The sequence below is a fragment of the Mus musculus genome, chromosome 3 (genome assembly GCF_000001635.26).
Source record: "Mus musculus strain C57BL/6J chromosome 3, GRCm38.p6 C57BL/6J".
NCBI classification, from domain to species: Eukaryota; Metazoa; Chordata; class Mammalia; order Rodentia; family Muridae; genus Mus; species Mus musculus.
The window spans coordinates 43,315,798-43,387,886 of record NC_000069.6 but is presented as its reverse complement, the minus strand read 5'-3'; positions in this window follow the sequence as shown (position 1 = coordinate 43,387,886).

Below are 72,089 nucleotides of genomic sequence, written 5' to 3'. Positions count from 1 at the left end.
GATAAGATCAACTGTGCACTCCTAATTGCCACATTTAGGAAGTAGAGGCAGGTGCTTCAGGGTCATTAGAGGCATTAGAAGCTAAAGGCAAGCAAGTAACATGCTATTGATCTCCTACTATGTGTGAGACCTATGCTATGTATTTTAGATTTTAATAAGCCATTTATGCCAACACACACCTTCTCAAGGCTAGACATCAGCAAAAATTGACACTAGATCATAACACACCAGTTAGTTTTAGTTAAATCTTTTATTTTATTACTAATATATATTTATTATTATAATCCTGTTTGTTTTCAAAAGAAAGACAGAAATGAGGTGAGTACAGAGAGGAAGTAACTGGGAGGAGTAGGGGAAGGGGAAAATGCAATCAGAATATATTATCTGAAAAACAACCCTACTTTTAATTAAAATGAAAATGTATAAATAATTTGAAATCTTAGGAAAAACAAAATCAGTAATTATGATCACTTCTGAAAGCAATTACATTTAAAAATAAGTGTTCAAAAATGTGATCAGAGTTTCATTACAATACTAAAAGTAGGATTAGTTTTTGCTTAGGCTCTTAGGACTCGTTTGTTTGTTTGTTTGTTTGTTTGTTTGTTTGTTTTTCAAGACAGGGTTTCTCTGTATAGTCCTGGAAATCACTTTGTAGACCAGGCTAGCCTCGAACTCAGAAATCTGTCTCCCTCTGCCTCCTAAGTGCTGGGATTAAAGGCGTGGGCCACCACTGCCCAGCTGGAATTTTATCCTTAAGGTGTATTTTTTGTGGTATTATTCCCAGTTGCTTGAACTACCGAGCAGTTGCTTGTTTGTATGTTTTTATTGCTAATTTCAGTTCATTGTGAGGCCTGTCCAACCCTTTTCCCTAGAGTTCATATTTGTATTGATTTCTGAGATGTTCCTGTTATGGCCCACTGTTGTCCACGATATAAGTTGTTCTACATAATTTAAAAACATTAATTAAATAATTAAATATTTCACATTGGTGGATTCTGTTTTTTGTTTTTTGTTTTTGTTTTTTTTTTTTTTAATTTGACTGTACGGGAATGCAATATATTGTGAAAGAGATAGCAGTGGTTACACATAAGTCAGAATGAGTATTTTAGCTGAAACTTTGAATAAATTGCTCCCATGCCATCAAAAAGAAAATTGCATTAGTAAATATTACACACATACCAAAAGGTCCCTCCCTACTCTTCCCAGTCAGTACTAACCCCATCAGTATGGCAGGAGGACAAGGGAGCCCAGGGTTCTTCTCAGACCTGTGGCTTGGAAAGACACAAAACTGCTGACTCCGCTATCTTGCATCAAGACTGAGAAGGTATGAAATTGAGCTAGCTGCTGGGATGTGACTTTCTTTTCTTTTTCTTTATTCTTCTTTCATACAGTGCATCCCAATGTAGGTTTCCCTCCATCCCTTCCTCCCAACCCATTCCACACACACCCACACTCCTCCCAAACAGTTTCTGTCTCCCCAATTTGACTCAGCCTCCATTACACTTGAGAAAAGAGCAGGTCTCCCAGAGACATCAAGTTGCAATAAGTCTAGGAATGAACCCTTATATCAAGGCTGGACAAGGTAATGCAGCAAGAGAAAAGGGGTCCCATAAGCAGGCAAACCTTGCCAAACCTGATCTGATTGGGGTACTGAAGTCTCCCACTATCTAAGGTGTGAGGGACAACTTTCAGATTAAGGTTTAGTAATGATTCCTTTATAAGCATGGCTGCCCTTGTGCTTGGAACAAGGAAAAGACACATCATGTTGGTGGATTTTTTCATTTGATGATGGTAGTGTTTTCCCATATCTCTTTTGATGAATTTTGCTTTAAAGACTTTTTTTTTTTTTTTTTTTTTTTTTTTTTTTTTTTTTTTTTAGATATTAGAATGGCTAAAACAGTTTGCTTTGTAGGCCCACGTACTTGGAAAATATTTTTTTCAACACTTTACTTTGATATAATGTCTATCTTTATTGTTGATGTATGTTTCCTGTGTGCAATAGAAAGATGGATCTTCTTTTAATATCCATCCTCTTAATCTGTGTCCTTTGTGGGAAGGGGAGAGGGATTGAGTCCATTGATATTGACATATATCAGTGACCAATGATTCCTAATTTTTGTTTTGCAATTGTTTCTGTTTGCAGTGGTGGAGGGAGCAAGGTGTATTTGTGTGTGTTAGTAAGTGTGTGTATGTGTGTGTGTGTTTATGTGTGTGTTTTCTGTACATGTATATGTATGCATACATTCCCTTCTTTTGGGTTTTGCTAGTGTAAGATTTATTTCTGGTGACTTTCTGGATGTTTCTAGAATCATATGTAGGGAGAGATTTGTGGGTAGATACTGTTTAAATTTGACTTTACCATGGAATATATTGTTTTTTATTTGATTTCACTAAGTATAGTATTCTGGTCTAACATTTGTGGTCTATCAAAGTATGCAAGGCATCAGTCTAGGCCCTTCTGTATTTTAGAGTCTTCATTGAGAAGATGGGTATACTTCTAGATGGTATATCTGTATGTTACTTGACCTTTTACCCTTGTTTCTTTTAATATTCTTTGTGTGGTATATTTAGTATTTTGATAATTATATGGCAAGGAGGCTTTCTTTTCTGGTCCAATCTATTTTGTGTTCTGTATGCTTCTTATATTTTATAGGCATCTTCTTCTTTAGGTTAGGAAATTTTTTTCTATGATTTTGCTGAAAACATTTTCTGGGCATTTTAGTTGGGATCATTCTTATGTTTGGTATTTTCATAATGTTTCATAATTCCTGGAAGTTTCCAATTAGAATTATTTTTTAGATTTAATATTTTCTTTGATGTATCAATTTTTCTGTTAAATTATAACCTTTGAGGTTCTGTTTCCCATCTCTTCCATCTGTTGTTGAGGGTTTGTTTTTTGTTTTTTTTTTTTATGTGTGTGTGTGGGGGGGGAGACTTGTTGATTTTTGCATCTGAAATTACTGTTAAAATTCCTAGATTTTTCATTTTCAGAATTCTTTCAGTTTCTATTTTCTTTATTTATTTTATTTCCATTTTCCTGTCTAGAACACTTTTATTTATTTTCTTAAGCTGTTTTGTTCTTGGCTTTCTTTAAAGGATTTAGTCATTTTCCACAATTTTTGGCTTGTCTTTTCCTTGATTTCTTTATTCACTTTTTAAGGACTTATATCATCTTTATAAATTTGGTTTAAAGATCTTTTTCTTTTGCTTCAGCCATGTTGGAATATCCTTAGCATGCTATAGTGGGATAGCTTGACTCTGGCATTGACCTATTGCTCTGAATGTTGTTAATTGTGTTCTGAAGCTGGCATTTAGACATTTTGATCTGTGGTAGTAATAGGTATAGGTGTGAATTTCAGAGTTTGTCGTTTTTGATTTTGTTTTTCTTCTCTGTTCTTCTGGCTGATGTGAGCTATCACTGAATGGGGCGGGGGATCTACATGATTAGGGAAAAGAAGTTTGGTGACCTTCATGCCCTTTGATCCAGCAGGTAGTACTTGTCCCATTGGTGGCTGGGACATGGAGACAAGGAAGGAATGGGGAACTGTACATGTGATAGACAGCCCACTCAAATGTCTTGCAGTTGGCTGGGCAGGAGGGACCTAAGAGAGTGGGAAAGGTCTGTGGGAAAGCTTCCTGCCTGGTCTTGTGGCAGGTGTGGCTTTTTGTTTGTTTGTTTGTTTGTTTGTTTTCATTTTTTTGTTTTTTGAGACAGGGATTCTTTGTATAGCCCAGCTGTCCTGGAACTCACTTTTCTAGACCAGGATGGCCTTGAACTCAGAAATCTACCTGTCTCTGCCTCCCAAGTGCTGGGATTAAAGCATGTGCCACTACAGCCCGGCTTGGTGTGGCTTCTTGATAAATAGGGAGTTTCTTCCTGAAGGACCTGATATTACCAAGAAAAGATATTTTTTTTTTCTTTTTTTATTGGTTATTTTATTTATTTCATTTCAAATGTTGTTCCTAGTTTCCCCTCTGCATGCCCCCTATCCCATCCCCCCTGTTTCTATGAGGGTGCTCCCCCACCCACTCACCCACTCCCACCTGACCTCTCTAGCATCTGCCTATGCTAGGGCATTAAGCCTCCACAAGACCAAGGGCCTCTCCTCCCATTGATGCGATATAATGCAATCCTCTGTTAAATCTGCTGCAGGAGCCCGGGGGTCCCGCCATGTGTAATCATTGATTAGTGGTTTAGTCCCTGGGAATTCTGGGGTATCTTGTTAGTTAATATTGTTCTTCCTATGGGTATGCAATCCCCTTCAGCTACTTCATTTCTTCCCCTAACTCTTTCCCTGGGGTCCACTTGCTTAGTCTGATTTTATTTTATTCGAATTTTTAGATAGTGATGATGGTATCAGATTCCTAATAGACAATTTTATTGTACAGTTTGAATTATTCTCTGTGATAATCTGATCCATATTCCAATAAATTCAAGTAATTAACATTAAGCACATTTGTAATTACTGGTTACTGTAAACACTATTCCAATTAGCTTTAACTGCCAACTAGATATAGCCCAGAGTCAACTAAGAAGGGAGTGTTGATTAGACAATTGTCCAGATCAGATTGGCTTGGAAATATGTTTTTGGGAGATTGTCGTCATTGTTAATTGATATACAAAGATACATCCCACTGTGTGGTTGAATCATTTTGTAGGCAGGTGGTCTCTAAAGTTATAAGAAATTTAGCCAAGTATGAGGGCTCTCAGACATCTAGAAATGTTAACTCCCTTGGCTGTGAATGAGTTTCTTGGTCAGAGTTAATGATGTGTGGAATAATAAACAGACCTCTCTTCAACTCACCACTTTCAAGACTCACCTTGAATTTCATCAGTGATGGGCTATAACATGTAAAATAAAATAAACCCTTTCCTACCCACTAGGTTGCTTTTGACCAGAGGATTTTAATCACAGCAACAGAAAAGAAACTAAAACAGAAATTATTGCTGAACAATATGGGTGTTGTGATAGATCTGACTAGGTAATGTATTTGTCTCAGATTGTATCTGTGGAAGGAATGTTGAAGCATGTGGAACTTAGGGCTGAGGTGCCTGGAGAGCACTGAGGGCAGTGCCTAATGACTTATTCTCTTGAGATCTTAGGTAATAGAAACCTGTGAGAGAAATGTAGACAATGGTGTTTTCATTTGTGGGGTTCCAGAGGGGAAAATCATTCTATGGGACCTGAACTATGGCCCATTCTTATAATATTTTATCTAAAAACAAAACAAAACAAAACAAACAAACAAAAAAAAAACCTGTATGCTGTTCTGCTGAGACAGTAGAATCAGCTATGACTAATGAAATCAGCACCACTGCAAAGAAACCTGTACTGTACAACCCTTAGTCTATGAATGGCAAGCCTATGTCTTGAGGCTGAAAGTAAATGTGAAAATGCATACAAGTTGCTCACATGGCATATACTATAAAGCCATGTGGATCCTGGATAGCATATAAATATAAATTTTATAACATGCTTCAGAGTTTCCTAAGTCATACCCTGAAAGGGCTCTAGTGAAGGTGAAGCAGGACTGTGGGAATAGTTGATCACCAGAGAGTCCAGCATGCAGAAGGGAGCCATTTTAGTTGGAGTAGTGGGACTAGTCATGCCATTTGGATCCAAGCATCAGCCTGGGTTCTTTAGCGGTTCCCATGATACTTCTTTGGCCAACAACTCAATAAGAAGTTCCTACTCTGTTACGTTTCCATACTACCACTCAAAGGCCCTTAATTTTGGCTGTCTTCCCAATATTCCTCATTCCCCTCCCAAACTGAACCAATCATATAAGTCGTCCTCCCATTTCTTCCATAATTCATCACTATAAATTATAAGGAATTCTATCTCCCAACTCAGATCTTTATACATAAATCATTCAGCTCTATGGATTATAGCTTGGTTATCATTGACTCAAAAGCTAATATCCATAATAAATGAATTGCTTAAATATTTGCTCACTACCAATAAGTCATCAGGAGGCCTTCATTGGGGGCTTAACACAGATGTCTGGTAATTTGTGCTTCTTGTTGTAGCCTGGAGTAGTGAATCAAAAGATATCATGGTCCAATGAAAAATATATCTTTCAATATACAAATATCCTTTTTGGGTTTTTATATGGAACTTGTTGATAAAACACTTGTCTAATACTGAAATGACTTGGATTCAGTCCACAGAAGTGCAAGGAAAGGAAAAACATTCAAGACCATTATGCAACATTTAAAAATTCTAATTAGAATAAAACAGTCTATTTTTGTTAGGGCTTCCAACAATACACTTGAGATTGGAAGAGAATAAGAACACATGAAATAATAGGGAAATTTGAGAATATTAAAGGGGTTGAATTTATATAAATTCTCCATTGAATTGTTGGTATAGGGGAAAACATGCTTGAATTCTATATTTCATTCTACTTTAAAAAATAAAGCTAAGGTGGAAAAAATGGAAGTCATCACCAGGCCTTCTTGTGGCTATGATGCTTTGGTTTGAAATCCTCAACTTCTGTATTATTTCTCTTGTCAGAAACTTTATGATTCCTGTCCTTGTTATCAATCTTTCAATGGTATAATTTCATATGGCATTATTTAGTGGTCATGTGGATGTCTTCATTCTTTACTGTCAAGAGCTTAACTGTGTGCATTTGTGACTTTCATAATATATATTATTAAATATATTATTTACATATTTTATATATTGATAAACTACTTATTACATTTTAAAAATAGAAAATATTCCTGAAAGAATACATTTCACAAAACAGTCTGGAAAATATACTTGAAATGATTATTTGTTTTATGTCTATGTATTTAAATATTAATAAACATTAACGTATTTGATCATATGTGTAGATGTAGACAAAAGAGCTTGATTATGAATTTACAAAGTTCTTAGAAGATGTAGAACAACATATATTCTTTCAGATGGACTTTACAGACTAAGGGTCTAAGAGAATAAGACCATGGAAGGTGATTATTTTATTTATCTTATCTATATCTATATATCTATATCTATTTTTATTTGAATGAAAGCATTACACAGCCATTTTATAATCAATAATTAACAAATGTATTGAATTAATGTACATAAGAAAGCTATAATAAAATAGGTATATAAATATTTCTAGGTAGAGAGAGAAGGTGGATATATTTTAATATATTAAAATGGTATATCATGATTAGGATATTTTATCTTCTTCTACTGTTTAGATGTCTAGCTTAATTTTTAATTGGGTCATTATTTTTTTACTCTTTCTTTTATTGTGTTTTTGTTTGTGTGGTTGTTGCTGTTGTTCTTTTTCTTGTTCTTGTTGTGTTGTATTCTGCATACGAAACCTCCCATAAATGTGCACCTGGCAAAAAAACCCTCACATTCTATGCCTTTCTTTGTTATGCATGTGACAGTAATAGGCTGTACAGAATGCTTTTTAGTTTTATGAGGTGCCAGTTGCCAGATATAAGCCCTAGTTCCTAGACAAATAGGATCCTATCAGAAAGTCCTTTCTTTTTTTTTTTTTTTTTTTTTTTATTCATTTATTTATTTATTTATTACGTATTTTCCTCAATTACATTTCCAATGCTATCCCAAAAGTCCCCCATACCCTCCCCCCCCACTCCCCTACCCACCCACTCCCATTTTTTTTGGCCCTGGCGTTCCCCTGTACTGGGGCATATAAAGTTTGCAAGTCCAATGGGCCTCTCTTTCCAGTGATGGCCGACTAGGCCATCTTTTTTTTTTTTTTTTTCTTTTTTTTTTTTTTTCCATTTTTTATTAGGTATTTCGCTGGATGTAGTACTACCGGAGGATCCAGCAATACCTCTCCTGGGCATATATCCAGAAGATGCCCCAACTGGTAAGAAGGACACATGCTCCACTATGTTCATAGCAGCCTTATTTATAATAGCCAGAAGCTGGAAGGAACCCAGATGCCCCTCAACAGAGGAATGGATACAGAAGATGTGGTACATCTACACAATGGAGTACTACTCAGCTATTAAAAAGAATGAATTTATGAAATTCCTGGCCAAATGGATGGACCTGGAGGGCATCATCCTGAGTGAGGTAACACATTCACAAAGGAACTCACACAATATGTACTCACTGATAAGTGGATATTAGAAAGTCCTTTCTTATGATTAAATATGGTGGGAAATAAGTTATATTTTCTTCTAGCAGTTTTAGTTTTTAGGTTTTATGTTTTTTTATAGTCCTTAAATTATTTATTCCAGTGTAAGATAAACAGCATTTCCTGTATGAGATTCTTTTTTTTTTGTTTCTTTTTTTTTTTAATACTTTTTATTAGGTATTTTCCTCATTTACATTTCCAATGCTATCCCAAAAGTCCCACATACCCTGCCACCCACTCCCCTACCCACCCACTCCCATTTTTTTTGGCCCTGGCGTTCCCCTGTACTGGGGCATATAAAGTTTACAAGTCCAATGGGCCTCTCTTTCCAGTGATGGCCGACTAGGCCATCTTTTGATACATATGCAGCTAGAGACAAGAGCTCCGGGGTACTGGTTAGTTCATATTGTTTTTTTACGTATAGGGTTGCAGATCCCTTTAGTTCCTTGGGTACTTTCTCTAGCTCCTCCATTGGGGGCTCTGTAATTCATCCAATAGCTGACTGTGAGCATCCACTTCTGTGTTTGCTAGGCCCTGGCCTAGTCTCACAAGAGACAGCTATATCTGGGTCCTTTCAGCAAAATCTTGCTAGTATATGCAATGGTGTCAGCATTTGGAAGCTGATTATGAGATGGAACCCTGGAAATGGCAGGCTCTACATGGTGCATCCTTTTGACACAGCTCCAAACTTTGTCTCTGTAACTCCTTCCATGGGTGTTTTGTTCCCAACTCTGAGAAGGGGCCAAGTGTCCACACTTTGGTTTTCATTCTTCTTGAGTTACATGCATTTAGCAAATTGTAACTTATATCTTGGGTATCCTAAGTTTCTGGGCTAATATCCACTTATCAGTGAGAACATATTGTGTGAATACCTTTGTGATTGGGTTATCTCACTCAGGATCATACCCTCCAGGTCCATCCATTTGCCTAGGAATTTCAGAAATTCATTATTTTTAATAGCTGAGTAGTACTCCATTGTGTAAATATACCACATTTTCTGTATCCATTCCTCTGTTGAGGGGCATCTGGGTTCTTTCCAGCTTCTGGCTATTATAAATAAGGCAGCTATGAACATAGTGGAACATGTGTCCTACTTACCAGTTGGAACATCTTCTAGATATAAGTCCAGGAGAGGTATTGCAGGATCCTCCTGTAGTACTATATCCAGTTTTCTGAGGAACCGCCAGACTGATTTCCAGAGTGGTTGTACAAGCTTGCAATCCCACCAACAAGGGAGGACTGTTCCTCTTTTTCCACATCCTCACCAGCATCTGCTGTCACCTGAATTTTTCATCTTAGCCATTCTGACTGGTGTGAGGTGGAATCTCAGGGTTGTTTTGATTTGCATTTCCCTGATGATTACGGATGCTGAACATTTTTTTCATGTGCTTCTCAGCCATTAGGTATTCCTCAGGTGAGAATTCTTTGTTTACCTCTGAGCCCCATTTTTTAATGAGGTTATATGATTTTCTGGAGTCCACCTTCTTGAGTTCTTTATATACATTGGATATTAGTCCCCTATCTGATTTAGGATAGGTAAAGATCCTTTCCCAATATGTTGGTGGCCTTTTTGTCTTATTCACGGTATCTTTTGCCTTGTAGAAGCTTTGCAATTTTATGAGGTCCCATTTGTAGATTCTCGATCTTACAGCAAAAGCCATTGCTTTTCTATTCAGGAATTTTTCCCCTGTATCTATATCTTTGAGGATTTTTCCTACTTTCTCCTCAATAAGTTTCAGGAACCCTGGTTTTATGTGGAGTTCCTTAATCCACTTAGATTTAACCTTAGTACAAGGAGATAGGAATGGATCAATTCCCATTCTTCTACATGATAACCACCAGTTTTTCCAGCACCATTTGTTGAAGTTGTTGTCTTTTTTCCAATAGATTGTTTTGCTCCCCTGTTAAAGATCAAGTGACCATAGGTGTGTGGGTTCATTTCTGGGTCTTCAATTCTATTCCCTTGCTCTACTTGTCTGTCATTTTACCAGTACCATGCAGTTTTTATCACAATTTCTCTGTAGTACAGCTTTAGGTCAGGCATGGTGATTCCACCAGAGGTTCTTTTATCCTTGAGAAGAGTTTTTGCTATCCTAGGTTTTTTGTTATTCAGGAGAATTTGCCAATTGCCCTTTCTAATTCGTTGAAGAATTGAATTGGAATTTTGATGGGGATTGCATTGAATCTGTAGATTGCTTTTGGCAAGATAGCCATTTTTTCTATATTGATCCTGCCAATCCATGATCATGGGAGATCTTCTGAGATCTTCTATAATTTCTTTCTTCAGAGACTTGAAGTTCTTATCATACAGATCTTTCACTTCATTAGAGTCATGCCAAAGTATTTTATATTATTTGTGTCTATTGAGAAGGGTGTTGTTTCCCTAATTTCTTTCTCAGCCTCTTTATTCTTTGTGTAGAGAAAGGCCATTGACTTGTTTGAGTTAATTTTATATCCAGCTACTTCACCGAAGCTGTTTATCAGGTTTAGGAGTTCTCTGGTGGAATTTTTAGGGTCACTTATATATACTATTATATCATCTGCAAAAAGTGATATTTTGACTTCATCTTTTCCAATTTGTATCCACTTGATCTCCTTTTGTTGTCCAATTGCTATGGCTAGGACTTCAAGTATTATGTTGAAGAGGTAGGGAGAAAGCGGGCAGCCTTGTCTATTCCCTGATTTTAGTGGGATTGCTTCCAGCTTCTCACCATTTACTTCGATGTTGGCTACTGGTTTGCTGTAGATTGCTTTTATCATGTTTAGGTATGGGCCTTGAATTCCTGATCTTTCCAAGGGTTTTATCATGAATGGGTGTTGGATTTTGTCAAATGCTTTCTCAGAATCTAAGGAGATGATCATGTGTTTTTTTGTCTTTGAGTTTGTTTATATACTGGATTATGTTGATGGATTTCCATATATTGAACCATCCCTGCATCCCTGGGATGAAACCTACTTGGTCAGGATGGATGATTATTTTGATGTGTTCTTGGATTCGGTTAGCGAGAACTTTATTAAGGATTTTTGCATCGATATTCTAAGGGAAACTGGTCTGAAGATCTCTATCTTGAATGGGTCTTTTTGTGGTTTAGGTATTAGAGTAATTGTGGCTTCGTAGAATGAATTGGGTAGAGTACCTTCTACTTCTTTTTTTTTTTTCCATTTTTATTAGGTATTTCGCTCATTTACATTTGCAATGCTATACCAAAAGTCCCCCATAGCCACCCACCCCCTCTCCCCTACCCACCCACTCCCCTTTTATGGCCCTGGCGTTCCCCTGTACTGGGGCATATAAAGTTTGCGTGTCCAATGGGCCTCTCTTTCCAGTGATGGCCGACTAGGCCATCTTTTGATGCATATGCAGCTAGAGTCAAGAGCTCCGGGGTACTGGTTAGTTCATAATGTTGTTCCACCTATAGGGTTGCAGATCCCTTTAGCTTCTTTGGTACTTTCTCTAGCTCCTTCATTGGGGGCCATGTGATCCATCCAATAGCCGACTGTGAGCATCCACTTCTATGTTTGCTAGGCCCAGGCATACTCTGACAAGAGACAGCTATATCAGGGTCCTTTCAGCATAATCTTGCTAGTGTATGCAATGGTGTCAGCGTTTGGGTGCTGATTATGGGGTGGATCCCTGGATATGGCAGTCTCTACATGGTCCATCCTTTCATCTCAGCTCCAAACTTTGTCTCTGTAACTCCTTCCATGGGTGTTTTGTTCCCACTTCTAAGGAGGGGCATAGTGTTCACACTTCAGTCTTCATTTTTCTTGAGTTTCATGTGTTTAGGAAATTGTATCTTATATCTTGGGTATCTTAGGTTTTGGGCTAATATCCACTTATCAGTGAGTACATATTGTGTGAGTTCCTTTGTGAATGTGTTACCTCACTCAGGATGATGCCCTCCAGGTCCATCCATTTGGCTAGGAATTTCATAAATTCATTCTTTTTAATAGCTGAGTAGTACTCCATTGTGTAGATGTACCACATTTTCTGTATCCATTCCTCTGTTGAGGGGCATCTGGGTTCCTTCCAGCTTCTGGCTATTATAAATAAGGCTGCTATGAACATAGTGGAGCATGTGTCCTTCTTACCAGTTGGGGCATCTTCTGGATATATGCCCAGGAGAGGTATTGCTGGATCCTCCAGTAGTACTATATCCAGTTTTCTGAGGAACCGCCAGACTGATTTCCAGAGTGGTTGTACAAGCCTGCAATCCCACCAACAATGGAGGAGTGTTCCTCTTTCTCCACATCCACGCCAGCATCTGCTGTCACCTGAATTTTTGATCTTAGCCATTCTGACTGGTGTGAGGTGGAATCTCAGGGTTGTTTTGATTTGCATTTCCCTGATGATTAAGGATGTTGAGCATTTTTTCAGGTGCTTCTCTGCCATTCGGTATTCCTCAGGTGAGAATTCTTTGTTCAGTTCTGAGCCCCATTTTTTAATGGGGTTATTTGATTTTCTGAAGTCCACCTTCTTGAGTTCTTTATATATGTTGGATATTAGTCCCCTATCTGATTTAGGATAGGTAAAGATCCTTTCCCAATCTGTTGGTGGTCTTTTTGTCTTATTGACGGTGTCTTTTGCCTTGCAGAAACTTTGGAGTTTCATTAGGTCCCATTTGTCAATTCTCGATCTTACAGAGCAAGCCATTGCTGTTCTGTTCAGGAATTTTTCCCCTGTACCCATATCTTCAAGGCTTTTCCCCACTTTCTCCTCTATAAGTTTCAGTGTCTCTGGTTTTATGTGAAGTTCCTTGATCCACTTAGATTTGACCTTAGTACAAGGAGATAAGTATGGATCGATTCGCATTCTTCTACATGATAACAACCAGTTGTGCCAGCACCAATTGTTGAAAATGCTGTCTTTCTTCTACTGGATGGTTTTAGCTCCCTTGTCGAAGATCAAGTGACCATAGGTGTGTGGGTTCATTTCTGGGTCTTCAATTCTATTCCATTGGTCTACTTGTCTGTCTCTATACCAGTACCATGCAGTTTTTATCACAATTGCCCTGTAGTAAAGCTTTAGGTCAGGCATGGTGATTCCACCAGAGGTTCTTTTATCCTTGAGAAGAGTTTTTGCTATACTAGGTTTTTTGAGTACCTCCAAGAAGAAACGGGAGAGAGCACATACTAGCAGCTTGACAACACATCTAAAAGCTCTAGAAAAAAAGGAAGCAAATTCACCCAAGAGGAGTAGACGGCAGGAAATAATCAAACTCAGGGGTGAAATTAACCAAGTGGAAACAAGAAGAACTATTCAAAGAATTAACCAAACGAGGAGTTGGTTCTTTGAGAAAATCAACAAGATAGATAAACCCTTAGCTAGACTCACTAGAGGGCAAAGGGACAAAATCCTAATCAACAAAATCAGAAATGAAAAGGGAGACATAACAACAGATCCTGAAGAAATCCAAAACACCATCAGATCCTTCTACAAAAGCTTATACTCAACAAAACTGGAAAACCTGGACGAAATGGACAAATTTCTGGACAGATACCAGATACCAAAGTTGAATCAGGATCAAGTTGACCTTCTAAACATTCCCATATCCCCTAAAGAAATAGAAGCAGTTATTAATAGTCTCCCAGCCAAAAAAAGCCCAGGACCAGATGGGTTTAGTGCAGAGTTCTATCAGACCTTCAAAGAAGATCTAATTCCAGTTCTGCACAAACTATTTCACAAGATAGAAGTAGAAGGTACTCTACCCAACTCATTTTATGAAGCCACTATTACTCTGATACCTAAACCACAGAAAGACCCAACAAAGATAGAGAACTTCAGACCAATTTTTCTTATGAATATCGATGCAAAAATCCTCAATAAAATTCTCGCTAACCGAATCCAAGAATACATTAAAGCAATCATCCATCCTGACCAAGTAGGTTTTATTCCAGGGATGCAGGGATGGTTTAATATACGAAAATCCATCAATGTAATCCATTATATAAACAAACTCAAAGACAAAAACCACATGATCATCTCGTTAGATGCAGAAAAAGCATTTGACAAGATCCAACACCCATTCATGATAAAAGTTTTGGAAAGATCAGGAATTCAAGGCCCATACCTAAACATAATAAAAGCAATCTACAGCAAACCAGTAGCCAACATCAAAGTACCTTCTACTTCTATTTTGTGGAATCATTTGTGAAGAACCGGGATTAGATCTTCTTTTAAGTTTTGATAGAACTCTGCACTAAACCCATCTGGTCCTGGGCTTTGTTTTGGTTTGGAGCCTATTAATGACTGCTTCTATTTCTATAGGGGATATAGGACTGTTTAGATCATTAACCTGATCTTGATTTAACTTTGGTACCTGGTATCTGTCTAGAAATTTGTTCATTTCATCCAGGTTCTCCAGTTTTGTTGAGTATAGCCTTTTGTAGAAGGATCTGATGATATTTTGGATTTCTTCAGGATCTGTTGTTATGTCTCCCTTTTCATTTCTGATTTTGTTAATTAGGATGTTGTCTCGATGCCCTCTAGTGAGTGTGGCTAAGGGTTTATCTATGTTGTTGATTTTCTCAAAGAACCAGCTCCTCTTTGGTTGATTCTTTGAACAGTTCCTCTTGTTTCCACTTGGTTGATTTTGCCCCTGAGTTTGATTATTTTCTGCCATCTACTCCTCTTGGGTGAATTTGCTTCCTTTTGTTCTAGAGCTTTTAGGTGTGTTGTCAAGCTGCTAATGTGTGCTCTCTCGAGTTTATTTTTGGAGCCACTAATACCTATGAATTTTCCTCTTAGAAATGCTTTCATTTGGTCCCATAAGTTTGAGTATGTTGTGGCTTCATTTTCATTAAACTCCAAAAAGTCCTTAATTTCTTTCTTTATTCCTTCCTTGACGAAGGTCTTATTGAGGAGAGTGTTGTTCAGTTTCCACATGAATGTTGGCTTTCTATTATTTACTTTGATATTGAAGATCAGCCTTAGTCCATGGTGATCTGATAGGATTCATGGGATGATTTCAATATTTTTGTATGTGTTGAGGCTTGTTTTGTGTCCAATTATGTGGTTAATTTTGGAGAAGGTACTATGAGAATAAGGCATATCCTTTTGTTTTAGGATAAAATGTTCTGTAGATATCTGTTAGATCCATTTGTTTCATAACTTCTGTTAGTTTCACTATGTCCCTGTTTTGATTCTGTTTCCATGATCTGTCCATTGGTGAAAGTGGTGTGTTGAAGTCTCCCACTATTATTGTGTGAGGTGCAATGTGTGCTATGAGTTTTACTAAAGTTTCTTTAATGAATGTGGTTTCCTTTGTATTTGGAGCATAGATATTGAGAAATGAGAGTTCCTCTTGGAAGATTTTACCTTTGATGAGTATGAAGTGCCCCTTCTTGTCTTTTTTGATGACCTTGGGTTGGAAGACGATTTTATTAGATATTAGGATAGCTACTCCAGCTTGTTTCTTCAGACCATTTGTTTGGAAAATTGTTTTCCAGTCTTTCATTCTGAGGTAGTGTCTATCTTTTTCCCTGAGATGGGTTTCCTGTAAGCAGCAGAATGCTGGGTCCTGTTTGTGTAGCCAGTCTATTAGTCTATTTCTTTTTATTGGGGAATTGAGTCCGTTGATATTAAGAGATATTAAGGAAAAGTAATTGTTGCTTCCTATTATTTTTGTTGTTAAAGTTAGCATTCTGTTCTTGTGTCTGTCTTATTTTAGGTTTGTTGAGGGATTAGCTCATTGCTTTTTCTAGGACGTGGTTTCCATCCTTGTATTGTTTTTTTTCTGTTATTATCCTTTGAAGGGCTGGATTCGTGAAAAGATAATGTGTGAATTTGGTTTTGTCATGTAATACTTTTGTTTCTCCATCTAAGTTTATTGAGAGTTTGGCTTGTTATAGTATACTGGGTTGGCATTTTTGTTCTCTTAGTGTCTGTATAACATCTGTCCAGGCTCTTCTGGCTTTCATAGTCTCTGGTGAAAAATCTGGTGTAATTCTGATAGCCTTGCCTTTATATATTACTTGACCCTTTTCCCTTACTGCTTTTAATATTCTATATTTATTTAGTGCATTTGTCGTTCTGATTATTATGTGTCAGGAGGAATTTCTTCTCTGGTCCAGTCTATTTGAAGTTCTGTAGGCTTCTTGTATGTTCATGGGCATCTCTTTCTTTAGGATTGGGAAGTTTTCTTCTATAATTTTGTTGAAGATATTTGCCAGTCCTTTGAGTTGAAAATCTTCATTCTCATCTACTCCTATTATCTGTAGGTTTGGTCTTTTCATTGTGTCCTCGATTTCCTGGATGTTTTGAGTTAGGATCTTTTTGCATTTTGTATTTTCTTTGATTGTTGTGCTGATGTTCTCTATGGAATCTTCTGCACCTGAGATTCTTTCTTCCATCTCTTGTATTCTGTTGCTGATGCTTGCATCTATGGTTCTAGATTTGTTTCCTAGGGTTTCTATCTCCAGCGTTGCCTCACTTTGGGTTTTCTTTATTGTGTCTACTTCCCTTTTTAGGCCTTGAATGGTTTTATTCAATTCCATCACCTGTTTGGTCATGTTTTCCTCTAATTCTTTAATGGATTTTGTGCTTCCTGTTTAAGATCTTCTACCAGTTTAGCAGTGTTCTCCTGTATTTCTTTGAGTGAGTTATTAAGGTCCTTCTTGATGTCCTCTACCACCATCATGCGTTTAGATCCAGGTCTAGATTTTTGGGTGTGTTGGGGTGCCCTGGACTGGGTGAGGTGGGAGTGCTGGGTTCTGGTGATGGTGAATGGCCTTGTTTTCTGTTACTAAGATTCTTACATTTACCTTTCACCATCTGGTATTCTCTGGAGCAAGTGCTCCCTGCCCAGGCAGACCCTATCCTCTGGCCGGGAAAGTGGCCAGATACCTGGGGCCTGAAAAGCGGGCTGCCTTAGAAACTCTGTGACTCCTGCCTGTTTCAGAAGCTGTTAGCTTCTGTATTCCTCACTCTCACCTGTGCAGTATACTCTTGGAGGGGTCCCAGAACCAAGATGTCTGCCACAGATGCTTAGGTAAAGTGCTCCCGGGCCGGGCGGCACCCTATCCTCTGGCCTGGGAAGTGGCCAGATGTCTGGGGCCTGTGCAGAATCGGTTTTTCAGGTTTTAAATTGACATCTTTAATCCTCTTGGATCTATTTTTTGTACAGTGTGATACACATAAATACTTATAATTACCACATTTATCAAGAAATCTTGTTTTGCATCAAGTAGAGTCCATCATGAAATCCATAACTGAAAGCAAGGTAGTCATCAATATAACATTGCGAGCAAAACAGGAATGGATACTTCTATAACATCTCCTGCATATTGCATTCAGGAAAAATCAAAGAGAAAGAAAAGGACAGTGTGTAATACCAAGAATAGTGAGAAGGCGACTGAAATAGTTAATATCTTCTAGAAATAGCTATCTAAATACAACTGGAACAAAAGCAATGGTCAAGACAACATGAAAAGGGTATATTCTTTATAGATGGCCCAATGATTCCTAATTGGTCGTCAACCCTCAAACCATACACACATTAAAAACATACACAAAAATAATTACATATATATATATATATATATATATATATATATATATATATATATATATATGGAAAGTTATTTATAATGAAACAACTATAATATATAATTAGAAAGATTATATATATATATACATATATATATATGTATATATATTATCTGTAATAATAGTACTCAATGAATAAAAGGTTGTCACCTTGACAGTGTTGGGCGACGGTTTGTCAGAGAAGATATGCAAAGAGTATCTGGGAGGACCAAACCAAGGAAAAGGATAACAGATTGTGAGACAATTATTTCACAATTAAAATTTCATTAAATAAAGAATTAGGACACTAAGAAAGTAAGTGTTTCTGTCAGGATTGATAATTTATAAAATTATAATTGCTTGCAATATTATAATAGTAGGAACACATAAAGAAATCCCCTTCCCTTTATTGTAAAGTGATTTATGTTATGCATTTTTATTTAAAAATATTTTCTGTAACATGTGTATTCATGGCAGGGTTGAAATACTTCACTGTTAGTGTTTGACCTTGACCATACAAATAAAATCCAAGATATGCTTTCTGTATTTGTACACAGGGAAAGAGCTGATCATATTTTAGTTATTCAAAGGAAATAATGCCATTTAATAACCCTTCTTTTTATAGAAAACTACTGTATATGGATTTCTTTGACATCTTACTATAAGCTCTGGTTGCTTTTGTAGTGAAAACCCAGTAATTCATCTGAAAGGTCATTCAAGACTAGGTACAATAATTTCAGTTGATCAAATCAATTATTTATACAATGAACTACAGTATGGTTCCCTCTAGAAATTACCTTATTATAGCCACTCACTCCCACTGAACTCTAAGAAAGTGACATTTTGAAATACAAAGCTCATTCTCTTCACTGAGTTTAATACGTATCGGCATCTCTCTGTGGCTCTTTTCTCTATTGAATAGCTGTCACTCAGCAAGAGAGGGCCTAGTCCCTAAGCAAACTGCACAGTGGGTTTTCCTGACATGATGGAAAATTTTCCAGTTGGCAAAAGTAAAGCTTGAGGGAGGTAAAGCTTTGGACTCAGCATGAAAGGTAATAGAGCTATTAGCCAAATACCAAATTCAGAAATGCTGGAGCTGCTGCATGGTGAAGCAGCAAAGATGGGGGTTTAATGCCTCATAGGATGCAAATTTTAAAAAGTGTTTAGAAGATTTAAGCATGTAAATAAGGTGGAAATATCCTTGAAACAAATTTTGGGTGTGGAAATGAATGCATATTTAAATTATAAAGTATATACATAGCATATGAAGAAACATTCTTTACAGAATACTCAAGGTATTAGAACACAGACAAGTGTACTTGCCTAAAACTCACCTGTTACTTTGCATTTTAGCTAGAATAAAATCATAATATATTTTAGGTCTTTTATTAGATACTGCAGTGATGTAATATAAAAGAACTAATGAACTTAACAATAGCTCCTTTAAAATCAGTAATGTTCTTGATATCATTTCCAATGTTTTCATGTAACTTTAAACACTATGGTGAAATTGGAAATTGTTCAAATGGCCTTATTTCTAAAATAACTTAGAGAAGAAATATGCTTGGAGGAATACTGCAGCCTATATTAATGTATATTTGGCACATAAGAACGCTTGCATGATTAATATCATTTATTAAAAACAGAAGAATGCATTAGTTACAGAAGAATGCTCCACAGGGTCATTTGAATAGTTCGCAATCTATAACATAAATACTTATTGTACCATTGTTTTTCTAGGAATATGGACACAAGATTACATGACTCCTTCTTCTTGATGTCTCTCATGAAAATATATTTTAGATAGTAGATAAAAATGTATGAATTTTGCTAGAAGAAAATGGGTTCACTACCTGAAAATGAGTTCTCTGTTGTTTATAAAGTTGCTAGGTTTCCACTGCATTCTAATATTGGAGTGTTATGTATTAACTTTTGAAGAAGTCTCTATGTTAAAAATGAGTACCCTAGTATGTTGTTCAAACAAAGTGAAGTTACTTGTAGCCAGCTAGATGTCTTCCACAGAGATTCAGCAATTTTGTACTGACTTCCATGGAATTCTGAATTTAAGACAGGAAAAATATTTGAGGAATATTGAATAAAATCAAATGGGGAAAGTCACACCTGGTATTAAAAAACCAATGTTAGTAACACAGTGCTAATGAAAACATAGCCACTGGAAGAGAGTATACAACAACTAATTTATTAAACCAACATAATCCCTAACAGCAGTTCAAACATTTATCCTTTAAACCACATATAAGATTAGTCTTCACTCCTCATCAAGTAAACATCTCTTTGCAACTGACAAAGACCAGTACAGACACTCACAACCAATCAAAATGTAGGGTTGTGAAGGTCATTCCCAATGGACACATCAAGAAAACACCCACACTGAAGGTTCAGAGAACATTGTAAAAGATAGTGCAGAAAAATTGTATGAGTCAGGATCTTTGCTTTAAGTTTATATCTCCTAGGAACATCAGAAACTATACTCATAGTTTCACCAACATAGCCACTTAAACAAGCTAAAGAAGGAAGACACCAATGACTATGCCAAACTAGATGGGGAAAATACCCTGAGGCCTCAACCATACATACATATGTACATACATACATACATGCATACACATATACACACACATGCGCACACACACACACACACACAAGCACACACACAAACTATAGGTAACTAACTGATGAGTGCTGAGATTAGCAGAGGTCATCTTCTTCAGGGAAGAATACATCAATTGGTTGTCTAACACCAAATGTTCAGCCTGTAATGCACGCAAATAAGTAGCATTATGTGGATTTGACAGGTTATAATTAGCAAAAACATCTACATGTAATTATAATTATTTTTTTAAGGCCATGACTTTAAAGGAAAACAGAAAAAGGTACCTGGGTAGACTTGAAGGGACCAAAGAGAACAGAGAAATGGTGTAATTAAATTTGAATACAAAAAATAAATTTAAAAACAGAATTGCATTTCAAATTATTTTTCATATCTTCTTTTACATTTTATTAATTTAATGTACCCTAAATTTATGAACATACAATTTTGAGTTGAATTTGTAAACATTTAAATTTACTTAGAGTAAGTTATTCATATTATGACAACAATTCAAGAAAGAAAATCTTTCAGCTAACAGTAGCTATGAATGCTATGGTGAAAGGTATTCCTCAAAGTACAATTGTCTTGAATTTGGACATGTGGTCCCTTGAGCTTAGAAGACAGCATGTGTCCAGCCTGCTCAATTTATAAGTAACAAAACATAGTGACTGGAACATTATAAATAAACATAGATGTCATCCAAGGTTCTCCATCAAATACAGAATTGTAGCAAAAAGGAAAATGTGTATCTGCAAATATTTATTTGTATATAAAATATCATGTATAAGCTAAAATAATGTATGTAAATAAAATAACTAATTATAAATATCAGAAGCAAAAATAATATATGTATAGATATAAAATGTTCAAATACCTATAAAAGTTAATTTTATTTTTAATCAATGAAAACTACTTTCACTAGAAGGTTTCATTTGTGTTTCTGAACAGATAAGTTTCTAATATACTGTGCACATTTGCTATATTTAGCACCAGCTACCAATTCTCTATGTTGCTTTTTTAGTTAGATAATATTTTTATAACTAATTATCAATGTCAACAAAAATGAAGAATTTTCTCTCTTTTAGTTTCTAAAATCCATGTCTGGTGTCCTGGCTCTATCCTTGCTAAAGTCTCTCAACATAGAAATTAAAGCAATTATATTAAGTTCATGTCAATAAAGCTTATTTTGTCTTCGCTTTAGTACATTATTAGACATCATTATTTATATGCTTTCAATGATCCTTCATCCTAAAACAAAGAAAAAAAATCATTGAAATTATGTTAGGAATCTGCAACTTCCACACTCTGTTGTAGTTACTTATATCTTACACCAAGTGGCCGGGAGTTTATTTCTGGGACTCAATGGGATGCTTCATCTGCTCGAAGGACAATGATCATCTCATCACATTTTCCTTAGATATTTACATAGGTACTGATGCCACAGCACAAAGAACCTGGATGTTCTCTGCTTCTTAGCTGATCCTTCCTGCCCAAGTGGGAGTGGGTGGGTAGGGGAGTAGGGTTGGGGAAGGGTATATGGGACTTTTGGGATAGCATTTGAAATGTAAATGAAGAAAATATTTAATAAAGAATTGAAAAAAAATAAAAAAATAGATTACCTTGATTTCTGATTGGTTCTTCTTTATAGTTGGACATTTATTTAATAATATTATTACTAATGTTACTATGAAAATAAATGATAGCAAAATTATTATACTAATAAAATAATAATAATAAAGATAAATGAATTATATAAACAGAAATTTTTATCACTATTATTTGCATTATTCCTTGTTCCTGAAAGATAAATAATAGGCAAATATTTCTTTTTTCCTTATGCATCAATGTGTATCATGTACAAGAAGAGTGTGCTGAAACAAAATAGACTTTCCCAAGAATTTTTAAATCAACAGTGTGTTTAGACATTATATGACTATGTATTTGCTTTTCATATTGCCTCTATTCTCTATAATATAAGATTGCTAAGGATTGTCCAATAAGTGCTTCGTTTTATTTTTTTTATTTTATTCCCTCCACATCCCAATTACAGACCTCGATTCCTCCTCTCTTCTCAGTCCTGCCCTTACAAATCCCTCCCTCTATTGTCCCTTCCTCTTCTCCCCAGAGAACAGGAAACCCCCGTGAGTAATACACCACCCTTGGACATCTACTCCTAGCAGGTCTAGGCATGTCTTCATCCACTGAGGCCCAACCAGGTGGTCCAAGAAGGAGGGAATGGGATCCAATGGCAGAGAATAAAGAACAGGAGCAGCCCCTATTCCAGCTTTTAGGGGATCCACAAGAACACCAAGTTGCACATTTGCTTGAAATATTTAGGAGGTCTAGGTCAAGCTCCTGTATGCTCCCTCTTGGTGGCCCCAGGCACTGTGAGCCCCCATGGTCCCAGGTTAGTTGACTTTGAAGGTCTTTTTATGGTGTCCTTGATATCTTTTATTTGTTTACTACTATCCCCTACTCTTTCACATGACTCTTCAGGTTCTACCTGATGTTTGGATATGGGTCTCTGCATCTGCCTCCATCAATTGGTGGATAAACTCCTCAGGAGACTGTTAGTGGTAGGATCTTTTCAAGATGCATAACAGAGTTATCATTGATAGTGTCATGAGTTGGCTAGCTCACATACGATGGGTCTCAAGTTCAGGCAGTCACTGGTTGGCTGTTCCCTCAGTTGGTACTCCATTTTTATCCATGCATATTTTGCAGATGAGGCAAATTTGATATTGAAGGTTTTTGGGGGGGGTTATTTCCCTTCCTTCTTCTTAAAGTCCTGCTTGGCTATAGGAGGTGGAGACTTCAGTCTCTATATAATCCTCTGCCATGTAGGATTTTAAACCAGGTTCACTCTCACAGCTTCCCTGTATCCTCTCCCATCCAAGGCCTTCAGCTAGTCTCCAGAGCTTCCCACAACCCACTGATTTCCATTCTTATTTTGCTCAAGCCCTCCTCCTTATCCCCAAATGCTATCCCAGTTCCATTCATCATCTTCTCTCCTATCCAGTTCCCTCTCACCATCCACCTCTGATGACTATTCAGTTTCCCCTACTGAGTGAGGAGTTTGCATTCTCCCTTTAGGATCTACTTATTACCCAGTTTATTTGGGTCCATAGTTTGTAGCCTAGTTATCCTGAACATATGGGTAATGTCTACTTATAAATGAGTCCATAGCACACATGCTATACTGGATCCTATTTATCTCACTCAGGATGATATTCTCAAGTTCTATCCAATTCATGATGTCTTTGTTTTTAATAGCTGAATACTATTCAATTTTGTACATGTACCAAATTTTCTTTATTCATTCTTCAACTGAGGGATATCTAGGTTGTTTCCAGTTTCTAGCTATTATAAATAGTACTTCCATGAGTGTAGCTTAGCATGCGTTTTGTGGGATGGGTTATCTTTTGGGTATATATGTTCAGGAGAAGTACAGTTGGGTCTTTAGGCAGAATGATTCCTAGCTTTCTGAGAAACCACCAAATTGACTTCCAAAGGAGTTGTAAAAGCATACACTCCCACCAGCAATTGATGAGTGTCCCCAATGCTCCACATCCTCAACAGAATTTGCTATTACTTGATTTTTTTTTATATTAGTCATTCTGATGGTGTAAGATAAACTCTCAGAGTTGTTTTGATTTGCATTTCCCTGATGAGTAAAGACTGAATATTGCTTTAAGTGCTTCTCAGCTACTTAATATTTCCTCTGGTGAGAATTTTCTGTTTAGCTCTGTACCTCAATTTTTAACTGATATATTTGGATTTCTGGTGTGTAGTTCCTTAAATTCTTTATAAATTTTGGGTATTAACCCTCTGTAAGATGAAAGGTTGGAGAAGATCCTTTCCCAATCTGTAGGCTGCTGTTTTGTCTTATTGGCAGTGTCCTTTGCCTTACAGAAGGTTTTCAGTTTCATAAGGCCCCACTTATCAATTGTTGTTCTTATTGCCTGAGCCATAAGTTTTCTGTTCAGAAGTTGTCTCCTATACCAATGAGTTCAAGTCTATACCCCACTTTCTATTCTAATACATTTGCTGTATCTGGTTTTATATTCAGGTCTTTAGTACACATGGATTTGAGTTTTATCCAGGGTGACAGATATGGGTCTATTAGTATTCTACATGGTGAGATCCACTTCAACCAGCACCATTTGTTGCAAAGCTTTCTCTTTTTTTCCATTTTTTATTAGGTATTTAGCTCATTTACATTTCCAATGCTATACCAAAAGTCCCCCATACCCACCCACCCCCACTCCCCTACCCACCCACTCCCCCTTACTGTAAGTGTTTGCCTTCTTTTTCAAAAATCAAGTGTCTGTAGTTGAGTGGATTTATTTTGGGTACTTCAATTTAATTTCAAGGATCAACGTGTCTGTTCCTATACGAATACTATACAGTTTTTATTACTATTGCTCTGTAGTACAACTTGAGAGCAAAGACTATTGTGCATCCAGATGTTCTTTTATTGTTCAGGAAAGTTTTAGCTATCCTGTGGCTTTTTATTTTTTCAGATGAAATGAGTATTGATCTTTCAAGGTCTGTAAAGGATTGTATTGGAGTTTGATGGGAATTGCACAGATATCTATAGATTTCTTTTGGTAGGATGGCTATTTTTACTATGTTAATCCTGCTGATCTGTTGTGGATGGTTCTATGTTGTTTGTACTTTATGTTAATTCTGTTTTCCTAGAGGAGACTGTCTGGCATGAGGAATGAGTTATGTGCCAGGTAGCTTCTTGTGAGCCAATCCTCTAATCAATAAAGGAGCTAATCACTGGGCAAGCAGGCAGGACTTAAAGGTTGAACTGAGAAAGAGATGAAACAGGAGAGTTAGGTTTTTTGGAATGGGGACAGCATATGGGTAAGATGTAGCTGCTAGAGTTTTCTGGTATCATGGCAAAGATGCAAGGATTTGCCACTGGAGGATCAGATTTTAATAAGGCCTACATGATTAGGTTTAGTTGTTGTGCCAAGAGATTGAGTTATCACTATTTCTAAACTAAGTTTGTGTTGTGTCTTCCTTCACAGTGGCAGCTCATCTGCAGCAAAGTGTGAGTTTGCACCACAATGGCCATGGAGGATTTGAAGCATGGGGCTGGCTTGGTACTGACCCACCAGTGGAAAATTAGTGAGAGGGTGAAGACATTTCAGGAGCTCTGAGCAGGAGAATCTCCAAAAGATAAAACAGGTTGGTCATTGCTCACCAGTGCATAGCCAGCTAGGCAACCTGGGAAGAGAGGCACAAGTGTGAGAATGTGCAGGCTCCTTTTATTTTTTATATTTTCCTGCAACACTTATCCATGAGCATGGGATATCTTTCTATCTTCTTCACTTTCTTTCCTCATAGAAGAAATTTTGTCATACAGTTCTTTCACTACTTTTCTTAGAGTTACACTAAGATGTTGGGGATTGTTTCTAAAGATTTGGATTGATTTGGAATTGGCATGTTCAAACCCAAAATACCCAAGATACAATTCAGAGACCACATGAAACTCAAGAAGAAAGACCAAAGTGTGGATGCTTCAGTCCTTCTTAGAACAGGTAACAAAATACTCACAAGAGGAAATACAAAGTAAAAGTGAGGAGCAGAGACTGAAGGAACAGCCATCCAGAGACTGTCCCACATGGGAATCTATCCCATATACAGTCACCAAATCTAGGAACTGTTGTGGATGCCTAGAAGTGCTTGGTGACAGGAGCTTCATATAGCTGTGTCTTGAGAGGCTCTACCAGAGCCTGACAAATACAGAGGAGCATGTTCACAGCCAACCATTTGACTGAGTATTGGGTCCCCAATGGAGGAGTTAGAGAAAGGACTAATGGAGCTAGAGGGGTTTGCAACTCTGTGGGAAGAAAAACAATATCATCCAACCAGACCCTACCCCCACCCTGCAAGGGTATCAATGCACCTACTAGAGTACAGAGAATTGCAAATAAAATCTCTAGTTCCTGCAGTAGGTAACTTCTTTGAGACATGCTGGCAAGTGATGGATGTCCCATAGACAACTAACTGTTAGAGTGTATTGCTATTGTTCTTTGTTGGCCTCCAGAAATGGTTGGTAAGACCACATTGTTACATATATCAGTCAAGAAGATAGAGAACCAAGCTAGTAGTACCCATGGAGCTTCATCTCTACTGTGTGGTTTTTATAGGGCTGGGTGGTGGTACTCCTACTATCAGAGAAAATATACATAATATTAAACTGACTCCTTATGACTTATCATTCTACCCATAGACTAATGTACCTCTTAACTACTCAAGAAGAAAGACCAAAGTGTGAATGCTTCAGTCCAGACACGCTTCTCTTGCAGTATATGACGGCTAACCCAGAGTTCTACAACAGATCAATGCACAAAAAATAAAAGACTGCCAAATGAAACGTAGATGTGCTCTAATTGGAACAAATATACCACAGTCCTTCCTGCCAAGGCTTAGCAGTTATGGAGTAAAAAGATCATAAGAGGCAGATGTGGTGGAGGGTTGCAAGGAAACTGTCATTCTACCCACAGCAAGGCCGTGGTATATGTAAACTCACAGCTGTTGGGATAGCATTTTATATAACATATGCAAGACCTATGGAAAATCAAGCCAGACTTGAAGTTCCACTATGGAGAAGAAAGGTGAGCACAAAATTGCACCTCCATCAGCGGAACCTTCAGCAATTGTTAGATATTTGTAAGGGGAATGTCTGTTTACTCTTAGAACGTAGCTCCTGGAAGTTGCACTTGATCCGCAGGAATAACCCAATTTTGTATTTTGGGAGGAGGAGGTAGAGATTTGGGAAAAGCTAGGGAAAGTGGGACTATGATATGAACACAATGTATGAAATTCTCAAAGAACATTTTTCCCCAAAAGATAAAATATGCCAGGTGGAAATAACAAGAGGTGTTTATAAGATTCCACTGAGAGAGTAAAACATCCCACAGAGACTCTGATTGCCAGTAATTGTATTCGAATGTTTTCTAAGCAGAAGAAAATGTTTAATATGCCTGACTTCATAATACTGTTCCTGGCAATGGGGCTTTCAGTAGTGGTAGTTTTAGTGAGGAAGGATATTTTTACTGAAGGGTAGATTTCCTGTCACTGGAAGATCCTGGGTACTTATTTACTGTGCTCTGTGTCATAATTATCAATGTTCTTAGGAAGAAGAGTGTTCCTAATAGCAATAAAACTTCATACGCATATATTTGAAGGGGTGATCCTACATAATTTACCATTTCTTAGCTTGAAACCCAACTCCTACCACAGAGAAGATGTCTAGACATATATAGATAAATAGAAACAGTAAGCAAAAAGAATTATCAGGTGGGATACACAAACTTGAAACAGAATTGGTGGTTCCTAAACTCTGGCAGCCCCTTCTCTAAACAATAAATGTCTACCTTGTCAATAATTTTTACTTTCTGCTGAACTATGTTCCTAAGTTTTAAGTCTTTATTCCAAGGAGAAAAGAACCCACCTGTTCACGAGTGTTATTTTTAGATTTTTTTCTCATTGTATTTTGCATAGATTTTAGCTTTGAAGCCAGACTATAGTAAAAATATAACTAGCTAATTTCTTGTAAAAGAAAGTAACCCTATCAACCTCATTTGAGTAAAGATGGGTTTTTGAATGGCTAAAGTAGAAACATTCAAAGCTTCCTGATTTTCTCCATGTATTTTTCCTACTTCTTTTATGCAGTGATATTTCAGTAGAGGTTAATAAACCTTAAACCTGATACAAGTAGGTTCCAGAAAGTATTGTCGTGATGTCTGCCAGCATGGTGCCCTTGTCACTGGTAAAGAACACAAAATAGGACTATCTTTCAATAGTTGATTTTGAACTTTCTGCCCAAGACTTAATTACAAATAAAATGCACTCTCCCTATTCTGTCAAAACCCCAAACCTGCTTCAACTGAGCATCCCCTGACTGCCAAGCCTTGCCTCATGCACTGATCCTGCATAAATCCTCTAACCTGTGCTTGTTTCTCTAAACAAGTTCTTTCAAGTGCATATGCAAATTGTAGCATAGGTGATTGGGATCATCACTGGTCTTTTCCAACATGTAATAGTGAGTTTGGTGCCTATCTGGAATTCACGGCAACTTTGTTTTATGTAATTCTGTGAAGTTTTGATTCTTCTTTTCTTTTATGTAAGCATCATGCCTCCTATATTGTATAAGATAAATTATTTAATATGTATGCATTATAATACAGAACATGGGTTGTTATTGTGCCATCTTTTTGTGACCTTTTTAATGGATCAGAACAGTTTCTGAATAGGCAAAGATATTCCTTTAAATATGTGTAAAAGACCATTTTAGGCATTAAAATTCTTCAGTGAAACAGGGATGGGAACAGCATGTGAATATTTGAGTCAGCGATGATTAAACTGATATACTGATGAGCCAGTAAAAGGGCAGATTATGTACCAATAGTCCATGACCTTCAATCCCCTGAGTTCTGTCTTTTAAGACCCTGAAAATTAAAAATGTCTAATTAAATGAATACAAATATTGAATCTTAATGGCCCTTAGTCATAAAGAAACAGGCAGTTACTATGTCCTGTGATTTCATTGGAGCTGTTTTTTCTAGGATGCCCATGATTAGAATTGATAGAAATTTAACAAGTGTTTCTGCACAAGGGCTAATCTTCCAGGATGTGGGAAAGAAAGGGAGTCTGTGTGGCTACCTCTACCTCATACATTTCTTACACATCACCCTTGGGAACTACTTATTCTTTCACTATGGCACTCATTATTAAACACAGACATATATATTTTGTAAGAGTACACTGATGTCATGAACAACTTTCCTTTTCCTCTAATCACAATCGGAGTACAAAGATATGTGATACTTTGTCATCTACACTAATCTGAAAGGACTATTTTACCCCACTTCCCCTTTTTTTTTTTTTTACTTGACATGCATGGAAGGGTCTTTCTGTTTTGGTTCATGTCATACTTATAGTTTGTCTTTTTTTTTTTTACCCCCAGAATTTGCTTCATAAACTAACATGAAGCATTTTTAGAAGCATAGAAATTTTACATTAAACCATTTATCTATTACAAAATTATTTCTGAAATAATGCCTATTATAAGCTCACAGTCTAGTGGTCTATGATTAGAAAGAGAACTGAAATAAACAAGAAAGAATAAAAGAGTTGGGAAGAGTTACACACTGTTGGGAACTAAAAAGGGGGAGGGGCTGGGGAAAATGGAGAAGTGAAAGATCCCCCCCCCCAGAGTTCCACCTATGCACTTGTCAGTCAGGCCTGGGAGGGCTGCTATCTACCTTCCACTCATCTTCGGGTGGGCATCTAACCCTCTGACCCACTCTTCAGGGGAAGGCAAGGGGCATTCCTACCTGGGAGTACTGGAGCTACTTTGCTAAAGCTACAGGGGGTTATGGAAGTGAGTGATGAGGCAAGAGAGGTTCCCATCTCCAGGGAGAGTGAGTGCAGGGGATCTTGATGAGCAGAGACTCACTATGGTTTTATAGCTTTATTGTAGAAATGCAGGGGTAAAGAGAAAAGGTAGAAAAGAGATGGGGGGGGGAGGCTGGAGAGAAAGAGAGTAAGATAGAGGAGAGGAGATAAAAGAGGAGAGAGGATAAAAGAAAAAAGAAAGAGGAGAGAGGGTGAGAGTAAGAAGTAAGAGAGTGATGTAAGAGAGCAAACAGGGGCTGAACAGCCCTTTTTAAAGTATGCTGTCTTATCTCCTTGTTGCTAGGTAACTGGGGAGGAGTTTAGCCTGAAGGTCAGAAGCTTGGGTGACTTCTAGCCATGCTTTTCTTGTGGGACCTGTGGGTGACAGTAACTTAGACAGGAGCCAGAGTTCCAGGAGCATGAGAGAATGACTACAGTGCCATGAAGGTGAATAATCACCCTTTGGGGTTCAGACCTCAGTTCAACTGAAGACCAGCCTGTCTGTGCATAGCCCAATGCCCCACAACACACAGTAAAATGAAAGAATTTAATAGTTTAAACGACATTTTTAGAATGTAATAGCAAAGCAGCAGAAAAGCAGATGGTGATACATAGATTCCATAAAATTAGACTTGATTAGATGTGTTTTCTAAGAAAATGCTAGAATAAACATTAGAAAATAAACATTAGGTTTTCGTTTCATTTTATATTGCACCAGCTATTTATTTTGCAGCAAGTTTCTTTAGTAGTAAAGACTATGAGCATTGACTTATTAATATAATCATTGGAAGTTGATAGAGGATATGGCTCTTTTTGTATATGAAAACAGAGTCACATCATTCTCAAATTCCCTTTTTTCCTTTCAAAATCACAATCACGTTTTATTTCATTGTCACATAGAATAATGATAAGGTAGATTGATGATATAGATATGGATAGATATATGGATAAAGGATATGGAGATGGATAGATAGATGATAGATAGATAGATAGATAGATAGATAGATAGATAGATAGATACCTAATTATATAAGTTCAACCTGTTTATTCTCTTTATTGATAAATTTATGTGATTTCATTTCTGACACCTGATATTATTTAAATATTTTGTGTACTCTTCTTTAAAGAGAAAACTATTTCTTTGACTCTAAGAATTTATTATGTGCGTATAGTTTTTACATAGGATTAATGCCCCATGAAATCTTTTCCCTTCCTTGTTAGTATTCCTATATATGTTGTACTTTTTCAGGTGTATATTAGACAATCATAATTTGAGTTTTCATGGATAAAGATTGCTATCATTTCTAGGAGGTACAATCTCATAGCAGAATTTCTGATATTCTTTTGGTTAGAATCTTTTCTCCTTTACTTCCATCATTTTTCCCAAGATTAAGGTGTAAGTTTTGCTGTAGTTGTACCCACTGAAGTTGATTAAACCTCTTGTTTTATGCATTGTGACTAGTTGAAGTTTTTTGTAATGGTCTACATAAGTTGTAAAAGAAGACTTCTTTGATGATAGTTACAGCAATATGTACCTATATACAATAAGCATAAATATTTATTATACAATTAGGAATTAAGTTGCTTTATTAAACTTGTAGAATGGTCTTCTTTAATATTTATGAACATGCTAGCACCTTATTGTTAGCTAGATTCACAGTATCACCCTCATGTCTCTCACGTTCTATGGACCTTAAGTCCAACTAGAGAGTCATTAGTTATCAACAAGGTGTAAATGCCATTACTGTTTCTTTTCATTCTGGTCATCATGGTTCATAAGCCTCAAAACTTGGTAGGGCTATTGCTGGCTTCCTTTCCTTGGCAACTTTCATAGCACCCTCCAGTATTATAAATTGTTGTATAAAAAGCCATCCTTCACCAAGAGGATTTCAAGTCTGATCTAGCTTGAATACTCCAAATCTTATGTCTGAAGCACATGTATTAGATAGAAGGACCTTACTTTCAAACTCTGAAGGGCAGCCAAGGAAAAAATGCAATAGTTTTATATTGGGGGAGGGGCTTGCATGTCTTTAAGCATATTAAAAGGGGATGTTTTCACCTTGTATGTAGTTAATTGATAGACAATCTATGTATCTTTTGGAGAGAGGAACATTGCTCACCAAGTGGGATAACAATGATACTATGTATGTATACACACAGACTTTGTTGGACTATATGTAATTTTAGGTAATTAATAATATAATTCTTTGTGGCTTACTAAACATCTTTAGTATTATATTATCCTTCACCCTCCCTCACATTCTTTGTTGACCTCTTTCTTCCTCAATGTTTGAATTTTAATGAAATTAAACATGCCAAATTTAAGAGGGTATCTGTAATGATGAATTTCTATTATCTATATTATAACAAGAATTTTATAGATTTTTTTTGCTTGTGAATATATGCTTGATATGTTTATTCAATATATGTAGAATTGCTGGTATGCAGTTGCAGATTGCTCACAGCCTACACACTGTAGGATCATACCCACTCCTCTCTTGTCCTAGGTTCCAGATCTATGCAGTGGAATAGATCTGCTCTAACTGGCTCTTTGACTTTTAAAATTATAACCAGTGATTCACAAAGATCTGAAGATTGATGAAGAACAGAAGCATACTGCACTCAATACAATGTTTGTTTTTAAACTATGAATTGGCTTACTCAGACTTATGAGACTCAGTGATTGAAATTCGTTGATCTTTTGTGTAATTCTGAGTAACATCAACCTCAAGCCTTTTTTTTTTTTTTTTTTTTTTTTTTTTTTTTTTTTACTAAGACCAAGTGTAGTCTATGATTCTCACCCTGCTTTCAAGGACACTTAAAATTTTACCAATAAAGTGACAACACAAAGTTATTAAAATCTTGACAATATTATTTCGTTTTTGTTTTCATGTTCTGAGGAAAACTGGTTTAGAAACATTAAAATGAGAAAATCATTTAGAGTTACAAACAAATTAGCCTAAAGGTATCAGATGTTCACATCCATTTCTCTGTTCATAGAAACATTAAATATATTTCCATATCTGCCCATTTCCTTGTATAAAAGCTACAATTTTTTGTCCCCTATTTCTTGACAATCATTAACAAAGTAATTGTTTATTTTTGTGTCTTGTAATTTATTAATTTTCTAAAAACAAATATGTGGCAATACTAGGCACAGGATGTGTTTTCAAGTAGCCTGAAGACTATTCTGAGTTAGAGATTTATTGAAAACTAACGCCTCTTGGATTTTAGTCACTGAGTAGGTCAGTGGATATACTGGTAAAAATGTTCTTTGGCCATACATATTATTTACTCTCTAATTCATGTTGCCCCATTTATTCTCTCTTTGTGTCTGAGTTCAATGAGATATGAAATCAATCTCCTATCTACCACAGGATTTAGAAGAAGTATTCTACAACACTGTAATATTTAGTTAAAAAAAAAGAAAGAAAAAGAGAGATCAGGGAAGACTCAATCATAAGAAAATTGTGAGTCAGTTTGCTTGTATATTGTCATAATTTTGTAAGTCTGCAAGTCAGAAAACAGAATTGAAAATCCACTCAGTCATATGTTAGCAAGGCTTTGAGAAGAATTTGAAGTTACAACTTTTAAGAGAAAATATTACTCTTGTTATATTTTTACAGGGTATTGGTAGCCTTAATTCCGGGTTTATATCTTATAATATATTAAGTTACATCAATATTATAACTGTTATTATATATGATTACAGGTTGATTTAACGTAACTACACAAGAATAATTTGCTTTCTCTTTTATATTCAAGGATTTTAGGAGTTTGTTTCTCTAATGCTGCCTTAATATACAGGTTGTGTAAATGTTTCATTGAAGATGCTACCAAATATCTATTCCTATATTCTATCCAGATATGTCACGTCCCACAGACCAAAATAAAATTTTAAGCCCACTCTAGCCTATTGAGCAAAAGAGTTTATCAAGGCTACTTCTGGAAGCATGTGTGACAGGCAACATCCACAAATGGGACTTATAAAACAGCTTTATTGCAAAACATTTTCACCCCACCTTGACTGATAACTTTCCCATAGCAACACAGACAATTAACTTTCTGTATCCCATATACAACTTGAGTAAAAGTTAGTACAGCTGGGAGGACTATGTAGAAAAGTTTACCTAAAATCTGAGTAGGCCCTACCATACCAACAACTTCCTTCTATGAGGAAAATTACAAGTTTCCCTTCTAGTTAGGGGTCTTTTGTGGATAATTCTAGGTCTTATGATTAAGACACTAGTGGCTGTACTGCTTAGAGTACAACAAAATGCCACCCTAAAATAAATTTGTTCCAACTCTGACCTAAAATAAATGCTTTATTGGACAAGTAAATGAATCGTAATCAATCAGGAGTTGCATTTCAATAAATAATTTAACATTGTATAAACATCCATACACACACATATAGTTTTATATATACCACTAACTCCTCTTCATACTAACATTTGTAATATAGGTGAATAAATAACTAGGGAATTTAAAAATTAAAAATTTATTTCTGAAAATTTATAACATATACAAAAGTTTATTCATCACTTGTCTAAGTATAAAGCAAGATAAATGTATAACAAGACTCATGGCTTAGTTTGATCAGAATATATTCTTTTCTATAGCATAAGTCTTTGCTTTTGGTTATGTTAGTTTATTTTAGGCAGTGAAGACTGACCAATGTGGGCTTGAATGATCTCCAGTTAAAGAAACCCATTAAATCCATCCTGACACAGTTTTCTAATACCTGGTACACATTCTTATTTTATTTTAAGCCTCTCTGCAAACTGATGGGTACAAATTGAAGTTTGTTGTGGCTTTACAGAGTTCATATATTGGTTGATATATCTAACAACAACAACAATAAAAATAATTCCAAAATAAGTTTTATTCATATGTCTAATTTTATAAATTCTTTCAGTTCTCTTATTCTTATTTGTTGTCAAGTATGAAAGCCTATAAATATTAAATTGAGTGTCTAGATGGATTTCCTAATAGAATGGTTCAGTTACAAATGCATAAGGAAATGTTTATGTCAGTGGGTGGTGTTTGTATTTTAAGAGACAGAATTTCATGGATCATAGGTTCAAGCAAATACTCATTGTGCCAGACATTAGCTGCCACTTAGCAGCAGTGATAGAGAAGTAGAAAACATCTGGTTGTGGATAATGAGCCAGAGCTTCTCAGCTCCCTTGGATGCTAATAGCATTGGGCAAAGGTCATGGTGAAAGGCCATCTGGCTCCCTGTGCAAAGATCTGCAGAGCTGTCTTCCCACATTGCAAACTATCAGCATATTTGCAAGACTCAGCAGGTAGAAAAATCTATTAAGCACTAAATATTTAACCAATAACTTTGCATCTTTGACATGAATAAATTTTATAATTATTATAGCTGGTGAATGGATTTGAATAAGAAACCACTGAAATAAGTATTGCATAATAATATGCAAATTAAAAAAACTGTTCATAAACACAAGAAAAACAACAGTTCATATATTTAGTATATAGCAGAGGTGTCTGTAAATTTATTAGAAATTTGTCATCATCAAACATAATTGTCTTCTTATGAGATGACCTTAAATTTTTCCTTCACAGTATTTATATACAAAATGGCTTCATGAGGAATATATATTCTCATTATACAAAGTGAAATATCAATTGCTGATTACAAAAACTAAAAGCCGAATGACTCTCTGTATTAGATGTTGTATCTTGAATTGAGAACCTATCTTGCCAAATATGGTACAGTTCTGGAATTTTAGTTGTAGATACTCATTACAGAAGAATTCCCATGTTAATAGGAAAGTCAGCATGGTACATGTTTAATAGAACTTGCAAATGATACACAAGAAAGGACAGTTCAAGAAAATCACACACACACACACACATACACACACATACACAAACATTCACACACACACACATTTTAATCAAGATGAGACTTATATAATGGAGAGGAATTGCATTTGAGAAAGGCTTATAAAGTCATAACAAACTTGGTTATAAATTTAAACATTTTTGTGTAAATAGTCATGGAAAAATTAAAAGTCAATGGCTTGATATTTGTAATAATATTAACCTCATATGAACAATATTAGAAAATGAAAGGGATATATATATTACCATAAAGAGAAAAGTATAAAATGCTAATTACAAGCTTAGCTAGTTACTTATCAAAACCACAATAACTAATTGTCGTTACTGGATTTAGGATTCTGGAATTGATTAGAAATCATTGTTTCAACCTATAGCATTAAAATTCTTGCCATTATTGTGCCAAACTGATCATAAAATGGATCAGAAGGGATATGAATATGTGTTCTATTATCACAGAGGAGCATGTGAGAAATTTCGGGGCAGAAACAGAAAGGGATGAGGAAATTGAACAGGATAAGAGTTATCAAACCAGATAGACAATGGCTTCAAGCAGGATTTGTCATCTAAGTATGAAAAGTGGTCCATTGGAGAGTCTTAATAATTAGGTTGGGAAGTAAAACATTGTCATTCTTGTCTCTGTTTAATATAAATATTTTTGAATGTGTACACACATTAACAAAACTAAATATAAAAGCATTAGACATATGGAATAGATATTAATAACTTATCAGGTTATAAGTATATTTTTACAAGAAAACTCATAAGGAAAAATGAAATTTTGCTTTATCTTCTGACAGTCCAAAAGTCTTAATCAGAATCTGCCTTCCCAGAAAAAAATTGATGGCAAATTAAATATCATACCACTTTTATTGACCAGGAAGAAAATCCATTAACATTCTAAAATAAATATACAAACCATAGTCTTTGTTTAGAGATGTATCTTTACTATATGTGGTTACACTTCATATGTATTTCCAATTTTTGATACTCAGAAATATATAACAGATACAAATTTGGATAGCATGTAACACCAACTATGAGCTATTAATAACTATGATAAGCAAAGTAGGGCACTGTGTTAGAAGAATTATGCTCTAAGAGTTTATGTTTGCAATGATTCTATCAAGTCAAGACTCATAGGTGTTCTGAATGATTCTATAAAGTATTTCACAGAGTTAGAAACAAAGAAGGAATGCAGAGATGATGCCTAGGTGAAAAAAAAAATCACCTAAATATTATTGACCCAAGAAAGGTGTCCTAAGTAGCTTGATGTGCTATACTAGCTCCTGTGAACGAATAGGGTTTAGTCTCATAAAATACTGAAATTAGTGATTATTTTTACTGCAAAGACTTTGATACAGTCATATCATTACTTTTATTGTGGTCTTATAAAACACACTGCAACTAAAGTAAGAGTCATTTTCTTATTACTACCAGTACCAGTAGGTCAAGAGTCCATGATGGGGTAGCAGAGACAGGGAAATGATTAGCAGGCATTGAAAGCATGGGGGAAATATAGAGAAGTCTCATCCTTTTTGCCAGCAGAAAGCAGAGAGAATAATGAGGAGTAGGATGAGGCTACACAATCGGAAACGCAGTGACATACTTCCTCCAGCAAGGATGTACCACCTAAATGTCCCCAAACAATGCCATCAGCATTGAACCAACTATTGAAAGGCTTGAGCTACAATGGATATTTCTCATTCAAACCACTGCCAGATTATTCTGTAACAAAAACAAAATAAGAATAATAATAATAATTTGGATCATGAAATTAAAATTAGGATTTAACTGGAGATAGTATATGAAAGTTATTTTTAATATTATGATCATATATTAAAAATTCAAATGTATTAGTTCAAATTATAATATATCCCTGATATCAGAGTGTAAAAAAAATCTGTAGACTTCAATTAACTGATAAAACTTTTGAGTTCCATATCTATTACACCTTTAGAGATTATTTTGTTACTGAAAAAGAGCAATCTAGTCTCATCAATAAAATGAAGGATAATTATCTCATATTGATGCTAATGATTATTTCTACTGTTGCATTTCTACTTGAAAATGTATTTTAGAGTTTTTACTAATCAACATGTCTATGTGACATTTTAATGTTTTCACATGTATGTCTGGAAAAATAACTGACAAATGTTAACTATTATGTCTGCATGTGTGTGTGTGTGAGAGAGAGAGAGAAAGAGAGAGAGAGAGTTTCTTTTTTAAAAGATACATATATATATGAACGTAATCTTTAACAGAACACACACTTATTGGTAGTGTGCATTCAAAGAACTTCATTTGAATATAAAATAAGAAAAATAAGGAATCTAAACTTAAACTATAGGTATAGGGTATCATAATGAAATTAAGAAAACAAGATAATAAAAATTAATTATATAAGTATTAGAAAAGAGAAATTTTAACTATTTGGAATCACTTAATTGAGTAAAAGCAACAAATGAAAATGAAGCAGTAATAAATTATTTTAAAAAAGCAGAATTTATGAAATTCCTATGCAAATGGTTGGACCTTGAGGACATCATCCTGAGTGAGGTAAAACAATCACAAAGAACTCACATGATATGTTCTCACTGATAAGTGAATATTAGCCCAGGAGTACTGGTTAGTTCATAATGTTGTTCCACCTATAGGGTTGCAGATCCCTTTAGCTCCTTGGGTGCTTTCTCTAGCTCCTCCATTGGGGGCCCTGTGATCCATCCAATAGCTGACTGTGAGCATCCACTTCTGTGTTTGCTAGGCCCTGGCATAGCCTCACAAGAGACAGCTACATCAGGGTCCTTTCAGAAAAATCTTGCTAGTGTGTGCAATGGTGTCAGCATTTGGAAGCTGATTATAGGATGTATCCCTGGATATGGCAGTCTCTAGATGGTCCATCCTTTTGTCTCAGCTCCAAACTTTGTCTCTGTAACTTCTTCCATGGGTGTTTTGTTCAGACTTCTAAGTAGGGACAAAGTGTCCACACTTTGATCTTCATTCTTCTTGAGTTTCATGTGTTTTGCAAATTGTATCTTATATCTCGGGTATCCTAAGTTTCTGGGCTAATATCCACTTATCATTGAGTACATACCATTTGAGGGTTTTTTTTGTGATTGGGTTACCTCACTCAGGATGAAGCCCTCCAGGTCCAACCATTTGCCTAGAAATTCCATAAATTCATTCTTTTTAATAGCTGAGTAGTATTCCATTGTGTAAATGAACCATGTTTTTGTATCCATTCCTCTGTTGAGGGGCATCTGGGTTCTTTCCAGCTTCTGGCTATTATAAAGAAAGCTGCTATGAACAGCATGTGTCTTTCTTCCTAGTTGGAACATCATCTGGATATATGCCCATGAGAGGTATTGCGGGATCCTCCAGTAGTACTATGTCCAATTTTCTGTGGAACAACCAAACTGATTTCCAGAGAGGTTCTACAAGCTTGCAGTCCCAGCAAAAATGGAGGAGTGTTCCTCTTTCTCCACTTCCTCACAGCATCTGCTATCACCTGAATTTTTGATCTTAGCCATTCTGGCTAGTGTGAGGTAGAATCTCAGGGTTGTTTTGATTTGCATTTCCCTTTTGATTAAGGATGCTGAAATTTTTTCAGGTGCTTCTCAGCCATTTGGTATTCCTCAGGTGAGAATTCTTTGTTTACCTCTGAGCCCCATTTTTTAATGGGGTTATTTGATTTTCTGGAGTCTACCTTCTTGAGTTCTTTATATATTGGATATTAGTCCCCATCTGATTTAGGATAGGTTTAGATCCTTTCCCAATCTGTTGGTGGCCTTTTTGTCTTATTGAAAATGTCTTTTTCCTTACAGAAGCTTTGCAGTTATATGAAGTCCCAATTGTCAATTCTCAATCTTACAGTACAAGCCATTGCTGATGTTTTTATTTTTTAAATTAGGTATTTTTCAATGCTATACCAAAAGTTTCCCATAGCCTCCAACCCCATTACCCTACACGCCCACTCCCACTTTTTGTCCCTGGCATAACCCTGTTAATGATTTTTTTCCCCTGTGCCAGTGGGTTTTCGCCACTTTCTCCTCTATAAGTTTCAGTGTCTCTGGTTTTATGTGGCATTCCTTGATCCACTTAGATTTGACCTTAGTACAAGGAGATAGGAATGGATCAATTCGAATTCTTCTACATGATAACCACCAGTTGTGCCAGCACCATTTGTTGAAAATACAGTCTTTTATCCACTGGATGGTTTTAGCTCCCCTGTTGAAGTTCAAGTGACCATAGGTGTGTGGGTTCATTTCTGGATCTTCAGTTCTATTCCATTTTTCTCCTTGTCTGTCACTATACCAGTACAATGCAGTTTTTCTCACAATTGCTCTGTAGTAGAGCTTTAGGTCAGGCATGATGATTCCACCACAGTTTCTTTTATCCTTGAGAAGAGCCTATGCTATCCTAAGATTTTTGTTATTCCAGATGAATTTGCAGATTGCTCTTTCTAATTCGTTGAAGAATTGAGTTGGAATTTTGATGGGGATTGCATGGAATCTGTAGACCTCTTTTGGCAAGTTAGCCATTTTTACAATGTTGATCCTGCCAATCCATGAGCATGGTAGATCTTTCCATTTTCTGAGATCTTCTTTAATTTCTTTCTTCAGAGACTTGAAGTTCTTATCATACATATCTTTCACTTCCTTAGTTAGATTCATGTCAAGGTATTTTATATTATTTGTGACTATTGAGAAGGGAATTGTTTTCCTACTTTCTTTCTCAGCCTGTTTATCCTTTGTGTACAGAAAGGCCACTGATATGTATTAGTTAAGTTTATATCCATCTACTTCACTGAAGCTGTCTTTCAGATTTAGGAGTTCTCTGGTGGAATTTTTAGGGTCACTTATATATACTATCATATCATCTGCAAAAAGTGATATTTTGACTTCTTTTTTCCAATTTGTATCCCCTTGATCTCCCTTTGTTGTCGAATTGCTATGGCTAGGACTTCAAGTAAAATGTTGACTAGGTAGGGAGAAAGTGGGCAGCCTTGTCTAGTCCCTGATTTTAGTGGGGTTGCTTCCAGCTTTTCACCATTTACTTTGATGTTAGCTACTGGTATGCTGTAGATTGTTTTTATCATGTTTAGGTATGGAATTGAATTCCTGATCTTTCCAAGACTTTTATCATGAATGGGTTTTGGATTTTTTCAAATGCTTTCTCTGCCTCAAAGGAGATGATCATGTGGTTTTTGTCTTTGAGTTTGTTTATATAATGGATTACTTAGATGGATTTCCGTGTAGTAAACTATCCCTGCATCCCTGGAACAAAACCTACTTGGTCAAGATGGATGATTGATTTAATGTGTTCTTGGATTTGATTCGGTTAGCAAGAATTTTATTGAGTATTTTTGCATCGATATTCATAAGGGAAATTGGTCTGAGTTTCTCTATATTCGTTGGATCTTTCTGTGGTTTAAGGTATCAGAGTAATTGTGGCTTCATAGAATGAGTTGGGTAGAGTACCTTCTACTTCTATTTTGTGGAATGGTTTGTGCAGAACTGAATTAGATCTTCTTTGAAGGTCTGATAGAACAATGCAGTGAACCCATCTGGTCCTGGGCTTTTTTTGGTTGGGATACTATTAATGACTGCTTTTATTTCTTTAGGGGATATGAGACTGTTTAGATCTTTAACTTGATCCTGATTTAACTTTGGTACCTGGTATCTGTCTAGAAATTCGTCCATTTCATCCAGGTTTTCCAGTTTTGGTGAGTATAGCCTTTTGTAAAAGGATTGATGGTATTTTGGCTTTCTTCAGGATCTGTTGTTATGTCTCCCTTTTCATTTCTGATTTTGTTAATTAGGATGCTTTCCCTGTGCCCTCTAGTGAGTCTGGCTAAGGGTTTATCTATCTTTTTGATTTTCTCAAAGAACCAGCTCCTCTTTGGTTGATTCTTTGAACAGTTCTTCTTGTTTCCACTTGGTTGATTTAGCCCCTGAGTTTGATTATTTCCTGCCATCTACTCCTCTTGTGTGAATTTGCTTCCATTTTTCTAGAGCTTTTAGGTGCGTTGTCAAGCTGCTAGTGTGTGCTCTCTCTAGTTTCATTTTGGAGGCCCTCGGAACTATGAGTTTCCCTCTTAGAAATGCTTTCATTGTGTCCCATAAGTTTGAGTATGTTGTGGCTTCATTTTCATTAAACTCTAAAAAGTCTTTAAATTCTTTCTTTATTCCTTCCTTGACCAAGGTATCATTGAGAAGAGTGTTGTTCATTTTCCACATGATTGTTAGCTTTCCATTATTTATGTTGTTATTGAAGATCAGCCTTAGTCCATGGTGGTCTGATAGGATGCATGGGACAATTTCAAAATTTTTGTATCTGTTGAGGCCTGTTTTGGGACCAAATATATGGTCAATTTTGGAGAAGGTATTGTGTGGTGCTGAGAAGAATGTATATTCATTTGTTTTAGGATAAAACTTTCTATAGCTATCTGTGAAGTCCCTTTGTATCATAACTTCTGTTATTTTCACTGTGTCCCTGTTTAGTTTCTGTTTCCATGATCTGTCCATTGATGAAAGTAATGTGTTGCACTATTATTATGCAATGTGTGCTTTGAGCTTACTAAAGTTTCTTTAATGAATGTGGCTCTCCTTGCTTTTGAAGCATAGATATTCAGAATTGAGAGTTCCTCTAGGAGGATTTTACCTGTGATGAGTATGAAGTGTCCCTCCTTGTCTTTTCTGATACCTTTGGGTTGGAAGTTGATTTTATTCAATATTAGAATGGCTACTCCAGCTTGTTTCTTCAGACCATTTGCTTGGAAAATTTTTTTTCCAGCCCTTCACTCTGAGGTAGTGTCTGTATTTTTCACTGAGATGGGTTTCCTGTAAGCAGGAGAATGTTGGGTCCTGTTTGTGTAGCCTGTATGTTAGTCTATGTCTTTTTATTGGGGAATTGAGTCCATTGATATTAAGAGATATTAAGGAAAAGTAATTGTTGCTTCCTATTATTTTTGTTGTTAGAGTTGGCATTCTGTTCTTGTGGCTCTCTTCTCTTTGGTTTGTTGGGGGATTACTTTCTTGCTTTTTCTAGGGTGTGGTTTCTGTCCTTGTATTGTTTTGTTTTTTTTTTTGTTTTTTGTTTTTTTCTGTTATTATCCTTTGAAGGGCTGGATTAGTGGAAAGATAATGTGTGAATATGGTTTTCTCCTGGAATACTTTGGTTTCTCCATCTATGTTAATTGAGAGTTTGGCTAGGTATATTAGCCTGGACTGGCATTTGTGTTCTCTTAGTGTCTGTATAACATCTGCCCAGGCTCTTCTGGCTTTCATAGTCTGTGGTGAAAAGTCTGGTGTAACTCAGATAGGCCTGCCTTTATCTGTTACTTGACTTTTTCCCTTACTGCTTTTAATATTCTATCTTTATTTAGTGCATTTGTTGTTCTGATTATTATGTGTCAGGAGGAATTTCTTGTCTGGTCCAATCTATTTGGAGTTCTGTAGGCTTCTTGTATGTTCATGGGCATGTCTTTCTTTAGGTTTGGGAAGTTTTCTTCTATAATTTTGTTGAAGATATTTGCTGGCCCTTTAAGTTGAAAATTGTCATTCTCATCTACTCCTATTATCCATAGGTTTTGTCTTCTCATTGTGTCCTGGTTTACCTGGATATTTGAGTTAGGTTCTTTTTGCATTTTTTATTTTCTTTGATTGTTGTGCTGATGTTCTCTATGGAATCTTCTGCACCTGAAATTCTCTCTTCCATCTCTTGTATTCTGTTGCTCATGTTCGCATCTATGGTTCCAGATTTCTGTCCTAGGGTTTCTATCTCCAGTGTTGCCACACTTTGTGTTTTCTTTATTGTGTCTACTTCCCTTTTTAGGTCTTGGATGGTTTCATTCAATTCCATCACCTGTTTGGCCATATTTTCCTGCAATTTTTTAAGGGATTTTTGTGCTTCCTCTTTAAGGTCTTCTACCTGTTTAGCAGTGTTCTCCTGTATTTCTTTAAGTGAGTTATTAAAGTCCTTCTTGATGTCCTCTACCATCATCATGAGATATGCTTTTAAATCCAGGACTATCTTTTTTGGTGTGTTGTGGTGCCCAGGACTGGGTGGGGTGGGAGTGTGTTGTGTTCTAATGATGGTGAGTGGTCTTGATTTCTGTTAATAAGATTCTTACATTTGCCTTTCGCCATCTGGTAATCTCTGGAGTTAGTTGTTATAGTTGTCTCTGGTTAGAGCTTGTTTCTCAGGTGATTATGTTAGCCTCTATCAGCAGACCTGGGAGACTAGATCTCTCCTGAGTTTCAGTGTTCAGAGTACTCTGTGCAGGCAAGGTCTCCTCTTGCAGGGAAGGTGCCCAGATATCTGGTGTTTGAACCTGCCTCCTGGCAGAAATTGTGTTTCACTCACCAGAGGTCTTAAGATCCAGTGAACCTGTGAGGTCCTTAGGGATGTCTGCAGCCTCAGTGCCCAAGGTGCCCTGGTGCTGGCATGGACTGGAGGGGACTTGTTACCCTGGTCAGGCCGGGTTTTCTGCTTCCCTAATTAATGCAGTCTCAGGGTCTGCACGATTGGATTGGAGCAGAAATTGTGTTCCACTCACCAGAGGTCTTAAGCTCTTGTGAATGGTCCTGTGGGGACCTTAGGGGTGTCTGCAGTCTCTGCACCCAAGGTGCCCTGGTGCTGGTGTCGCATTTTGCATTTTTCTTGATTGTTTTGTCATGTTTTCTATGGAATCTTCTGCACCTGAAATTTTCTCTTCTATCTCTTGTATTCTGTTGGTGATGATTGCTTATATAGCTCCTGGTTTCTTTTCTAGGATTTCTATCTCCAGAGTTGTCTACCTTTGTTTTTTCTGTATTGTTTCTATTTCTAATTTTAGTTCCTGGATGGTTTTGTTCAATTCCTTCACCTGTTTGGTTGTGTATTCTTTATGGGAATTATTAATATCCTTTTAAAAATCCACTACCAGAGCCATGAAGTATGATTTTAAATCCTAATCTTGCTTTCCTGGTGTGTTGGGGTATCCAGGACTCACTGCTGTGGGAATACTAGACTCTGATGATACCAAGTAATTTTGGGTTCTGTTGGTAAGATTCTAAAGTTTGTCTGGTAATCCTTCATGTTAGATATTCTATCTGTCTCAGGCTGGAGCTTGTCTCTCTTGGGAGTCTGTTATCCTGTTTCAGCACTCCTGGGAGACCAGCTGTCCCTTGGCAAGACCAGTGCACTGAGTTCTGTGGAACAGCCCCACCTACTGGCTGCAGATGTAGGCAAGTAGGACTTTGTTCTAGAAGCTCTGTTGCCTGTGCTCTCCTGTGCAGACCAGCCTCAGAGAGAACCCTAGATAATATAGCAATCTCGCCTGAGCCCAGGGGACAACATCCTCCCTGGAGGCAAGCTGTTCTCTGGCAGGGAAGGTGCACAGAGGACTGGGGATCAGTTCTACCTTCTGGCTGAGGATGAAAGCCCCGAAGGACCACATTGTCCAAGAAGCTTTTTTTGCTTCTGCTGTGTGCACTCTTCTGCCCCGACCCACCTCAGAGAGACCCCCAGAGAGAAAATGGCGATCCCTCTGAGACCTGGGGTCAGAACCATCCCTGGAGGCAAACTCTCCTCTGGCAGGGAAAGTGCACAGAGTACTGAGAGTACTGAGGATTAGTTCTACCTCCTGGCTGAGAATGAGGGACCTGACGGACCACCCTGTCCAGGAAGCTCTGTTGTTTTTGTGTTATGTGCTCTCCTGTGCAGATTTGCCTCAGAGAGACTCCAGAAAGAAAAAATCACATTACTTAGTCTTAAATCACACAAGAAACTCCCATATTAACAATATAAAATGTCAACACCACACTTTCACCCACTTTCAGTTCATTGATACAGAAATTAAACACACATATAACAAACATAACAGAGATTATGAATCAAATGGACTTAACAGATATTATAAAAAATTTCACACAAATTAAAAAAGATTATATCTTCTTCTAAGTACCCCATTAAACATTCTCAAAAATTGAGCATATACTTGGTTATGAAGCAAGTATCAACAGATACAAGAAAATTAAAACAACTTCTTGTATCCCATCAAACCACCATGCATTAAAGTTTGACTTCTGCAATACCAGAAACAACAGAAAGCCTACATACTCATGGAAACTAAACAAATTTCTAATCAATGATCACCCTAACAGAGATGAAAAATAGAAACAAATTAAAGATGATTAGTCAATGAAAATTAATACAGAACATACCCACAACTTATGGGACCCAATGAAAGAAATGCTAAAAGGAACGTTCAAAGAACTAAGTGCCTATACAAGGAAATTAGTGAGAGCCTATATTAGCAATTTAATACCACACTTGAAAAGTCTAGAAAAAAAAAAAAAGAATCAAATATACCCAAGAGAATTAGATGATAGAAAATAATCAAATTCAGGGCTGAAATCAATTATGGCATATCAAGATCAGGTAAACTATATAATGAATAGTCATAAATCTTCTAAGACAAACAGTCTTTAAAAGAATTATGGGAAAAAAATGCCGAGGATCAGATAGTTTAAGTGAAGAGTTCTACCAGACTTTGTTTGTTTGTTTATTTGTTTGTTTTTTAATTAGGTATTTTCGTCATTTACATTTTCAGTGCTATCCCAAAAGTCCCCCATACCCTCCTCCCCACTCCCCTACCCACCCACTCCCACTTTTTGGCCCAGGCATTCCCCTGTACTGGGGCATATAAAGTTTGCATGTCCAATGGGCCTCTCTTTCCAGTGATGGCCAACTAGGCCATCTTTTGATACATATGCAGCTAGAGTCAAGAGCTCCGGGGTACTGGTTAGTTCAAAATGTTGTTCCACCTATAGGGTTGCAGTTCCCTTTAGCTCCTTGGGTAATTTCTCTAGCTCCTCCAATGGGGGCCGTGTGACCCATCCAATAGCTGACTGTGATCATCCACTTCTGTGTTTGCTAGGCCCCGGCATAGTCTCACAAGAGACAGCTATATCTGGGTTCTTTCAGCAAATTCTTGCTAGTGTATGCAATGGTGTAGGCATTTGAAGGCTGAATATGGGCTGGATCCCTGGATATGGCAGTCTCTAGATGGTCCATCCTTTTGTCTCAGCTCCAAACTGTGTCTCCGTAACTCCTTCCATGGGTGTTTTGTTCCCAATTCTAAGAAGGGACAAAGTGTCCACACTTTGGTCTTTGTTCTTCTTGAGTTTCATGTGTTTTGAAAATTGTAACTTATATCTTGGGTATTCTACCAGACTTTGAAAGAAGAGAGAACACCAATGTTCCCCAAACTATTCAACAAAATTGAAACTGAAGGAACACTACCAAACTCATTCTGTGAGGGCACCATCACCATTATACTTAAACCACACAAAGACAGAACAAATTAAAGAGAATTTCAGGCCAATTTCTCTTATGAACTTTGACGCAAGAATACTTGATAAAATACTCAAAACCCAATGCCAGAACATATCAAAAAATCATCTTGTGATCAAGTAGTTCTCATGCCTAGGATGCAAGGGTGGTTAAATAAAATTCATGAATGAAATCCCCAATATAAAAGAAACTGAATATTAAAATCATATGATCATTCCATTAGATGCTAAATTGTCTTTGACAAAATCTAACACCCCTTCATTCTAAAAGTCTTGGAGTGATCAGGGATACAAGGAGCATACCTTAATATAATAAAGGAAATATATAGAAAGCCAATATCCAACATCAACTTAAGTGGACAGATGATAAATTTAATTCCACTAAAATCAGGGACAAGATAAAACTGACCACTCTCTCCATATATCTTCAATATAGTACTAAAAGTTTTAGCTACAGTAATAAGAAAACTAAAGGAGATCAAAGGGATAGAGATTTGAAAGGAAGAAGTCAAAATATCCCTGTTTGATGATGATATGTTAGTATAAATAAGTGACACTAAAAATTCTATCAAAGAACTCCTATAGCTGATAAAACTCCCTCAGTAAAATGGCTGCAACAAAATTAACTTTTTTTAAAAAGTAGTCTTCCTTTATAAAAATAAATGGACTTAGAAGGAAGTTAGAAAGACAACATCCTTCTTGATATCCATAAACAATATACAATATTGTGATGTTATTCTAACCAAGTAAGAGAAATATGTTTATGACAAAAACTTCAAGTCAAAGAATATAGAATGGACCACCACCCGGCGGTCCATCCCATAATCAGCCACCAAAAATGCAGACACTATTGCATACGCCAGCAAGATTTTGCTAAAAGGAACCTGATATAGCTCTCTCCTGTGAGGCTTTGCCAGTGCCTGGCAAATACAGAAGTGGATGCTCACAGTCATCTATAGGATGGAACACAGGGGCCCCCAATTTAGGAGCTAGAGAAAGTACTCAAGAGCTGAAGGGGTCTGCAACCCTATAGGTAGAACAACAATATGAACTAATCAGTACCCCCAGAAATCATGTCTCTAGCTGCATATCTAGCAGAAGATGGCCTAGTTGGCCATCACTGAGAAGAGAGGCCCCTTGGTCTAGCAAACTTTATATGCCCCAGTACAGGGGAAAGCCAGGGCCAAGAAGTGGAAGTGAGTGGTTAGGGGACCAGGGTGGAGGGGGGTATAAAGGACTTTTGGGATAGCATTTGAAATGTAAATGAAGAAAATATCTAATAAAAAAAAGAATGTAGAATTTGAAGGATATATGAAAAGATAGAAAGATCCCCCATGCTCATGGATTAACATAGTAGAAAAAGATCATCTTTTAAAAACAGTCTATATATTCTATGTAATTCCATCAAAATTTCAACATAATTCTTTACAAACCATGAAAGAACAAAGTCTCAACTTTGTATGGAAAAACAAAAACGAACAAACAAACAAAAACAAGATAGCTAAAATGAAAGTCAGAGAGCATGGGAGAATGAAGGGAAGTGGGAGAAAACCCAAGTCCTGCCAGAGTTCTAGTGCTCTGGGCAGGAGGACAGGGAAGGACTGTCGCATGCTTTCCATGCAGCCCCATGTGGGTGGGTGTCTGGCTTTGTGAAGCCATGGGCCCCAGGTCAGCGGGTGATGGACGATGCACCAGGTTCTCAGCCTTGGACATCTGATACACCGCTGAACACTGCAGAAGACAACAAATGGTGGCCACAGGGGTTGCTCATCAGCACTGGGGAGAAGGGAGGAGATGGCAGGGGGAGAGGGTACTTAATGGTTCCCACAAGGGCAAGATTCTTTGGTCTGGTCCATGGCTGGAGTGCTGGAAGGACTTCCAGCAGGAGGTTAGACAATGGCTCACTAGGGCAAAGCCTGTCCCATCATTCAAGCATGGTGGGCCTTGATGAGCAGAGACATTCTGTTGTTTTAGAACTTTATTTTAGAAAGGCAGGGGGGGTAAATAGAAGGTAGAAAGAGAGAAAGACTGACTATGGCCACATGGAGAAAGTGTGAAGGGAGAGAGAAGGAGGGCTAGAGAGTAAGAAAGGTGAGGGCTTAAAGAGAGCTAGGAGGGGCCAAGTAACCCCTCTTATAGTGGGCTGGGCTATCTTGCTGTTGCCAGGTAACTGTGGGGAGGAGCATACCAAGCTAGAGTCAGGTAACTGTGGGGGTGGAGTATAGCCAGAATACCAGAAGCTTGGGAAATTGTCTATGTGACTTATAGTCACTGAATTATGGAGTTGTGGTGCCAGGCACCTGACTCTGGGAATGTGGTTCACTTTTCTGTCCCTTGTAGAGTTCTCTACTGGGTCACAGGAGCAAGCCTTATTCAACCAAAATAGGTTGCCTATCATGGCCTCACACTAAAATAATCTTGTACAATAAAAGAACTTCTGGAAGAATCACCATCCCTGATCTCATGCTTTATTACAGAAAACAGTAATAAAAGATGCATGATATTGCTATAGAAACAAAAAGATTGATCAATGTAGTCAAATTGAAAACTCAGAAATGAATCCACATACCTACCAACAAGGTAGTGATAACTGTACAATGGAAATTAGAGAGCATCTTCAATAAATGGTGCTGATCAAACTTGATATCTGCATGTAGAAGAATGCAAATAGATCCATACTTATTATGCTTCTCAGCTCAAGTCCAAATGGATCAAGGACCTCAACCTAAAATCAGATATACTTCTAATGGAACAAAAATTGGGGAATAGCATTGAATTAATTATTATGGGGGGCACCTTTATGAATAGAACATCATAGTCTCAGGCACTAAGATCAACAATTAATAAATGGGACCAAATGAAACTGAAAAGCTTCTGAAACACAAGAGATACAGTTCATAGGACAAAATGACAGCCTACATAGTGGTGAAAGACTTCCAATAATGCTACATCTGATTGCAGATTAGTATTCAAAATATATAAAGAACTGCAGACGTACAACCCAAATAATCCAATTTAAAATGGGGTACAAAGCTAAACAGGGAATTCTAAGCAGAAGAATCACTAATATCTCAGAAATATTTATAGAAATGTTCAACATCCTTAGTCACCAGGGAAATGCAAATTAAAATGACTTTGAGATTCTGCCTTACACCTATTAGAATAGTTAAGATAAAAAAAAATAATCTTCAAGAGATAGCACAAGCTGCCAAGGATGTGGAACACACCTACATTGCTGGTAGCAGTGCATACCTACCACTCTGGAAATCTACTTGGCTCTTTCTCAGAAAATTGGAAATACTTCTACATCAAGACCCAACTATACCACTTCTGGACATATACCCAAAAGATGCTCTACTATACCACAAAGACAATTGCTCAACTATGTTCATATCAGCTTTAATTATAATAGCCAGAAAATAGAAACAACCTAGACACCTCTTAACTGAAGCATGGATAAAAATAATTTCATTTACACAATAGAATACTCCCCATCTACTAAAAACCAGGACATCATGAATTGTGCAGGCAAATGGATGGAACTGGAAAATATTCTGAGTGAGGTAAATCAGGCCCAAAAGGACATGCATGATATATACTTATTTATTGTGGATACTAGTCATAAAATAGAGGATAACCACTCTAGTATCCACAGACTCAAAGAAGGAGGGTCCCCTGGATCTGAGGTATGCCTTTAGATTATTTTTCCCTAACTGGGCCTTTAGTCTGGCCTCAAAGGGATGTGGTGGGGCTTTCACTTTTCCTTCAGTGATGATGTTCCAAGGTGTATGGGTGGTGGTGATAGCTGGCTGAGACCTTCCCCTCTCAGAGGATAAAAGACAGGGATTGCGGCAAAGTTCTGTGTGAGAGGGCATTGGGAAAAGAGAACATTGCTATTTGGATATACATTTATGTATAAATTAATTAAAATAGCCTATAATACCCCATAATAGCCAAGCAACTAATTTTCTAATAAAAGTTACAAATGAATGTTTGTGAAAAACATAAATTTTCCACACCTGATAAAATACAAGTGTATGTACTTGCTAAGCATATTTAAATATAACATGTAAATGAATATACAAAGTGTAAATGCTATCATAAATTAAACATTAAATAAAACATAAAATGAGCAACATGAACACTACCTTTCCTTAAAATTATATCACTTGAAAATAATTCAGATGCCACCTTTAGGAGCAGGAAAGGAAGGCATCAATCATTTATTTCCATGTAAGGTTTCTGGAGTTATTCCTCCTGCCTCTCCATACATGAGGACCTCTGTATCTCATCATACTCATCATTGTAGGGTAGCACTGACCCTCATTCTGGGGATAAGATTGTGAATAAAGTGTATAAGATTTTGAACCAGAAGCTTCAAAGACTTCCCTGGATCACCCTAGTTCTTTTTCTATCACTACATTGAATATATTGGAAAAATCTTACAAAAACAAAATTCCATCATCTTGGGTTTTTAATGAGTTGTGTGTGACATTGTTTCCATAACTCTTTAACAAGTGTGGGACAGGAGTAATGTATAAAGCTAAAGCCATTTATGGGTCTCTTATTCAGCGATAGAATCTAGTCTTTCTCTTTTTCTGAAAAGACCAGGTGACAAATGTTTATATCTGTAAGTCTTTATAGTTACTCACTACAAGTTCCTGAGTTGATAGTAGAAAATAGCATCACATAGTGCATAAATAAATGAGAGAGGTACTTTAGGAAGACTATCTATGCAAGAATGCAAAGAGTGGCTTATGGTTATCTAAATAATATAATTAATATCCTTCATTCTATGTTTAGAACTAGGAAATCATCTGTATTGTTAGAAAAACACTGTTTTGTTTTTTGTTTGTTTGTTTGTTTGTGTTTTGCTTTGTTTTTGTTTGTGTGTGTGTGAGTGTGTGTGTGTGAGAGTGTGTGTGTGCGTGTGTGTGTGTGTGTGTGTGTGTGTGTGTGTGTGTGTGTGTGTGTTTGGTTTTGGTTTTGGTTTTGGTTTTGGTTTTGGTTTTGGTTTTGGTTTTGTTTTTGGTTTTGGTTTTGGTTTTGGTTTTGGTTTTGGTTTTGGTTTTGGTTTTGGTTTTGGTTTTTGAGACAGGGTTTCTCTGTATAGCCTTGGCTGTCCTGGAACTCACTTCTAGACCAGGATGGCCTTGACCTCAGAAGTCTGCCTGCCTCTGCATCCCAAGTGCTGAGATTAAAGGCTTGCACCACCACTGCCCCGTGACACTGTATTTTTTTTTAAATTTCTTCTACTTCTGCAACTGCTTTCTTAAAAGATTTTACCTACAGCATATTGTCTGCACTGCCCTGCCCTCTGGATTTTCGTTGCACTTGAAGAAAAATTCATGCTGCTTTGCAGCCTAGAGTACCTCCATGATTTGTAGCTGACTTAATTTCTTATACTTCTCTGTATGGAAGCTATTGATTTTTGCTCTCAATTTCCACCTACACTCCTTTTATTACTATTACTAGTGCTTTTGTATTGGCTTTTTGTTGCTTTTGATTTTATTTTTCTTTCTGCCTTTACTTTTTCACTTGATTTGTGTCTTGTTAATTTGAGGCTTTACCTTACTATGTAGTCAGAGAGTCGGAGATTTGAGCAAATTTTAAATGTGGACCACCACACTTCTTCTCTGTCTGCTTTAGACCAATCAATCTTATGGAAATGCAGCTTCAGTTAGGACATAGATGACTAAGCAAATATACCAATGTTTGTGTATATAATTTTGCAATTATGTAAAATAATACTTAATTATTTTTGCTTATTGCTTATGTATTTAAATAGTCATCTATAAAAGTTCTGGAAGTGTAGCTCAGTTGGTAAAAAGCTTACCTAGCTTGCATGAGAGTTTGATTCTTAATACTACACAAACTGGACATATACATAGCACTTGGAGGCTATTAAACAAAAGGTCAAGGTCACTGTACTGTTACTTGTAGAGATCTCAAGGTCAACCTACACTAGAGACTCTGTGTTAAAGAAAACAAAATGCTTCCTCAATTAATAGTATGATGAATTTGTTTCTTATCCCCCTGTGTGCTGTTATGAGAGGTTGGGCCTTGAATGGATTTCATTTCTTAAAAGGCATAATATTTCTTAAATCTTTGGTAAGGTCAGTTATTCTTTTAGAAATGACATTTCTGGGCCACAGTGCTGTCTTAGCACATGATGCCATTTACCGTAAGCTTCAGTACTTCTTCCTTCACCCATAATCAAAAGAATTCTTCAAACAGAATGTAGACCAGCTTTTAAAAGCTCACACCTAAAGGAAGTTATTCATTTTACAAAGAAACTGTGAGAATGCTTAAGAGTTCCTACCAATGTCTGTACAGAGTCCATAACTAGAATGGTCCTGTTAGGCTGCATGATTTTTACCTATACTATTTAAGAGGAAATGTAGCTACAGTTATTTTTTAATTTTGTAATTCATTTAGTTTGAAGTATTGATAACCTACTGCTTTTATACTAATTGCTTGTCTGTCTTAGAAATTATAGGTACAAACTATCTGGAGCATATTTTTGAATTAACTTTTTTGCAGTAACAAGTTTATAGAAATTGTATTAATGATGTACACATTGGATAATTTGGCTACATCACATGGAAAAGAATTCTGCAATGGTTTTTGTTTTTGTTTTTGTTTTTTTGTTTGTTTGTTTTTGTTTTTTGTTTTTTTAAGGTGGTGGAAACCTGCATTCAAACTGAAGGCACACAACCACACAACGTTGAAAAATCTTCCAACCCTGTCCAATAAGAACAAAAAATTCTGATGTACAGCATCAGTGAAGAAAAACTTGTTTATTTGTTTTTGGGTTTTTTTTTCTTGTTTTTTTTTTGTTTGTTTTTGTTTTTGTTTTTATTTGTTTGTTTTTTAAGGAAACAGTTATCAGAAGGTGAAAATAGCTCATGTGAAGCCAAACCCTTGATAAAATACAGGACACAGTTTTAATATTAATATTAAATATTACACAGTGTTCTATATGTTGTCTACAGCACAGACCTATAGAATACCATTCTGGAATCTGCTGAACTAACCAAGCAAAAGTTAATGTTAGAATTGGGAAGAACTGATTGACAGATATTCATTTAGGTTTGATCTTTTGTTATGTATTGCTAAGTAGTACCCACTAAGACCTAGTTGACCCCAGCTATGAAGAAATCTGAATGTAGACCCAAGTGACATTGTATAATGTTACACACAAAGTTAGCCCTGATTAGTGAATAGAGATGCTTACAGGCTATAGCTGGGCAGAATAATTAAGTTTTCATACCAAAATTGGAGGTAGAGGCAGAAGACCACAAGAAAGAGAAGGAAGAAGATCAAAAGAGTGGAGATACCATTAGGTAGGTGAATTATGAAAGCATGGCCATGATCTCTGACCAACTGAAGTTAAGAGCAGCCCAGATTGAACATGGCAAGTTATAACTCGGGGTTATTTATGGGAAATAAATTACAATAGTTTAGAGGGTCGATTCTGCCCAGCCCTATTGTTATAAAGGCTTATAAATATAAAGATTGTGTGCCTTTTATCTGGGAACTGAATAATCAAAGGAGGGGTAAAACCCCCAATTTGAGAGTAGATAATTAATAAAATAGATATCCTGAGAGACAGTAGGTTAAGTATTTAAATGTGGTACTTAAGGAAAGATGAGAAATTTATTTTTTTCATGAATTAGAACTTTATAATTTATATCTGTGAATAATGATGTGACTGAGAGTCATTTGTTTAGAAGTAAGACAACTTATTTTGCTTAATAAATATTAGTTTTAAAATGATACATGAGCATGTACAAAGAAATGTTCAAAAATTAAAGATAACAATATAAACATCAGGGCTAAGAGTAAGAACATAGACATTGTATTAATGATATTGTTAACATTATAAAAGTAGATAATCTCATTTTTTGTAAAAAGTGATCAATAGACTGAAGAATGATGGTCATTGGCTGTGTTTGCACATATTCATAAATTGCACAAAGTATTATAAATCCTAAAGCACAACTTTCAGACATGAAGATTATAGAACTCTGACCCAGAATTGTTCCTGTCTAAAAGAACTGCATCAACCAAATGGAGACTGAGGGAAAGGAGGTCCAGTGACCAGCCCAAATTGGGACTGATCTCAAGGGGAGGCTCCAAGGCCTGATACTATAACTGATTCTATGATGAACTTACAGACAGAAGCCTAATATGGCTGCTCCCCAAGAGGTCCAACAAGCAGCTGGCTGAGACAGAAGCAGATACTTGCACTCAACCAATGGTCTGAAGTCAGAGACCCCTGTGATTAAATTAGGGAAAGGCTGGAAGAAGCTAAGGAGGAGGGCCACACTATAGGAAGACCAGCAGTCTCAACTTACATGGACCCCCAACATCTCTCAGACTGATTGACCAACCAGTCATCATACACTAATGAATGAAAGAGAGAGAGAGAGAGAGAGAGAGAGAGAGAGAGAGAGAGAGAGAGAGAGAGGAGGAGGAGGAGGAGGAGGAGGAGGAGGAGGAGGAAGAGGAGGAGGATTTTATACTATGAAAGTTACAGAAAATACAAACAACAATTTACTGGATTTGAAAGCCATATGCCAGTGTTGTGATTAAGTGTAAAGGGCTAAAGAAAGTTTACTCTAAACAAAAGAAATATTTCTATTGCATGAAAGTAAATCTCTGGAAGTCAAACTTTCAAAAGCAGGATCATTTTGCAGAGTACAGCAGTACTTTTTATATACTTGACATTTTGAATATAATTAAGTTTAGAATGCAGTTTCTTGGGTCTATGGGACTGACAAGTTAGGAGCACAAACTGCAACAAGATGTATACAAGTGTCAATCTTAATACATACTCTACTGAGAAAATTGTGTCTCCTGTGTGGAAGTTTATGCATGAGGCCTGGGACACTACCTTACAACCTAAAATATGTTTCAAATATTACCAGCTAGATTAAATTGTACATGAAGTCAAAAATTTCATAAAAAAAACCCTCTTGGTAGCTAGCCAGTAGGCTTCATGTTAATATCATTTGAGAATATAATGGTGTTTAGCACTTGTTTGTAGATGCTAAGGAAGTAATAGTAGTGGGGAAAAATGAAGACTTAACTGTGAACCTTAAGTAATTAAATAGATAATATCCCTAAGGTGAGGTAGGGGTTTTAATCAAATATATTAATTGGTTCATTTATAATAACAAAGAGATGCTGATAGTTGTGGGTATTAAAATGTGGGGTGGGGGATTCAAATACTGTAAATTTTCCAATTAAATATGAGGGCAGTTCAACATGTTCTATGTTATCATTGTTATTGGAAAAAATTTCCCACAAACATAGTGGAAATCTAAGGGAGTAATCATTTAACTATTAATATTTGTTTTACTGTAATGCTAAATGGTATAACAATCTGGTCTGAGTGTCCCCTGGGATGAGAAATCTTCACCTACAACAAATGATACTATGTAACCTTGCTCCTTAATGTAGAACTATTGGTTGAATAAAGATGCCTATAGCCTATAGCTCATCAGAAAAGAGGTGGGTGGCATTTTTGTTCCCAGGATTAGGGTCTGAGGCAGGGCCATGAGGAAGAATAGAGAGAAGATAGCAAGAAGTAGATACCATGGGATTGTAAGAACTAACCATGATGGCTGGCCAGTAGGAGTAAGAGTGACATAGGTGGAATAGAACAAGTCATATTTTGGGGTTATTGACAGGCAAGTAAACAAAATAGCATAAAGTATTGATAGTTGCCCAGCTCTAGTGCTAATTAATAATATAAAAGTTGAGTGTCTTTTATCTGGGAACTGAATGATCTATCAGAATAAAGACTCCCAATTGAATTAAGTATTTACTACAACACTTATATCTTATAAGCACACTCCACGTCCCTCAGAGGTTCAGGAAAATCTTTCTGTTGTATGCATTTTAGATTAGAATGGTGTGGTGTTTAAAGAAAGATAGTCATCACTGATGCAATTTCCTCAATCTATAGCTTGGACATGAGTCCACCCTGTTGTAGATTGAATTCCATATTGCATCCCCATTCAGAAGAGCCCTTCCAGGCTAAGCTACCCAGTAAACCCTGTTGATTCTTCTCTATGTAATCATGATCTCTTGTAAACATTTTCACCATTGATTCACATTTGTTTCAGTACTATTGGTTAGAACCTATTATTTTTGCACTAAATTCTATTTTCTCTTTAGCCAAAGAACAATTTACCATAGATCATTTCTGGAAAGGATTGACTCTGTCTAAGGAGCAGGTGGAACACTCATAAATTATCTTAATTTACTGCAAGGTAGATTTGATTTGCAGCTGGTCTTTTAGAAGACTTGTTTTATGTTTCAACTTTACACCAATATTTAATAGTCCTTTGGTGTTTCCAAGCGAACTAGGATTATTTGAGTATTTCTTTTTTCTTTTAAGAATCCCGAAAGACAAACTCCTAAAAGCAAGGCTCTGCTTCTCAGTGTCCACACACCTACTCTTTCCTTAGGGCTCAACCCTTGTTAAACACATAAAAATTGGCCATATTAGAGAGGGGTGGATATTATACCATGGCTGAGTTGAGCTATGTTCTGGAGACAGCTAATGATTATTAATCATAAGAAATACAATGGCAGTTAAATGTGCTCAGCAGGAAATAGACATCAGTTTTCAAACTAAGCATAAAATTCATTGTTAGTAAACATTTTACATTTGCAAATTGGATAATTTGCACTGTATTTCTATTTGACAGTGTTTCCTTTTCTTAATTTTTTTATCCTTTTTTTAACATCCTGAAAGTAGTTTCCCCTCCCTCCTTACCTCCCAATCCCTCCCTGACTGCCTCACCTCTGCCGCTCCAACCTACTCCTCCATTTCTATTCAGGAAGAAAAATGAAATATATATATATCCTCTCCATTTGTAATTATACTAATCCTCTGTCTTCCATCATTTCCCTCAAGTTATACCCTGTCCCCTTACTAAGTATATCTCTTCTTTAACACATACAGAGAGAGAGAGAGAGAGAGAGAGAGAGAGAGAGAGAGAGAGAGACAGAGACATAGACAGAGAGACAGAGACAGAGAGACTACATAAAATACTGTAAAACTAGTGAGATAATGAAACATAAAATGCAGCATACAAAGGGTAGCAGAGATGTATACTGAGATAAACATCACTTAATCTTTTTTTTCTTTTTTATTAGTTATTTTCTTTATTTTTATTAGACATCTTCTTCATTTACATTTCAAATGCTATCCCCAAAGCACCCTATACATTCCCCTGCCCTGCTACCCAACCCACCCCCTCCCACTTTCTGGCTCTGGCATTCTCCTGTATTGGGGCAAGACCAAGGGCCTCTCCTCCCATTGACAGCCGACTAAGGCCATCCTCTGCTACATATGCAACTAGAGATACAACTCTGTGTGTGTGTGTTGGGGGGGGGGTGCTGGTTAATTCATATTGTTGTTTCTCCTATAGGGTTGGAGACCTCTTTAGCTCCTTGGGTACTTTCTCTAGCTCCTTCATTAGGGACCCTGTGTTCCATCTGAATCTTTTTATTTCAATGTATGAAAAGATAATGGGATATGCATTTCATGATGTGTGTGTGTGTGTGTGTGTGTGTGTGTGCATGTGTGTACACAGGGTGTGAACTTGTATTTTCTAGCATCTTCCTCAACCCCTCTCTACCATAATTTCTGAGACAGGGTACTGGACTGGATCTGTGGTGCTGGTGGTGCTGGTGCTATGTTGAACAGCTGGCTAGTAAGCTCCTAGGACATGCTTATCTTTAAAAAATGAAAGCTAGAGTTACTGGCATTTACACCCACCTTTTTACTCGGGTGCTGAAATCCAAGCTCAGGTACTCATGCTTTCACATCAAGTATTTTACACTTGGAATTTACTATCATACCAATCTGGTACAGAGATTTTCCAAAGCTGCTGTTTTGTGCTTTGCTTGTTTCTTTGTTTTTTGTTGTTTTAGGTATAGAATTCTTTCCCTATCAGTTTTTTTTTTTTTCAAAAACGTGGATCAAAAACACAGAAACAAATTTGTGCCCAAAGTATCAATTTCTAGACACATTAAAATATGCACATATTTTAAAATTATATTAAAATCACAAACACCAAGTGTGAAAATTTAACATCTGGATGCACAGTGATTTAAGTAAGTCTTTTTTAAAAAAGAGTATTACCTAGGTGTTATTCAAGCATGCCTCAGGAGTAATCTACTCCCAAGTTCAGTTCTATCAAAAATAATATCAGCACACCTAAGGCAAGATCTGCTGGTAAAAAATGACAAGCAATAATATAAGAGAAACCATGTTCGACTTACTTGACATTCCAAGTGGATATTTGTTTTATAAACAGAAGTTTTAAAAACAACCCAATTTTGAAAAATAAATCACTAGGTAATTATCACTGATTTCAAGTAACAACAACAATATAATAATAAAATCTATTTTCTTTACTATTTCCATTAAGCAAATTTTCAACATTTGTCCCATTTTAAACGAGATGATTTCTAGAGAGTATATGCTTATTTATTTACATCTAAAATGTTGTCCCTCCTCCAGTGTCTCTCTCAGAGTTCCTTCCCCATTCCTTTGTCACTAAGAGGGTGGGGCCCCTGTGTGTATCCTCCTACTATGGCACATCTATTCTCTGTAGGATTAGGCACATCCTTTCCCACTGAAGCAGGATAAGACAAGCCTTTGCTACATATGTACCAGGGTATTCGGTACAGCTTGTGTATGCTCTATGGTTAGTGGCTCAGTCTCTGAGAGTTTGCAAGGGTCCAGATTAGTTGGCACAGTTGGTCTTCTTGTGGGGTTTTTATTCGTTTCAGGCCCTTCAAATCTTCCTTGAACTCTTCCATAAAGATATCTGACATCCATCCAATGTTTGGCTGTGGGTATCTGTTTCAGTCAACTGCCAGATAAAGACTCTCAGAGGGTTCTCTCTGTAAGCATAATGGAGTATCATTAATATCAGGGAATGGTGCTTGCCCAATGGATAGATATCAAGCTGGGCCAGTTATTGATTGGCCATTCCTTCAGTCTCTACTCTATCTTTGTCCCCGCATTTCTTTTTGACAGGACAAATTTTGAGTTGAAATTTTTGTGGGTGGGTTGGTGTCCTTATTCTTCCACTGGGGCCCTGCCTGCATAAAGAGGTAGCCTGCTCAAGATACATGTTCTCACTGTTAGGCATTTAGGCTAAGGTCTCCTGCTTTGACTCATGGGAGCCTCCAACATTACTGAGCTCAGAGACTGCCTAGAGATTTCCCCCATGACCCAACACTGAGCAGCTGCAGATTTCCATTCATTCTCTTAGCCCTCTGAGCTTCTCTCCTGTTATTTCCCACCCCTGACACTGCACCGTCCTCTTCCTCCCCTACCCCACTCAGGTCTCTCTCATCCTCTGCCTCCTATTACTCTTTTGTTTCCCCTTCTATGCTCTGGTAGTTGTACCCCACAATGTTGATTCAGCTTCTGTGGTGATTTTCTAAGGTTTGTAACTTAACAGGATTTGGAGGACACCATTTTCAGGGTAAGTCAATGAGAACGCTCCTAGTTAGCCAAGAAGAGGAGACTCATTCTGTCTGTGAGCAGCTCCATTCAATGGAGTACACTCTCAATGAAATAAAAAGAAGGAAATGAAATGAGCATTAACACTAACCCCTCCCACTTTTTCTGACTATAAACACAAACTGAGTGGCTGCCCCATGCCCCTGCAGAAAAAGCAGAAGCCCTCGGGCTGCCAGGGCTGCACTGCACACATACTTAACTCTGATATCATTATTCTGTTACTTGCCTGGTGACTTTATCACTTCTCCCTGTATCGTACACAAGCATCTAACTTTTCCTTTAATATACATTTTCACTTCCGATTTCATTGATAATTTTAAAGCATAAACTGCAATTATCATGTCCGTGGTGGTTTGAATATGCTTGGTCCAGGGAGTGGCAGGATTAGGAAGGTATGGCCTTGTTGGAGGAAGTGCATCAATTTAGGTGTGAGCTTTAAGACCCTTCTCCTAGCTTCCTGAAAACTACTAGAACTCTTAGCTCCTTCTCCAGCATTATGTTTGTCTTGATACTGCCATGCTTCCTGCTGATGATAACGGACTGTAAGCCAGCCCATAGAGGATGGCCTAGTCAGCCATTAATGGGAAAAGAGGCCCTTGGTATTGCGAAGATCATGTGCCCCAGTACGGGGAATGCCAGGGTCAGGAAGCTGGAGTGGGTGGGTTGGATAGCAGCACAGGAGGAGGGTATAGGGGGCTTTGGGGATAACATTTGAAATGTAAACGAAGAAAGAAGCTAGTAAAAAAAGAAATAAAAGAATAAAATATCTAAGGAAAAAGAAAAAAGAAAAAAAAAAGATTCAGGGATGTTTATCTCAGCATACATCTCTGCTACCCAATGGGCCTCTCTTCCCATTGATGGCCAGCTAGGCCATCCTCTGCTATATATACAACTAGAGATACAGCTCTGGGGGGTACTTTCACCAGCTCCTTCATTAGGGGTTTTGTGTTACATCCAATAGATGACTGTGAGCATCATCAATAGTGAGCATATGCAATGGTGTCTGAGTTTTGTGGTTGTATATCGATGGAATCTCGGGTGGAGCAGTCTCTGTATAGTCCTTCCAGCTTCAAACTTCTAATGAAGGGTTTTAAGGAATTTTTTTCTAAGTGTTAAGAATTTCAAATCCTCCCTATTTTATTTTTATTTACCCTAACAACTATTGTTTTAAGCCACAGCTTGTGCCTCTAGACTCATTGATCAGAAACTCACTTGTATACATAACATACATACATGATGTAATATGCATGTCAACTAGTTTAAGTAAGGCGCTCTGTAATCTTAGGATTGAGTTTCAGTTCTTCAATTAAAAGGCCTTTACATATCACAGTAGAGGTGATATTTTTTAGTCTTGCCCTCTGTGGCGTTTCAAGAAATACTTTTACCTCAAATGAAATAGGGGTAAGATATAGCCTGTACTATTAAATGTGATTAGCATTCTGGGTAATTCAAAATGGCCTCTTTACCTTCTTAATCTCTTTTTTTCTTTCGTGGCTATTTACACCCTTTCTATCTGTCCACAGAGTGAAAATACATTGTTAAGTCTAGGAAAAATAAATGCTTGTCATTCCCCAGCAACTATTCATTAAATCAAAGACATTTTTTATTTATTTAAAAACTCTTTCATCCTTTGCCTTACAGAAGCTTTGCAATTTTATGAGGTCCCATTTGTCTATTGTTGATCACATAAGCCATTGGTGATTTTTTTAGGAAAATTTTCCCTGTGCCCATGTGTTAGAGGCTCTTCCCCTCTTTCTCTTCTATTAATCTCCGTGTATCTATTTTTATGTGGAGTTCCTTGATCCACTTGGAATTGAGTTTTGTACAAGGAGATAAGAATGGATCTATTTCCATCCTTCTACATGTTAACCTCCAATTGAACCAGCACCATTTGTTGAAAATGCTGTCTTTTTTCCACTGGATTATTTTTGAACATTTGTCAAAGATCAAGTGACCAATAGGTGTGTGGGTTCATTTCTGGGTCTTCTGTTCTATCCATTGATCTACCTGCCTGTCTCTGTACCAATACCATCCATTTTAAAATCATTATTTTTCTGTAGTACAGCTTGAGGCCAGGCATGGTGATTCTCCCAAAAGTTCTTTTATTGTTGAGAATACTTTTTATATCCTTGGTTTTTTGTTATTCCAAATAAATTTAGAAATTACTCTTTCTAATTCAATGAAGAGCAGGTGAAATTTTGAAAGGGATTGCATTAAATCTGTAGATTGCTTTCTGCAGGATGGTAATTTTTACTATATTATTGCTGGCAATCCATGAGCATGTGAGATTTTTCCATCTTCAGTGATCTTCAATTTCTTTCTTCAGAGATTTGAAGTTCTTCCCATAAATATCTTTCACTTGTTTGTTTAGAGTCACACAATGGCATTTTATATTATTTGTGACTATTGTGAAGTCAAGAGGAGAGCTTGCCTGCAGAGAGTACTCTGACCACTGAAACTAAGGATAGAACTAATCTCCCAGGTCTGCTGATAGAGGCTAACATAATCACCTGAGGAACAAGCTCTAACCAGAGACAGCTATAACAACTAGCTCCAGAGAATACAAGGTGGCAAAAGGCAAACGTAAGTATCCTACTAACAGAAATCTAGACGGCTCACCATCATCAGAACGCAGCACTCCCACTCCACCTAGTCCTGGGCACCCCAAAACAATCGAAAAGCTAGACCCGGATTTAAAAGCATATCTCATGATGATGGTAGAGGACATCAAGAAGAAATTTAATAATTCACTAATAGAAATACAAGAGAACATTGCTAAAGAGTTACAAGTCCTTAAAGAAAAACAGTAAAACACAACCAAACAGGTAGAAGTCCTTATAGAAAAACAGGAAAACACATCCAAACAGTGATGGAAATGAACAAAACCATACAAGTCCTAAAAAGAGAAGTAGACACAATAAAGAAAACCTAAAGTGAGGCAACGCTGGAGATAGAAACCCTAGGAAAGAAATCTGGAACCATAGATGCGAGCATCAGCAACAGAAGAGAAGAGATAGAAGAGAGAATCTCAGATGCAGAAAATTCCATAGAGAACATCGGCACAACAATCAAAGATAATACAAAACTCAAAAAGATCCTAACTCAAAACATCCAGGAAATCCAGGACACAATGAGAAGACCAAACCTACAGATAATAGGAGTTGATGAGAATGAAGATTTTCAACTTAAAGGGCCGGCAAATATCTTCAACAAAATTATAGAAGAAAACTTCCCAAACCTAATGAATGACATGCCCATGAACATACAAGAAGCCCACAGAACTCCAAATAGACTGGACCAGAAAAGAAATTCCTCCTGACACATAATAATCAGAACAACAAATGCACTAAATAAAGAGAGAATATTAAAAGCAGTAAGGGAGAAAGGTCAAGTAACATATAAAGGAAGGCCTATCAGAATTACACCAGACTTTTCACCAGAGACTATGAAAGCCAGAAGAGCCTGGACAGATGTTATATAGACACTAAGAGAACACAAATGCCAGCCCAGGCTACTATACCTGGCCAAACTCTCAATTACCATAGATGGAGAAACCAAAGTATTCCATGACAAAACCAAATTCACACATTATCTTTCCAGGAATCCAGCCCTTCAAAGGATAATAACAGGAAAAAAAAATACAAGGACGGAATTCACGCCCTAGAAAAAGCAAAAAAGTAATCCCTGAACAAACCAAAAAGAAGAGAGCCAAAAGAACAGAATGCCAACTCTAACAACAAAAATAACAGGAAGCAACAATTACTTTTCCTTAATATCTCTTAATATCAATGGACTTAATTCCCCAATAAAAAAAATATAGAATAACAGACTGGCTACATAAATAGGACCCAACATTCTGCTGCTTACAGGAAACCCATCTCAGGGAAAAAGACAGACACTACCTCAAATTGAAAGGCTGGAAAACAATTTTCCAAGCAAATGGTCTGAAGAAACAAGCTGGAATACCATTATAATATCGGATAAAATCGACTTCCAACTTAAAGTTATCAAAAAAGACAAGGAGGGACACTTCATACACATCAAAGGTAAAATCCTCCAAGAGGAACTCTCAATTCTGAATATCTATGCTCCAAATGCAAGGGCAGCCACATTCATTAAAGGAACTTTAGTAAAGCTCAAAGCACACATTGCACCTCACGCAATAATAGTGGGAGACTTCAACACACCACTTTCATCAATGGACAGATAGTGGAAACAGAAACTAAACAGGGACACAGTGAAACTAACAAAAGTTATGAAACAAATGGATCTGACAGATATCTACAGAATATTTTACCCTAAAACAAAAGGATATACCTTCTTCTCAGCACCTCATGGGAACTTCTCCAAAACTGACCATATAATTGGTCACAAAACAGGCCTCAACAGATACAAAAATATTGAAATTGTCCCATGCATCCTATCAGACCACCACAGCCTAAGGCTGATCTTCAATAACAACATAAATAATGGAAAGCCAACATTCATGTGGAAAATGAACAACACTCTTCTCCGTGATACCTTGGTCAAGGAAGGAATAAAGAAAGAAATTAAAGACTCTTTAGAGTTTAATGAAAATGAAGCCACAACATACCCAAACCTATGGGACACAATGAAAGCATTTCTAAGAGGGAAACTCATACCTCTGAGTGCCTCCTAGAAGAAACCAGAGAGAGTACACACTAGCAGCTAGACAATACATCTAAAACTCTAGAAAAAAAAGGAAGCAAATTCACCCAAGAGGAGTAGGGAGCAGGAAATAATCAAACTCAGGGGTGAAATCAACCAAGTGGAAACAAGAAGAACTATTCAAAGAATTAACCAAAGGAGGAGTTGGTTCTTTGAGAAAATCAACAAGATAGATAAACCCTTAGCTAGACTCACTAGAGGGCACAGGGACAACATCCTAATTAACAAAATCAGAAATGAAAAGGGAGACATAACAACAGATCCTGAAGAAATCCAAAACACCATCAGATCCTTCTACAAAAGGCTATTCTCAACAAAACTGGAAAACCTGGACGAAATGGACAAATTTCTAGACAGATACCAGATACCAAAGTTAAATCAGGATCAAGTTAATGATATAACAGTCCCATCTCCCCTAAAGAAATAGAAGCAGTCATTAATAGTCTCCCAGCCAAAAAAAAAACCCCAACAACCAGACAGGTTTTGTGCAGAGTTCTATCAGACCTTCAAAGAAGATCTAATTCCAGTTCTGCACAAACTATTTCACAAAATAGAAGTAGAAGGTACTATACCCAACTCATTTTTAGAAGCCACAATTACTCTGATACCTAAACCACAGAAAGATCCAACAAAGATAGAGAACTTCAGACGAATTTCTCTTATGAATATCGATGCAAAAATCCTCAATAAAATTCTCGCTAACCGAATCCAAGAACACATTAAAGCAATCATCCATCCTGACCAAGTAGGTTTTATTCCAGGGATGCAGGAATGGTTTAATATACGAAAATCCATCAATGTAATCCATTATATAAACAAACTCAAAGACAAAAATGACATGATCATCTCATTAGATGCAGAAAAAGCATTCGACAAGATCCAACACCCATTCATGGTAAAAGTCTTGGAAAGATCAGGAATTCAAGGCCCATACCTAAACATGATAAAAGCAATCTACAACAAATCAGTAGCCAACATCAAAGTAAATGGTGTGAACCTGGAAGCAATCCCACTAAAATGAGGGACTAGACAAGGCTACCCACTTTCTCCCTACCTCTTCAACATAGTACTTGAAGTATTAACCAGAGCAATTCGACAACAAAAGGAGATCAAGGGGATACAAATTGAAAAAGAGGAAGTCAAAATATCACTTTTTGCAGATGACATGATAGTATATATAAGTGACCCTAAAAATTCAACAGGAGAACTCCTAAACCTGATAAACAGCTTCGGTGAATTAGCTGGATATAAAATTAACTCAAACAAGTCAATGGCCTTTCTCTACACAAAGAATAAAGAGGCTGAGAAAGAAATTAGGGATATAACACCCTTCTCAATAGTCACAAATAATATAAATTATCTTGGCGTGACTCTAACTAAGGAAGTGAAAGATCTGTATGATAAAAACTTCAAGTCCCTGAAGAAAGAAATTAAAGAAGATCTCAGAAGATGGAAAGATCTCCAATGCTCATGGATTGGCAGAATCAACATTGTAAAAATGGCTATCTTGCCAAAAGCAATCTACAGATTCAATGCAATCCCCATCAACATCCCAAATCAATTCTTCACCGAATTAGAAAGAGCAATCTGCAAATTCATCTGGAATAACAAAAAACCTAGGATAGCAAAAGCTCTTCTCAAGGATAAAAGTACCTCTGGTGGAATCACCATGCCTGACCTAAAGCTTTACTACAGAGCAATTGTGATAAAAACTGCATGGTACTGCTATAGTGACAGACAAGTAGACCAATGGAATAGAATTGAAGACCCAGAAATGAACCCACACACCTATGGTCACTTGATCTTCAACAAAAGTGCTAAAACCATCCAGTGGAAGAAAGACAGCATTTTCACCAAATGGTGCTGGCACAAGTGGTTGTTATCATGTAGAACAATGCGAATCAATCCATTCCTATCTCCTTGTACTAAGGTCAAATCTAAGTAGATCAAGGAACTTCACATAAAACCAGAGACACTGAAACTTATAGAGGAGAAAGTGGGGAAAAGCCTTGAAGATATGGGCACAGGGGAAAAATTCCTGAATAGAACAGCAATGGCTTGTGCTTTAAGATCAAGAATTGACAAATGGGACCTCATGAAAAGGCAAAGCTTCTATAAGGCAAAAGACACCTTCAATAAGACAAAAAGACCACCAACAGATTGGGAAAGGATCTTTACCTCTCCTAAATCAGATGGGGACTAATATCCAATATATATAAAGAACTCAAGAAGGTGGACTCGAGAAAATCAAATAACCCCATTAAAAAATGGGGCTCAGAACTGAACAAAGAATTCTCACCTGAGGAATATCAAATGGCAGAGAAGCACCTGAAAAAATGTTCAACATCCTTAATCATCAGGGAAATGCAAATCAAAACAACCCTGATATTCCACCTCACACTAGTCAGAATGGCTAAGATCAAAAATTCAGGTGACAGCAGATGTTGGCAAAGATGTGGAGAAAGAGGAACACTCCTCCATTGTTGGTGGGATTGAAGGCTTGTACAAGCACTCTGGAAATCAGTCTGGAGAATCCTCAGAAAATTGGACATAGTACTACCGGAAGATCCCGCAATACCACTCCTGGGCATATATCCAGAAGATGTCCCAACCAGTAAGAAGGACACATGAGCCACTATGTTCATAGCAGCCTTATTTATAATATCCATAAGGTGGAAAGAACCCAGATGCCCCTCAACAGAGGAATGGATACAAAAAATGTGGTACATTTACACAATGGAGTACTACTCAGCTATTAAAAAGAATGAATTTATGAATTTCCTAGGCAAATGGTTGGACCTGGAGGGCATCATCCTGAGTGAGGTAACACAATCACAAAAAAACTTAAATAATATGTACTCACTGATAAGTGGATATTATCCCAGAAACTTAATATAGTGAGATATAAGGTACAATTTGCAAAACACACGAAACTGAAGAAGAACGAAGACCAAAGTGTGGACACTTTGCCCCTTCTTAGAATTGGAAACAATCACCCATGGAAGGAGTTACAGAGACAAAGTTTGGAGCTGAGACAAAACGATGGACCATCAAGAGACTGCCATATCCAGGAATCCATCCTATAATTATCCTCCAAATGATGACACCTTTGCATACACTAGCAAGTGTTTGGTGCAAGGACCGTGATGTAGCTGTCTCTTGTGAGACTAGGCCGGGCCTAACAAATACAGAAGTGGATGCTCACAGTCAACTATTGGATGGATCACAGGGCCCCCAATGGAGGAGCTAGAGAAAGTATCCAAGGAGCTAAAGAGATCTGCAACCCTGTAGGTGCAGCATTATGAACTAACCAGTACCCCAGAGCTCTTGAGTCTAGGTGCATATGTATCAAAAGATGGCCTAGTCGGCCATCACTGGAAAGAGAGGCCCACTGGATAGGCAAACTTTATATGCCCCAGTACTGGGGAATGTCAGGGCCAAAAAATGGGAATGGGTGGGTAGGGGAGTGGGGGGGTGTGGGAGGCTTTTGGGATAGCATTGGAAATGTAATTGAGGAAAATACGTAATAAAAATAATAAGAGGAAAAAAATAAATAAAATGGAATCTTAGAGTCAAAAAAAAAATAAAACTCAGGTGACACTTGATGCTGGAGAGTATGTGGTGAAAGAGGAACACTCCTCTATTGTTTGTTGGATTGCAAGCTTTACCCTGGAAAACAGTCAGGTATTTCCTCAGAAAAATGGAAGTAGTATTATCTGAGGAATCACCTCTATGACTCCTTGGCATGTACCCAAAAAATGCTCCAACATATTACAAGGACACATGCTCAACTATGTTCATAGCAGCCTTATTTATAATAGCCAGAAGCTGGAAAGAACCCAGATGTTCTTCAACAGAGGAATCGATACAGAAATTGTGGTACATTTACACAATGGAGTACTACTCAATTATTCAAAACAATGACTTCGTGAAATTCTTAGGCAAATGGATGGAACTAGAAAATATCATCCTGAGTGAGGTAACCCAATCAGAAAAGAACACACATGATATACACTCACTGATAGGTAGAAATTAGCCCAAAAGCTCTGAATACCCAAGATAGAATTCACAGACCACATGAAGCTCAAGAAGAAGGAAGACCAAAATGTGGATGCTCGATCCTTCTTAGAAAGGAGAACAATATATTCACAGGAGCAACTATGGAGACAAAATGTTGAGCAGAGAATGAAAGAAAGACCATCCAGAGACTGCCTCACCTTGGGATCCATCTAATATACAGTCATCAAACATATACACTATTATGGATGTCAAGAAGTGCATGCTACTATGAGCCTGATATAGCTGACTCCTAAAACGCTCTGCCAGAGCCTGACAAATACAGAGGCAGGTGCTCACAGTCAAGCATTGTACTGAGCATGGGGTCACCAATGAAGGAGTTAGAGAAAGGACTGAAGGAGCTAAAAAGTTTGCAGCCCCATAGGAAGAACAGCAATATCAATTAATCAGACCCCCTGACCCCCAGAGCTCTTAGGACTAAAACACCAATCAAGTAGTACAAATGGAGGGGCCCATGGCTCCAGCTACATATGTAGCAGGGGATGGCCTTGTTATGCATCAGTGGGAGGAGAAGTGCTTGGTCCTGTGAAGGCTTGATGTCCCAGTGTAGGGAAATGCCTCAGCTAGGAGGCAGGAGTGGGTGTGGGAACACCCTTATAGGAGCAGGGGTGGGATGATGTCATAGTGGGATTCCGGGATGGGATACTGAGAAATGGGTTAACATTTGAAATGTAAATAAAGAAAATATTCAATAAAAATCTCATTTCATTTTTATGTTTCTTCAGGCTACTGATGACTTCTTTTCTGGTATTGAATTCCCATCTGTTGCTTTTGGTTGGAAGCTGCATCCTTAGTTTCCAGATGGCTTTTAAAACCTTTTTGATTTTTATCAGGTCATTGTTGTTTTAAGGATGAAGGCAACAATTATGTCAGTTAAGAGATTAAAATGATAGACAAGCTCTAAACCTGTTAAATTATTTAAAGCCTAAAAAAACAAGAGATTCCTCATGTTATTCCCTCTTCAGACCAAGAAACTAAGGTGTAGAAAAACTAAATAACTGCTCATCATGTCCAAACTTCCCAGCTGTGGAGTTATGATTTGAATTAGGCACAGGGCTCTAGAAGCAGCTATATTCATAACTTTGCTTCACTGCTATTGATGAACAGTATGGGTTGAGTCAGTAGTTTATTAAACATAAAATACACAGCCAGTTTTTGGAAAGTTTCAATGTCCTTCCCAGGCAGACTTCTGTATGGATTCATTTCATTTTCTCTGAATATGTTTAGCAGTAATGGTGGGTGGTCTTATGACAGCACCCTAGTCCCTGATAGCTTGTATGTGCTCATCAATGTACATATTTCAACTTTCATGAAAGTCACAGGTCCCAGCCATTTCCTTTCACATAATGTTGGTCTGACATAAAAAGGTGTCAATTTTAGCTTGGAAAAATATGAGGGAAATGTTCCCCTCTCAGAGATTGATATGTGACATACTTCCTTTGCTTACTTTATTCTAAATGACATTAATATAAATATATATATATATATATATATATATATATATATATATATATATATTCCTTTAATCCAGTCATAAACCCTGTGAAAGGAAAAATATTTGTTCTAAGACATATGGAGTACACCTAGCAGAAAGTTTAAATAAATATCACATGGTTGCATATATTATACTGTTTTGTTTAAATTATTTCTTCAAATTTATTATTGTTATGAACTACAAGAATTAGAATAAGAAACTGTAATGAGAGTGAGACTACAGGTTTTTTTATTGTTCACTTTATATCCCTATTGCTGCTCCCCCCTCACTCATTCCTCTTTTCCTATGTGAGTAGAGTCCTTACCCCGGGTTATCCTCCACCCTTGCACATCAAGTTTCTGCAGGGCTAGGCACATCCTCTTCCACTAAAGCCAGACACAGCAACTAAGCTAGAAGAATGTATTCCACAGACGTGCAACAACTTTAGAGCCAGTGCCTGCTTCAGTTGTTCAGGACCCACATGAAGACCAAGCTGCACATCTGCTACATATATTCAGAGGCCCCTAGGTCCAGCATATGAATGTTCTTTGGTGGCTGGTTCAGTCTCTGTGAGCCCATGGGTCCAGTTAGTTTACTCTGTTGGTCTTCCTCTAGTGCTCCTGTCCCCTTTAGGACCCTCATTCACCTCTCAACTCTTCTATAATAGGCCCTAGGTTCCATCCAATGTTTGGTGTGAGACTCTACATCTGAGACAACACTTTTAATCATGACTCTGACATTCACTGGGGTGATTTAATAAATGAGACAATGAAAATAAAGCAGATTCAAAAATTTAAAAAGATGGAAGAAGGTAGAAAAAGCATACAGATATAAACAAGGAGGAGAAAAAATATATAGGGACAGGAAATAGAGATCTTACATATATACTTGAAATATTTCCAGGTAATAGGATGATTTTACTTTATCTCTCAGCTAATTAAAAAAATTAAAAGATATATTTTTAAAATCTATTATTAGTGCAAAAATATTATACAGAATGCTGTGTTTCATAATTATATATACATTCTGATCATATTCATTCACCTACTATCCTGTCCTGTCTTTCCCTACTTCTGGTGATTACCCTTGCTTTTATTGAAAAAAACATATTTCTGTTTTCTTGTGGATAGCTAGTGTATGTCATGTGGGGGTGTGGTGCTTGAATCCATGTGTAAGCCAGAGGTTGACCAGGTGTTTCCCTCTAGTGCCCTCCACATTATGTTTTGAGATAGAGTCTCTCAATGAAGCAAATGGAAAATTCACCCTTTTAGGTAGACTGGCTGGTTACGAAGTGTCATGAATCCAACTGGCTTTGCCTACAATCCTCAGCAGTGTGATTTCAGACACACATATGCTTTTTATGTGGGTACTGCGAATCAAAACTCACATATTCAAGCTGTAACTAT